This window comes from Mobula hypostoma, chromosome 27, assembly GCF_963921235.1.
Source record: "Mobula hypostoma chromosome 27, sMobHyp1.1, whole genome shotgun sequence".
Lineage (NCBI taxonomy): Eukaryota > Metazoa > Chordata > Chondrichthyes > Myliobatiformes > Myliobatidae > Mobula > Mobula hypostoma.
In genome coordinates, this window is record NC_086123.1 from 18,260,158 (window position 1) to 18,332,246 (window position 72,089).

Sequence of the window (72,089 nt, forward strand, 5' to 3'; positions counted from 1 at the left end):
ACAATGAAATATATTTAGCTTTCATTGCCAGGCATAAAATTGTACAATACTTAGTTTTGCTGTTGAGTGCATGAATAATTTTGTATTAAAAATTAATGAGGGGGCGTAATTTTAAGCTGATATGAGGGAAGTGTAGGGGGACGTCAGAGGCAGAGTTCTTTACGTAGCAAGGTTGGGTGCGAGGAACACGCTGCCAAGTTTGGTGGTAGAGGCAGATACATTAGGGGCATTTCTGAACCGTTAGGTAGGCAGAAGGATGATAGAAAACTGGAGGACTATGTAGGGTTTGACTGATCTCAAAGTAGATTAAAATTCGACACACATCGTACTGTGATATAACATGTTCTTTTAAAAAGGACATATTATGTAATAGTAATCAACTCCAAAAATTATTTCACTGTTACTAAATGCATTCTTGTAATATCTCCTGCCGACAATTAACATCAAAATGTACTGGGATATGAATTAAAAGCAGAAAACGCAGAAAAAAATTCCGGCATGTCAACTATGGAAAGAAAATCAGAGATAATGCTTCAGTATGTAGGTCTTTCATTATATTTCTTTTGGATTTCAACAGTTATTGATTATCTTTTGAGATGGAGACGACTCCCTGAACATCATCTGGTACCAGTGAAGGTGCTGTATTTAAGCAAATCTTCTTTATTTTAAGGATTTGTAATATACAAGTCCATCTACTTCCTCTGGTTTGGGAAAGCGATTCAGCTTGAGTGACACGGCTACTGAACAGAATGGTTTCAAAATATCTGAGTGGATCAATATCTATCCTGATGTGCAATGGGGATGCTGAGAGACATTATGGGATCAGGAAAGAGGAAAGAGTCAAAGCAGCAGAGGGCTTCAAAGGTATCACAGCTATTTGTGAACCATTAGCCTGCGGGGAGGCGGTAACAATCCGTAAGTTATGAAATTGACGCTGGAGGGTAAATAGAGTCTTCTGGGCAAATACGTCAGGGATTCCTAAGGGAGATTCAAGCCTGATACTCAGTGGTGGTGGGTCGTGTTCCCATTGGAAATACGAGAAAGTGTCCAGGAGCTGACGTTCAGGAGAGGGTAATTTGCACAAGCACTCTCACACTGTCCTTGTCAGCAGACTTGACGAGTCATTCCAGGAGTCATTCTTATTGAAGAGAGTCTTGCAAATGCAGGTTCAGTAGAGGGAGCAAATTGAAATATTTAGTTCTGAGTTGGCAGAGAGTGATGAATGGATCAGGAGAAGGAAAGGGCTTTCAAGAGTGACCAGGATTTGTAAAGGAATCTGGAAATGGGGATCTCAAATGTTGAGTACACCTGATCATGGGGACTCTAGCTTTTTAACCTCTTCTCAAGTAGGTCTGGAATCAAGCATCACTCAAGTCACACATGGGAAAAGCAGGACCTGGGGATCGACTGTTGCTGAATATATCTCCAGCAGTGTGAATGCTGAGAATGTTACTGTACGAGCTGAGTGGAGGGAGAGTGTGACGGAGAGGGATAAGCAGCAACACAGGCTCTTCCAAGTCATCCAACAGGCAGAAGCTTGGATCAACTTTGGCTGTGAGGTTATCGATACACTCGAAACAGTACACCAGAAATGAATGCAGGACCAGGCCATAGAGATCCCTGAACTTCACCCAGAATTCACTCAGATCATCACCTCAACACTTGCTACACATTGGCACAAATGGCAGAACCTCTGCCTCACTGCACCAGAACTCTGGGTTCAACAAATAACCCTGGATTCCTTTGGGTCTGGAGTTTGCACAATCACCCTGAACTACATGGGCTTCTTCTGGGTGCTTCAGTACCCCTGCCACCTTGCAAACAAATGCATCTCAGTAGATGAATGTCCTGCTGTATATCACTACAAATATTAGGCCATTGGGGCATAAGATATAGGTGCACAATTAGGGTATTTGGCCCATTGACTTTGCTTTCATCGTCGCTGACACATTTCCCGTCTCAGCCCCAACCTCCTGTCTTCTCCACCTGTCCCTTCTTGACTAATTAAGAATCTATAAACCTTTGCCTTAAATATACCCAATACCCTGGCTTCCACAGCGACCTGTGGCATCGAATTACACAGAGTCACCACACTCTGGCTAAAGAAATTCCTCCTGATTTCCATTCTAAAAGGACATCCCTGTATTATAAGGCTGTATCCTCTGGTTTTAGACACCTGAACTATAGCAAACATCTTCTCCACATCCTCTCTTGGTAGGTGGTAGAGTGTGGGAGAAACCAAGGAATATGTGGGGAGAAATTTTAAAATATTGGATTAATTTAGTATTTGGGTTAATTTAGTATTTGGGTAAATGGATGCTTGACAGTCACCAGAAACATAAAGGCGTAACTTGTTAATTTCTCCCCGTGACTTATAGAATTAACTATATCTGTATTCAAACCCAGAAGTTTTAAGTTGCTAGTTGCCATAAACCACATGGAATATGCAGCTTGTCACGCACGTGGAACGGTGGAAAGCCTCACTCTCAATTACTCAGCTTCATTCACGACAGCTCATTAACCATATTAGGAACAATTCCTCATACCATTCCTTCACTCAGATTGACTCAATCCCTTCCCACCCAGGGAACTTGGTGCTAATCTAAAAGAAAGATGAGTTACTCAGAGAGCAAGAGTGCCCTTACGTTCTCATCAAAGCCACCAATTTCGGAATTTAGGCAAAAGCCCATAACAGCCACTGTGAGTGGAAGGATACTGCAGGTACAGTACCTGCCAACCAGAATGCCCAGGAATCTGATTTCAACCTGGATAAAGACAGATGATGGCAGATTCCAAACGGTCTCCCGGAGTATCAGAGCAGCCCTGCAGTGAGGTTATTGAAACAGTGGAGGAACCAGCCTGGTGAAGATCAAAGGCGCAAAACCTCATCACTTGGACTTCTATCAGGTTCCCTCATATTGCCTGTGTGTTATCCTGCCAGTGTTACACGGAGGCTGCTGGAGTGACTGGAGGCGGACCCAAGTGCAGGACACAGGCACGGAGACAGACTAAACAGAAATGTATTTATTGATAGCTACTAAGATGGCCAGGGAGCGAGGATAAAAAACCAACATGGACATGAACTTTGGATAACAAACTGGTAAAACCTGGACTTGGAATTCGGCTGGGACACAGAGCCTGGTCTTGGACTCGGACTCAGACACCAAGCCTGGATGTGGACTTGGACTCAGAACCTGGACCTGGACTTCAGCTCGGACACGGAGCCTGGACTTGAACTCGGACTCAGACACAAAGCCTGGACTTGGGCTTGGACTTGGACTTGGAACCTGGACTTCGACTTCAGCTCGGACACAGGAGCCTGGACTTGCACTCAGAATCTGGACTTGGAATTGGACTCAGACACGGAACCGGGATTCAGACTTGGACTCGGACAAGGAGCCGGGACTCAGACTTGGAGTCAGACAAGGAGCCGGGACTCAGACTTGGGCTTGGACACAGATCCTGTACTTAGACTAGGACTCGGACACAGAGCCAGGACTTGAACTTGGATTTGGACCCGAAACCCGGACCTGGGCTTGGACTCGGAGCCAGGAATTGGAATTGGAATTGGACTTGGATCCGGAACCTGGACCTGGGCTTGGACTCGGACACAGAACCAGGACTTAGGCTTGGACTTGGGCTTGGACTCAGAACCTGGACTGGCGCTTGGACGCTGGACTCGAACTTGGGCTCGGTCACTGAGCCTGGCCTTAGGCTTGGACTTGGACTAGTACTCGGAATGACAAAACAACAACAGTCCATTCGAGTAGCACCAAACGGCCTGCCTACTGAGCTGGATACGAGACGACTAAACAACGACAGTCATTTGGAGTAGCGGCAAACATACTGCCTGCTCAGCCGGATACAAGACGACGAAATCCATACCACGACAGTCCATTCAAATCTCGGCTTGGAGAAGTTGCCACCCGCCAGCAAATCTCAGCTGGCCATGGAAACGGCAGAGTTCGTACCTTTGGCTCGGAGTGGCGTCAAATGGCCGACAACTCAGCTGGACACGAAAACGACCGAATCCATGATGCAAACCCGGGCACCGGAGCCACTTAGAGTCCACAATGAACGGGGACCCAAATTGGGTACAACTGCACTTGCTCAGGTGACGGTCCAGCACTGAGTAGCTGTTAGCTGGAGTTTTTACGCTGCCAGCACAGATGGGAATCAGCTGCCTTAATCAAGACACCCGACGCACCATGGGGAAAAGGAAATAACTGGAATGAGGAGTCAATGGACTGGACCGTGACAGCCAGGAATGCCAGTGCCCATGCTGAGATATACAATATGAACTCCTGCCTTTGAGTCCCAAACCTCCAGACAATCCTTCATTGCCATCAGTAATTCTACATCACTGAAGGCCTTTGGCTTTCCTCCAGTCATGGTGCCATCGCTGGGGACATGACTGCCTCACTCAACAAATGCAAGGTGCCATCTGACTGTGGGAACCCCTGGCGTACAGCTGTTCAAAGTAGAGAAGGAGCATTTGGAATGGAACTGAATTCATGCCCATACTTCAGAAATACTACAAAGAGCTGCGTAATTAGTAGGCGGAGCAGACCACCTCTGCTACACCCACTCCACACCCTGTCAGGAAGCAACTGCCCATCTGTGGAGGACCATAAAACCATCGTAAGATATTGGATCAGAATTGGCCTATTGGGACCACTGAGTCTGATCCTCCATTTAATTATGCCTGAGTTTCTGTTTTCAACTCCCGTCTCTCAACTTCATCCTACAACCCATAAACCCCATCACAATCAAGAACCTATAAATCATTGTCTTAAATACACTCAATGATTCGGCCTCCTCCGCCCTATAAAACAATGAATTCCACAGATTCCCCGCACTCTGTCTGTGGAAATTGCTCATCTCACTTCCAAAGAGATCTCCCTTTATTTTGAGGCTGTGCCCCTCGATCCTTGGATCCTTTGGATCCTCCCCTACTAATAGAAACATCCGTGACTAATGACATCAGAATGGGGAAAAAACATCTATAGGAACAGACTGGAGTGGATAATGTTCCTTATCTGAAGAGGTGGACATATTCCAAACCTGTTGTATATTTAATATTCTGTAATATTTAAGTAATATTGTATATATATATTTGTTGATTGATGATTCTTCTTATAATTAACATTAATTTCTATGTAAATAACGTTAATTGCCTTGGTCATCGCATGATAAGGGTGTGCCTCATTGGAAGTAAAAGAACATTAAGAGTCGCTTCTTTCAGCTCTTGTTTGGTTTTGAATTAGTTTAACGTTTTGGACTTACAAACCCAGAGTCATCAAACGCTTTTGATTCCTCACGTTGATGCAAAAAAAAAATGAAGCATAAAGTGACCAAAACTGTTCAACAATCCCATGTGGAAAATAAAATGATGTCGATCCAAATTGCTGCAGTATTGAAAGTATATAACTCATGTTGCTGGGCACACATTGTGTCGCTTGTAGACGTGTGGCTCTTTATTTTGATTTATTTCGAGATTTAGCACACCAACAGGCCCTTCCGGCTCACTGACCTCCTGCCCAATTACACCCATGTCACCAATTAGCCTCCTAATCCAAACGTGTTTGGAATGCAGCAGGAAAGCCGAGCACCAGGAGGAACCCACCATGCGGTCAAAGATGGAATGTACATACTGCTTACAGACAGCAGGTAGAAAAAAATCAGCAAGTAGAAACAAATGGCGGTTTGACAATTGACAGAGCCCCATGCGTCATCATTCCGTACATCCTGTTTACATTACAGACTGCTTGCGCCATCTTAAAACTGTGATAGTTAAGTTCATTAGAATGATGACGTTGTCAATCAAGTTTTTTAAAAGTCATAAATATCTTGAGGGGTCATGGAACATCACAAAAAATCCAGTGCTTCTCAGTTACAAAGTCATCACCTTGCAATGGGACATGACAGCACATGAACAATGTCTGCAAATACCAGATTCACAATTTCTACAATTCATGTATACACAATACTGCATCTGAATTCCATGATTTGATCTCCAGCTACATAGAGAGGGTAAATGCAAGCAGGCTTTTTCCAATGAGGCTCGGTGGGACAGCAACTAGAGGTCATGGGTTAAGGGTTAAAGGTGAAAGGTTTAAGCGGAACATGAGGATAGTGAGAGTGCGGAACGAGCTTCCAGCACAGTATTGCATGTGAATTCGATGTCAATGTGTTAACAGAAGTTTGCAGCGGTACATGGATGGTAGGCTTTTGGAAGGCTCTGGTCCCAGTGGAGGTCATTGAGAGCAGGCAGTTTAAATGGTTTGGTATGGACTAGAGAGGCCCAAAGGCCTCTTTCTGTGCTGCACTCTATGATTTTACATGAAAATAAAATATCTACAAAGCAGTTATATTTCTGACTAGTCCTAGGATGATTGTTATAATAACTACTGGTGGGCTGTGAGCAGGGTTGTTGACCTCACTAGAGACACATTGATGGGCCGATTTAGCCATAGTCCGAAGAAAACTTATTCAAAGATTATCATGCTTGCATACAGCAAAATTAAGAGCATCATAATTTGGAGTTCAAAATTTACTAACATTGCTGCTAGAAAGCATAAGATTTAATGCGATGAAATACAAGCAGCATTATTATAAGAATTTGGTAAGTCATAACATACTTCGATTTGATACTAAGTACTTAAACCATTTCTATGATCCTGTCAAAACAATAAAATTTTCTTTAGGATTCAGAGTTCACTCCATATTCTGCTGAAATGCAAATTCTCTAACTAAATAAAAATTGTCCAATTGGAAACGCATCCTATCCCAGCTGCCGTCGCAAACTAGTAAATTGTTCCAGCAGGTGCCCCCAAATGAGATTGGCAAAATATTATTCAAATCCACTTCATTGATTACACAGAATTGCTGTTCGATACACTTCACTCACAGAGTACAGAGACACAACAAGACTCCCACTGTTGATTTTCTGTTTCCACAACGATCTGCTGAATGAAAGTTAAAAGTGATTTCTACTCTCCTTCATGCAGCCTGGACATGACTTATCATGGTTGTTGGAGGGGAGGCAGTAATAGTTCCTCGGGCCACGCTCCATCATGGTGTTTGTAATGTAGTGAGGCAGTTCAGTCTATATTAAAGTCATTCACTGCTGCACTGCTGCCCTACTCATAGCAATAAATTCCTAGCTTACATATGCATGCATGCACTTCAGTCACAAACGTGTATGTGAGCACGCACACGCACACAAAACCATGCATCACATAGTTCTTAAACATTCTAGTTACCACAGTACAACTGTCTGCACGTGTGTCATTGTGCATGTGTGTGCAGATACGTGTTTAGGTTCATGCAGGTCAGCGTGAAATACTAGGACAAATGATACCAGAAATATTTTGATTAGATCCCAGGGGAAAAAGAACTTACAATCTCCATATCATATTGTCCTTGGTTGTGAAGACATTCTTCAAAAGGTATGTTCAGTGTTTATTTCATTCGACACTGCCCTCTAATCTGGGAGCTTTTCGCTGCAAACAATGACTCACACAAGTCTTTAATTTCCAAGGAATTAAAGATCAAATAAATTGCTATATAAGTCATTGGAGTAGAATTGGGCCATTCGGCCCATCGAGTCTATTCCATCATTCCCTCATGGTTGCTTTATTATCGCTCTCAACACCATTCTCCTGCCTACTCCCCGTAACCTTACTAATCAACAACCTATCAAACTCCGCTTTAATTATACTTGGCTCAATAACCATCTCTGGCAAAGAATTCCACAGATTCGTCAGCCTGTGGTTAAAGAAATTCCTCCACATCTCTGTTCTAAATGCTGACCATCCTTCTTCATTACAGATTTCAATTTTATTTCCTGAAAATAAATTCCCCGATTTTGAACCGGAGCTAACCTCCTGTCTCCAGTTCCAGTTCACTAGGAGAGGCTTTTCTTTTCCAATTCAGTACCTAGTTCCAGTACTGTCACGATATGGGTACATGCAGCTTGGCACCAGCACAGCGGCCCCTTGCATCACTTTCCTCCTGACTGAAAGTCCACTGGTAGGGTTCTTCTTGATTGACTTGATTACCGCTGATTCTAGTGGGCAGTCAGTCAACCTGAGAATGGCCCACTATCATGTGTAGAAGCTAGCTACAAACAAGACACATAAGCTGAAGTCCTCTGGGGGAAAAAATAAATTTTAACTATCCATAAACCCTTTCCTTTAAAGCAGGGGTTCCCAACCTGGGGTCCACTCACTGGGAAGCCTCCATGGCACATAAAAGATTGGGAAACTACGACTTAAAAGACAGCAAACAACAGGAATTCTGCAGATGCTGGAAATTCAAGCAACATACATCAAAGTTGCTGGTGAACGCAGCAGGCCAAGCAGCATCTATAGGAAGAGGTGCAGTCGACGTTTCAGGCCGAGACCCTTCGTCAGGACCGAAGGGTCTCGGCCTGAAACGTCGACTGCGCCTCTTCCTATAGATGCTGCTTGGCCTGCTGCGTTCACCAGCAACTTTGATGTATGTTACTTAAAAGACAGGAAGGGTTTCTTAACGAGCACGCTCTGAATATGCGTACTTATGCAGTTAAAATACAATTTCATCTCCACATAAAGGGAAGCGTATTTGAGTACTTGCTCGTTCAGACCCAAGTTTTGTCACACGAACATTTTCAGAATTGATCAATTTCTGTGTTCGAACGCATTTCTCAGCTTTGCTTTGATCACGTAACAATAAAGAGCATCTAGTTCACGTGGACCGGGAGCGATTGGATGGCTGTTACAGAGCTCGTTTTCTGATCCACAGTCTGCTCCTCCTTGAATATTCCTTGCTAAGTGGCTGATCTGCAAGAGCTTAAAATTAAGATGAAGTAGAGCTTTCTCCAAACAATCTTTAAGTTGATAAGTTGGAAAATAGTAAATAATGGGATCGACCACATTGTTCAGATACGTTATAAACAACGTAATGCAAAAGATATTCACTGTTATGTGATACGACTTGCAGTCGAATGGATTTCTTAGTTTAGTCGCCAAAACCGCGACCACAGCAACATTGGTGGGCAAGAAGCAAATGACAAAAACTGCAGCCACGGCTATCACAAGTTTCACAGTTCGCTTATATTTAGCCCGCATTCCAGCTTCCATCTGCCGTAACCTCCAGGTGATGGAGGACGTAGAGAACAGGATAACTGAAACTGGCAAAAGAAACTTAAAGAATATAAAAGTAAAGTCAGTCCAAACTGCTGTGGGACTCAGAGGCCTGTTTATACTGAAAGGCTCACAGTTTGTCACGTTGTGTTGTTCGAAGTCATGTTTGTCTATCAGCAGGTGCAAGCAGATAGCCACCGCTACAATCCACAGACCGCCTGCTATCATCACCGCACACCTTGTAGAGATCCAGTTTACCTTGTGGAGTGGACAGACCACCTTAAAGTAACGATCGATCGCAATAACCATGAGGAAAAAGATACTGCCAATCCGGTTCAGGGAAATCATGAATATGTTCGGTCTACACAGTCCACCGCCAAAAGTCCAGTCCTTCCCTCGGAGAAAATAATCAACTCGAAAGAGTATGTGTTTAGGAGAAGAAGATAGCGGTTGTTCTTTGACCGAGGTTCTCTTTTGGGAGGAGGGAGGGGGATGGGAAGTTCTTTTTTCTTGAAGTTGATTTGGGAATCTACTCAATTCTGTTGCTTAGCTAATATATTTCAAGGTTTATTATTTGGGTTTAATTTATATTTTTCTGATTGCTATTTTAACTTTTCTTTTAATAGTTTTAAAATGGAACAAAGTATTAATTTACTCAGTTTTAACGTGAAAGAGCTAAATCAGCCCATGAAAAGAAATAAGATTTTTGCGTGTATTAAAAAGCTTAATGTACCAATTGTTTTTCTTCAAGAAACACATATACGTACATGTGACAATTCACGCCTTTTTAATCGATGCAGACAATCTCATTTCCATTCCTCCTCTCAGACCAAAGCCTGAGCTGTTTCGATCCTTATAGCTGTTTCCATCCTTTTTCACAACATAAAGTAATTTCTGATACTAATGGGCATTTTGTTATAGTATCAGAAAACTAAATAACAAATTAGTGGTTTTTGCCACTGTATATCCTCCGAATATAGATGACCCAGGTTTCTTTGAGCGTTTTTTTCCATTTTTGCCAGATCTAAGTCTATACTCATTGGTGATGGGTGGAGACGTTAATTGTTGCTTAGCTCCAGTTTTGGATCATTCATCTTCTAAACTAATGATACCAAATAAATCAGCACTGTTTATTAAATCTTTTTAAATGAAATGTGGTATTATTGATGCTTGGTGTTTTTTTTTTCCATCCAGTGGACAAGGAATATTCATTTTTCACTCATGTCCATCATCCATATTCCAGGATTGATTTTGTTTTTATTGATAGCCAGATGATTCCATTAGTTTGATCCTGTGTATACAAAGAGATTGCTGTTTCAGATCACGCTCATGTATTTCTATCTTTAAATCTCCCTGGTCTTCTTCAAACAAATAGATTTTGGTGATTTAATCTAACTTTGTTATCTGATAAAGATTTTTTAAACTTTATGGAGAGACAAACTACATTTTTTTGAAGAGAATACGTTAGAGGAGACCTCCAGTCACACAGATGGGATGACTTTAAGACGTATATTAGAGGACAAATTATTTCTTATACTGCAAGTATTAAGAAAAAAGCTAATAAAGAGAGAAGTGATTTAGCTAATCAGCTGAAACAGTTAGACCAAGAGTATGCCTTGGCTCTAGAACCTGCCTTATTTAAAAGATGTGTGGAAATTAAAACTAAATATGATCTCCTTTTAACTTATCCAATTGAAACGCAACTCCTAAAAGATAAAAGTCAATTTTATATTCATGGAGATAAAACAGGTAAATTATTGGTGGATCAAATTAAAACCATTATAGCTAAACAACAGATTAAAGAAATATGCAAAGCTAATGGTGATAGGATGACTGGTTATTAAGAAATAAATGATACTCCTAGAGAATTTTACCCTAAACTTTATACTTCTGAATCTTCTAAGGATAACACTGTAATGAACAATTTTTTAGATCAACTCAACATTCCTGCAATTTCTGCTGACAACAGAAAGCTGTTGGAACAACCTATTTTTTTTTTTAGGAAATTGTCGAGGCTGTGCTCTCATCACATTTGAAAAAAGCTCTGGGTCCAGATGGATTTTCTGGAGAATTTTACAAGACCTTTTCCTCACTGCTTATACCTCATTTATCTTCAGTTTTTTTGAATTCATTTAAATTGGGCAGACTCCCTCAATCTTTTTATGAGGCTTCCATTTCTCTTATTCTTAAGAAGAAATAGGATCCAACTGAATGCTCTTCTTATAAACCAATCTCTTTCGTTAACATTGATTCTAAGATCCTATCTAAAGTTTTGGCCCATAGGATTGTAAATATTTTACCATCTGTCATTTCTGATAAACAAACTGGATTTATCAAAAATTGATATTCTCACTTTAATATTCATCAGTTATTACATGTTAATTATCCTCCTTCTAATATGATATCAGAATGTGGGGTATCGCTAGACGCTGAGAAAGCTTTCGACAGGGTTGAATGAAATTACTTATTTAAAACTGTAGAAAAATTCAATTTTGGACCCGTTTTCATTCAATGGATTAAATTACTTTATTTAGCTCCTTCCGCTAGGGTTATCACTAATCCTCATAATTCCAAACCATCTAAGCTTCAATGTGGTGCTAGACAAGGCTGTCCATTGAGCCCTTTGCTTTTTGATCTGGCCTTAGAACCCTTATCCTTTGCCTTTCGAGAATCTAATGATTTCACTGGTATTTTAAGGAGAGACACTATTCATAAAGTCTTGCTGTATGCTGAAGATCGCCTGCTATTTATTTCTAATGTTGAGACTTCATTACCCCATGTGCTTTCTTTCCTTTCCTTTTTCAGCCAGTTCTCAGGTTATAAATTAAACCTATATTAAAGTTAATTTTTTCCTTTCAACAATTTGAAACCAACAAATTCTAACCTTCCTTTTAAAAATATAAGAAACCAATTTACCTGCTTAGGTGTAACAATCACTAAAAACTGTAAGTGTCTCTTTAAAGAAAATTTTCTTATCCTATTGAATCCCATAAAAAGGACACTATCAAATTGGTCGCCTCTTCCGTTATCACTGATTGGTCGAATCAACTCTATCAAACTGAATATATTACCTAAATTTATATATCTTTTTCGGGCATTGCCAGTTTTTATTCCTAAATCCTTTTTTGATTCCCTTGACTCTATTATATCTTCTTATATCTGGAAGAATAAGCGTTCTAGTTCAGTTTCAGTTTCAGGGTTCTGAGAATACACATCTCAGAAGACCTTACATGGCCCACTAACACCACAACAATGGTTAAGAAAGCACAACAACACTTGTTTTTCCTCAGGACACTGAAGAAAGCTGGTCTACCTGAACAGATGCTGGTGACCTTTTACCATTGCACCATAGAGAACATCTTAACATACTGCATCTCTGTGTGGTATCTCAGTTGTACAGCAGCCGATAAGAAATCACTTCAGTGGGTCATCTCTAGCGCACAGAAGATCATCGGGACACAGCTCCCAGCCCTGGAGGACACATACAGCTCTCACTGCCTAAGGAAAACTACAAGCATCTGTAAGGACAATACACACCCATGCAATCATCTGTTTGATCTTCTTCCATCTGGCAGACGTTATAAGATTTTCTATTCCCGCACTTCCAGACTGAAAAATAGCTTTTTCCCCCCAGAGCTATACTTGCTCTGAACCAATCGATCAAGCATCATCCATAACTTTGTTATATTGCTACTTTAATACTGGTTTTATGATTGTCAGGTATCTGAGTTGTGCTTTTGTACTGCTGGGCACTGCTTCTACTGGCTGGTTACTTGACTTTAGTTGTTGTTTATTTATTTTATTTGTTGTTTTTAGCATTGAGTATGAAAGTTGCAAACTTATTTTCGCTGCATTGGTGCATGACAAATTGTACTATGCAATGACAATAAAGATATTTCATTTCATTTCATTTCTAGATTAAACAAAATTCATCTTCACAAAGATAAAAAGAATGGAGGATTAGCCTTACCAAACTTTAGATTTTATTATTGGGCAGTTAATATAAGAAATCTTACATTCTGGTTATATTACATAAATCATGAGGATTGCCCAATGTGGATTTTTTAGAAGCTATCTCTGCTAATAAATTCTCTATTATTTCTCTTCTTGGATCCTCACTCCCTTTGTCTCTGAGTAAGTCAACTGATAATCTGGTAGATAAACACACCAAGAGAATTTGGATACAATTTCAAAAATATTTTGGCTTATTGAGATTTTCTTTTTCGAGTCCTATTTTTTCCAATTATTTTTTTAAACTCTCTATGATTGATGTGGCTTTAAAAGAATGAGATAGATTAGGTATTAAATGCTTTCAGGACTTGTTTGTAGAGGGAGGCCTTTTTTTGTTTGAACGACTGTCAACTAAATATAGTTTACCCAAAACTCACTTTTTCGATACCTACAAGTAAGAGATTTTTTACGGTCTCAAGTAAGTACATTTCCTAAAAGTCCTGATAAGAATCTACTATATGTAATCTTTAATTTGAAACCTTTTTACAATGGATTTATATCTAATATTTATAATATGCTGCTGGGAATGAAAAGGGTTCCTTTAGATAAAATTAAACATCTTGGGAAACAAGATTTACAGACTTCAATTTCTCAGATAACTTGGAATCAAATTTTTTAATTGGTTAACACTTCATCGTTATGTGCTCGGCACTCTCTCCTACAATTTATAGTGGTCCATAGGGCCCATTTGACTAAGGATAAGTTGTCATCTTTATTTGGATATATCTCTGTATTGTGATACATGTAATAATCGGGAAGCTTCACTCATTCATATGTTTTAGACCTGCCCGTGTCTTGGAAAATTTGGAAAGAAGCATTTCAAACTTTCTCAATACATTTAAAGTAAACTTTACGCCTAATCCTTTGACTGCTTTATTTGGTATTGTTGGATGAAAGGATATTATTTTGGAGTCATCTGACTTGCACATCTTGGCTTTTAGGTCCCTATGGCCAGAAGGATGCTTTTGCTTAAATGGAAAGATGCAACCCCTCCTATTCACGCCCTATGGTTATGTGATGTCATGTCATGTTTAAATTTAGAGAACATTCGATGTTCAATCTCTGAATCTACTCAGGACTTTCAAACATTGTGGGGATCTTTTCTGAATTATTTTCAAAACCTTTGATTTGCTGTTAAAGCACAGATGATGACTGATAATTAATTTTCCTTTTTTTCTTTATTAATCAGCTTCGGTCTTGGTAGTGGGTTAGATTTTTTTAATATAATAAAATTATTATTTTTCAATGTTACAAATTAATTAACTTGTATGAATATAGGGTAAGAGTCTTTACATGCGATTTTGTATAATGTTTTGATATTTTTTCCTGTACTCTATTTTTATATGTAAATTAATTAATAAAAATATAGGAAAAGGAAAACGTAGACAGCACATTAACAGAGTGTCCACAATCATAAGATTCAGTAAATACACAATACTTGGTTTCTGCGACTTCACATGAACACAAAAAATTCATAAAGCAATCGTATTTCCAGCAAGCCAGAGGATGAATGTGACGATAATTACCAGCGGATTGTAGGATGAGTTAATATCTTCACCAGGTGCACATTGTGGGGTCGAGTTCGCCATTGTGCGAAAAGGCGGTCACACAGTCAAGATGTTCAGAGGGGAACAAACTCATTCGGAGGGAAACAGCCTTACAAGCTGATCTTCTTCGAATGAGTTTGTTCTCCTGTGGGTGCAGTATATGGGCGGACTGAATTAGTCAGAGATGCCCGATGAAATCATCAACTTCCAGGAAATCTAGAGGCACAAGCATTCAGATTAAGGAGCAGACAATTAAATATATCTGATTCTCACATTTCTTCCGCAGTCTGATGTTTTGTTTAAACAACAACTGTACCCCTTGACCATGACTGCATGTTTTCATGCATTGAGTCTCTGACACATTAACCACGAGGTTCAAGAACAGTTACTACCCTCCAACCATCAAGCTCTTGAACAAAAGAGGACAACTGCACTCATTTTGTTTCTGTTGTTCCTACAATCAAAAGTTCTCACTTTAAGCACACTTTACTTTGTTATTTCATGTCCGTCTTATTCACTGCTCGTTATTTAGATCTGCATTTGCACCTTTTGTTGTTCGTTGATCTTGCTTACATAGAAACATAGAAAATAGGTGCAGGAGTAGGCCATTCGGCCCTTCGAGCCTGCACCGCCATTCAGTACGATCATGGCTGATCATCCAACTCAAAACCCTGTACCTGCCTTCTCTCCATACCCCCGATCCCTTTAGCCACAACGGCCATATCTAACTCCCTCTTAAGTATAGCCAATGAACAGGCCTCAACTGTTTCCTGTGGCAGAGAATTCCACAGATTCACCATTCTCTGCATGAAGAAGTTTTTCCTCATCTCGGTCCTAAAAGGCTTCCCCTTTATCCTCAAACTGTGACCCCACGTTCTGGACTTCCCCAACATCGGGAACAATCTTCCTACATCTAGCGTGTCCAATCCCTTTAGAATTTTGTACGTTTCAATAAGATCCCCCCTCAATCTTCTAAATTCCAGAGAGTATAAGCCTTGCCAATCCAGTCTTTCATCATATGAAAGTCCAGCCATCCCAGGAGTCAATCTGGTGAGAATGTCTTTCCTCAGATTAGGGGACCAAAACTGCACACAATACTCTAATTGTCGTCTCACCAAGGCCTTGTACAACTGCAGTAGTACCTCCCTGCTCCTGTACTCAAATCCTCTTGCTATTAATGCCAGCATACCATTCGCCTTTGTCACCGCCTGCTGTACCTGCATGCCCTCTTTCAATGACTGGTGTACAATGACACCCAGGTCTCGTTGCACCTCCCTTTTTCCTAATCGGCCACTATTCAGATAATCTGTTCATCTGTTTTCCTGTTCTTGCCACCAAAGTGGATAACCTCACATTTAACCACGTTAAATTGCATCTGCCATGAATTTGTCCACTCACCTAACCTACCCAAGTCACCCTGCATCCTCTTAGCATCCTCCTCACAGCTAACACTGCCGCCCGCTTTGTGTCATCCGCAAACTTGGAGATGCTGCATTTAATTCCCTCGTCTAAGTCATTAATATATATTGTAAACAACTGGGGTCCCAGCACTGAGCCTTGCGGTACCCCACTCGTCACTGCCTGCCATTCTGAAAAGGTCCCGTTTATTCCCACTCTTTGCTTCCTGTCTGCCAACCAATTCTCTACCTACATCACTACTATACCCCTAATACCGTGTGCTTTAAGTTTGCACACTAATCTCCTGTGTGGGACCTTGTCAAAAGCATTTTGAAAATCCAAATATACCACATCCACTGGTTCTCCCCTATCCACACTACTAGTTACATCCTCAAAAAATTCTATGAGATTGGAAAATCATGTCTGACCAATCACAAATCCATGCTGACTTCGTCTGATGATTTCACAGCTTTCCAAATGTGTTGTTATCACAGCTTTGATAACTGACTCTAGCATTTTCCCCACCACCAATGTCAGGCTTACTGGTCTATAATTACAGTTACTGATCTGTAGATTTACTGCATGCCCACAGGGAAAAGAGTCTCAGGGTTGTACATGGTGACGTGTCTCTACTCTAACAATCAATTTTAGTTTGAAATTTGAACTTTTCAACTTGGAACATGATTGCCTGATTGGATAATTATCGATAATTATCAAGCTGGTGGGCAGGTCTGCTTCATAAAATAGTCACTATTGGGATTCAGGTCAAAGTCCGTAATGGCCACTGGCCACTGTGAATGGAAGGCTACTGCAGGTACAGTACCTGCTGACCAGAATTCCTGGGAGTTCTGTTGATATCATCTTAGATAAAGACTGAAGATGATGGATTCCAAAGGGTCTCCCAGGGTATCAGAGCAGACCTGCTGTCAGATAATTTAACCACTGGAGGCACTAGCCTGGTGAAGATCAGAGGCACCAAGCGTTATCACTCGGACTTATTTCATAATTTACTGGCATAATTTACATATTACTATTTAACTATTTATGGTTCTATTACTATTTATTATTTATGGTGCAACTATAACGAAAACCAATTTCCCCCGGATCAATAAAGTGTGACTACTACTACTACTACTTCTATCAGGTTCCCCCTATAGCAGGTGAGTTATTCTGCAGTGCTCATGCTGAGAAATACAAAACGAATTCAAGCCTTTGTGTCCCAATGTTCAGACAATCCTTCATTGCCACCTCAATTTCTACTTCACTTCAATCCTTCAGCCTTCCTCCAATCTTGCTGCCGTCACTGCGGACACGTCTGCCTCATTCAACAAATATGAATAACCACGCCGACTTTGTGAAACCCTGGCCAACGGCTACTCAAAGTACAGAAGGCACATTGAGGATGGAACTGAGAAGCCCATGCCCATACTTCAGAAACGCAGGAAAGAGCTGCGTTATTAGTAGGAGGAGCAGACCACCTCACCTACACCCACTCCGCACCCTGTCAGGAAGAATCTGCTCATCTGTGGAGGACCATAAAACCATCAAAAGGTATTGGATCAGAACTAAGCTAATCGGACCAGCGAGTCTGCTGCACTACTTAATCATGGCTGAGTTTCTGTTTCCAACTCCAGTCTCCCAACTTCATCCTATAACCCTTAAAACCCCCTTAACAATCAAGAACCTATAAATCTTGTCTTAATTACACTCAATGATTTGGCCCCAAACACCCTATATAACAATGAATTCCACAGACTCCCCACACTCAGGCTGCGGAAAATTCTCAGCTCAGTTCTAAAGAGATGACCCTTCATTCTGGGGCTGTGCCCTTGGATCCTAGACCTTTGGATCCTTGGATCCTCTCCCACTAATGGAAACATCCTCTGCACATCTACATTATCAGGGTTTGTGGTTTCTCATATTGGGATGACTGATTACCTCAGAATGGAAAATAAAAGCATCCATAGGAACAGACAGGAGTAGATAATGTTCCTATTCTGCACAGATGGACATATTGCACCCTGCATGCATTTAATATTTTGTAATAGTTGAGTACTCTTGTATATAGATTGATTAATTAAGGATTCTTGTTAAAATTAGTATAAATTTCTATGTAAATTACGTTATTTGGACATGTCATCACATGATACGGACACGCATCGCTTGAAGTAAAAGAACAAAGTTAAAACTCACATCTCTCGGTTCTTGTTTTCTTTTGAGTCAGTTTAAAGTTTTGGAGCCACAAAACATAACCCAGTGACCCCAGGCCACGCTCGATCATGGTGCTTGTAATGTGGTGAGGCAGTTCAGTCTATCTTAAAGTCATTCACTGCTGCACTGCTGCCCTACTCAGAATAATAAATACCTGTGAGCTCAATTTCAAAGTTCAGGTGAATTTTGGGCAGGTATATGCATGGTAGGCAAATGGAGGGCTATGGACCCGGTGAAGGTCAATGACAGTAGGCATCTTAAATGGTTTGGTACGGACTAGATCAGCCAAAGGGCCTGTTTCTGTGCTGTACTTTTCCTTGACGCTAAGATTTTACATGAAAATAAAATATCTACAAAGCAGTTGTATTTCTGACTAGTCCTAGGATGATTGTTATCATAACTACTGGTGGGCTGTGAGCAGGATTGACGACCTCACTAGAGACACATTGCTGGGATTATTTCTCCATTGTCGAAAAAACTTTATTCAAAGATAATCATATCTGCATACAGCAAAGTTCAGAGCATCAAAATTCAGAATTTTAAACTTTCTAATATTGCCACCAGAATGCATAACATTTAATGTAAGGAAATATATCCGGCTTTGTTATCAGAACTTTGTCAGTCATAACATAGAAATGTATAATACTTCATTTCGATATTAAGTACACACACCATTTGTATGGTCCTATCAAAACCATTAAACTTTATTTGCTATTCAGAGTTCACTCCTAATTCTGTTGAAATGCAAATTCTCTACCTCAGTGAAAATTGTCCAGTTGGAAACTTACCCTACTCCAGCTCCCGTCACAAACTGGTAGATTGGTCCAGCAGGTGTCCTCAATGAGATGAGCAGAATATTACTCAAATCCATCTGTTACGTACCCCGTGAGGAGAATAAAGAACCAGCAGAGATGGAAAACACTTTGGAGTCCAGTATTGCTATTAACTAATAATTTTTATTAGTAACTACGCAATACAGTAATTTAAATGTAGATAAATTAAACAGGTTAGCAATGATTATATATAATTAAGTGTGGAAATATATGTGAACAACCAAGCTTCTTCAAGTCTAGGGGTAAATAGACAGTCTTAAATTGATGAGTAAAGTTCAGTTCAGTTTGTGAGATTGAGTTGAGCAGTGATGGAGAGAGAGAGGGAGATTTGAGTCTTCAGGTTAATTGACCCCGTCGACCTTCTCGTTGTCCTCCAAAATCCTTAAAAAGTCACCGACAGTCAGTGACAGTCCAAAAGTTATTCTTTGTCTCTCTCTCTCTCAATCTCTTTCTTTCTCTCTCTCTTTCCAAAAGCACATGTCGGTGTTTAATAACTCTCTCTCTTTTTCTCAAAAGCACAGTTCATAGGGGTAGTCCAGGACCACGTCACACCATCTCACTGATTATACAGCATTGCTTTTCCATGTACTTTACGTGACAGAGGACAGAGAGACAACAGTATTCCCAGAGAAGATTTTCTGTTACCACAAAGATCTGCTGAATGAAGCTTAAAAGTCATTTCTGCTCTCCTTCATGCAGCCTGGACATGCTTTCTCATGGTTGTAGGAGAGGAGGCAGCAATAGTTCCTCGCGACACACTCTATCATGGTGCTTTAGTTCATGTGGGTAAGTGTGAAATAATCGGACAGAGACACCAGACATATATTGATTAAATCCTGGGGAATAAAAGAAGTTACTAACTCAGAATCCCACATGCCCTTGGTTGCCCTTGATTCTTAATAAGGGATATTCAGTGTTCATTTCTTTCCACACTGCCACCTTGTGTTGGAGTTCTTTGCTGCAAACAATAATCCACAAAAGTCACTTCCAAGGAACTCAAACAGAAAGTCTGCTGGAAATCCAAGCAACATACACAAAATGCTGGAGCAACTCAGCAGGCCGGGCAGCATCTATGGAAAAAAGTACAGTCAACGTTTCTGGCCGAGACCCTTCGGCAGGACTTTCAAGATCAAATAAATTTCTGTTTTTTGACATTCCTGGATGGGTCTCAACAGGTAAGCAAAATTACTTTAATATTGGTAAATCAGAGTGGATTTTATAATATCCTGGTAACTTCAGTGACACCCATAACACATAGGAGAAGAATTAGTCCATTCAGCCCATCGACTCTGTTCTACCATTCCATCACGGTAGCTTTACTATCGCTCTGAACCCACTCTCATGCCTTCTGGCCAGGAGTTAGCAATCAAGAACCTATCAACCTCTGCTTTAAATATACCCAATGACTTGTCCTCCACAACCACCTCTGGCAGTGAATTCCACAGACTGACCATCTTCTTGTAAAAGAAATCCCTCCATATCTCCGTTCTAAATACTGATCATCTTTAATTAATGATGACCATCCTTCTTCAGTACTGATAATCTTTCTTCATTCCAGATTTCAATTTAATTTACGGAAAATAAACTCCCCAGTTTTGAACCGACGCTTCACTTCCTCTCTCCAGTTCACCAGAAAAGGCTTTTCTTTGGCACCATTCCAGCAACCGCTTACAACACTTTGCTACTGACTGAAAGTCTACAGGTAGCATTGAACTTGGTTGAATAATATTACTGCAGATTCCTCTGGACAGTCAGTCAACCTGAGAATGGCCTACTATAACGGGCAGAAGCTAGCTACAAATGAGACACAGAGGCTGAAATCATCTGAGGAAGTAATTGCTTATATGGAAAGAGAAAATCTTAATATATCCATAAACCCGTTCCTTCAAAACAGGGGTTCCCAACCTGGGATTCACGGAACCCTTACTGTTTTCTTAACAAAACTATAGAAGTTTATTTACATCACATATGCACAAGGTACAGACAGTCAATATTTACAAGACAGTAAGTATACTCAAATTTAAAAATGGTTAGTACCGTCTATAAGACAATCAATACCTCGTGGGGGGGGGCAACAGCTCACGGATGTCCCCACAATGTGCCCGTCGCAACCGCGTGCTCCCTCTCCAGGTACAGTCGGGCACGAACGTTTCCTCAGAAAAGGGGCAGGCAGTCGGCCCGGGCAGCGCCCGCCCTCCACTTTCCTCCGCCATGCCTGTGAATGGCCATCTTGGCCAGACCCAGGACAAAGACCGCCAGCAGATCCTCCTCACGCCCCCGCGCCCTCCCGACACCCACCCTAATTGAATCGGGACCAGAACCCCCCAGCAGCCAGAAGCACCCAGCCTGGATGAGGCCAGACCCCGTCCCCTCCATAGTTCCCGGTAAAAACGGCGTAGTTCCCTCAGAGCAGCACGTCATCCGGAATCCGCGTGCCCTCCTGGCAAAATAAAATGGGGAACTCATGCTTTAAAGACAGGGTTTCTTCATAAACAACCTCTGAAATAAACTTACTTTATGTAGATAACATGCAATAACTTCTCTACATATAAAAGGAAGTGTATTTCAGAACTTGTTACTTAAAATCAACTTATCTCGCACCAACATTTTCAGAATTGATCAATTTTTGCGTCCGGTCGCATTCATCAGCTTTACTTTGATCACTCAACAATAAAGAGCATCTTGTTCACGCGGACCAGGAACATTGGATGGCTGCTGATGAGCTCGTTTGCTGATCCACAGTCTGCTCTTCTGTAGATGTTCCTTGTTCAGTGGCTGATCTGCGACAGCTTAAATTAAGAGGAAGCAGAGCTTTCTCCAAACCATCTTTAAACTGCGAAGTAGAAAAATAGTAAATAATGGGATCGACCACACTGTTCAGATACGTTATAAACAACGTATTGTAAAAGATATTCGCTGCTATGTGATACGACTTGCTGTCAATTGACCTTCTCAGTTTAGTCACCAAAACCGCGACCACAGCAACACTGCTGGGCAAGAAAAAAATGACAAAAACCGCAGCCACGGCTATCACAAGTTTCACAGTTCGCTTATATTTCGCCCGCATTCCAGCTTCCATCTGCCGTAACCTCCAGATGATGGAGGACGTAGAGAACAGGATAACTGAAACTGGCAAAAGAAACTGAAAAAATATAAAAATAAAGCCAGTCCAAAGTGCTGTGGGACGTAGATCCTTCGTTATGCTGAAAGGCTCACAGTTTGTCACGTTGTGTTGTTCGAAGTCAAGTTCGTCTATCAGCAAGTGCAAGCAAATAGCCACCGCTACAATCCACAGACCGCCTGCTATCATCACCGCACACCTTGTAGAGATCCTGTTTACCTTGTGGAGTGGATGGACCACCTTAAAGTAACGATCGATCGCTATAACCATGAGGAAAAAGACGCTTCCAGTTCGGTTCAGGGAAATCATGAAAACGTTCAGTCGACACAGTCCATCACCAAAACTCCAGTCCTTCCCTCGGATAAAATAAACAGCTCGTAAAGGTAGACAGCACAGTAACAGAGTGTCTGCAATCATGAGATTCAGTGAATATATAATACTTGGTTTCCGCGACTTCACATGAACACAAAAGATCCACAAAGCAATCGTATTTCCAGCAAGCCCGAGGATTAATATGATGATAATTACGGGCGGGTTGTAGGATGAGTTAACATCTTCAGCAGGAACACATTGCGGGGTCGAGTTCGCCATTGTGCGAAAAAGTCAAGTTGTGTCCAGGGAAAGCAAACTCGATCAGAGACGAACAATCTGTAAAGTTGATCTTCGAACGAGTTTGTTCCCCTGTGGGTGGAGTATATGGGCGGAGTGAAATAGTCAGAGAACCAATAAATTGTGCGATCGAATCATCAATTCCGGAAAACTAGAAGCATCAGCGTTTAAATTAAGCAGCAAACAATGAAATATATTTAGCTTTCATTGCCAGTTTATGCTTCAGTATGTAGGTCTTTCATTTTTTTTTTGGATTTCAACAGTTCTTGATTATCTTTTGAGATGGAGACGACTCCCTCAACATCATCTGGTACCAGTGAAGGTGCTGTATTTAAACAAATCTTCTTTATTTTAAGGATTTGTAATATTGAAGTGCATCTACTTCCTCTGGTTTGGGGAAGTGATTCAGCTTGAGTGACATGGCTACTGAACAGAATGGTTTCACAATATCTGAGTGGATCAATATCTATCCTGGTGTGCAATGGGGATGCTGAGAGTGTCACAGATTGGGGCGTAGGTGCAGGCTCAAATGCAAGACACAGACACTGAAGTACTAGGAACAGGACTGGGATGCAGGACCTGGGCTCAGACATGGACAAGAAACAGGGAACCCAGACAAAGAACCATGAATTAGGAGCCTGGGCTTGGACTCACAGCCAGAGACTGGACAAGGACCCAGAACCTGGGTCTTGCCTCACGCTCGGACCCCAGAACTAGGCAAGGACATGACATAGCTACAGGACAGGACGTGACTGCGGTCTTCAGGCTTGAGGCTAGGGTCTTGAGTCTTGAGGCTGCAGGCTGGGAGCTGGGGTCTTGGAATGCGGAGGCTGATAACTTGGAGGCTGGAGCTCGGAGACAGACTGGGAACTGAACATCAACAGAGCACAAGGACTTATCCTTCGAAAAGCCAGGACTCATCTTTATCTCCACACCAAGGTGGGACAGGTCCATCCGTCAGGTAACGGCAGAATGGCCAGACTTACCCAAGAGAGGCAAAGACAAGACAGGTCCCCCTGCAGGGCAATGGGAGAATGGCATGACTTCCCCACGGAGGTGAGGACAAGACAAGACAGAGCCACCCCCCACCCACAGGGCAACAGCAGAACGGCCTGACTTACCCCACGGAGGTGAGGACAAGAAGAGACAAACACCGAAGAATGACAGACAGTTCCATCTCCGCATCGGGGTTGCTCCGAATGGCAGTTACGGTCAGCAACCTCGGCTGGCTACGGAAACAGCCGGATCCCTACCTAGCTCGGAGTGACTGACGGCCACTCAGCTGGCCCGGGAAATGGCCAAATCCATACACAAAGACAGCTCTGACTACTGACAGCAAGGCTCCACGAGGCGATGGTTCACCAGCGCAGCCTAAAGATGTCAAGTGGCCGATCCAGCCTTCCACCGGCAGGTTGCTCCCAGGGAATCTTGACAAGACAAACCAGCAGCTCACACTCAACCCCAAGGCCACTTATATTCCAATCCCCAAGATGGGAATCAGGTGCTTATGATTAACCCAACCAAAACAAAGGACAGCTGGAATAACCGGAGTCCTGAGTCCATGGAATGGACCGTGAACCGGAATGCGAACGTCACGGACAGGACCATGATAGAGAGACATTATGGGTCAGGAAAGAGGAAACAATCAAAGCAGCAGAGGGCTTCATAGGTATCACAGGTGTCTGTGAACCATTAGCCTGCAGGGAGGTGGTAGAAACTGTAAGTTATGAAACTGACACTGGAGGGTAAATAAGAGTCTTCTGGGCAAATACAGCAGGGATTCCTAAGGGAGATTAAAGCCTGATACTCAGTGGTGGGTCGTGTTCCCATTGGAAATACGAGAAAGTGTCCAGGAGCTGATGTTCAGGACAGAGTAATATGCACAAGCACTCTCACACTGTCCTTGTCAGCAGACTTGACGAGTCATTCCAGGAGTCATTCTTATTGAAGAGAGTCTTGCAAATGCAAGTTCAGTAGAGGGAGCAAATTGAAATATTTAGTTCTGAGTTGGCAGAGAGTGATGAATGGATCAGGAGAAGGAAAGGGCTTTCAAGAGTGACCAGGATTTGTAAAGGATTCTGGAAATGGGGATCGTAAGTGTTGAGTACACCTGATCATGGGGACTCTAGCTTTTTAACCTCTTCTCAAGTAGGTCTGGAATCAAGCATCACTCAAGTCACACATGGGAAAAGCAGGACCTGGGGATCGACTGTTGCTGAATATATCTCCAGCAGTGTGAATGCTGAGAATGTTACTGTACGAGCTGAGTGGAGGGAGAGTGTGACGGAGAGGGATAAGCAGCAACACAGGCTCTTCCAAGTCATCCAACAGGCAGAAGCTTGGATCTACTTTGGCTGTGAGGTTATCGATACACTCGAAACAGTACACCAGAAATGAATGCAGGACCAGGCCATAGAGATCCCTGAACTTCACCCAGAATTCACTCAGATCATCACCTCAACACTTGCTACACATTGGCACAAATGGCAGAACCTCTGCCTCACTGCACCAGAACTCTGGGTTCAACAAATAACCCTGGATTCCTTTGGGTCTGGAGTTTGCACAATCACCCTGGACTACATGGGCTTCTTCTGGGTGCTTCAGTACCCCTGCCACCTTGCAAACAAATGCATCTCAGTAGATGAATGTCCTGCTGTATATCACTACAAATATTAGGCCATTGGGGCATAAGATATAGGTGCACAATTAGGGTATTTGGCCCATTGACTTTGCTTTCATCGTCGCTGACACATTTCCCGTCTCAGCCCCAACCTCCTGTCTTCTCCACCTGTCCCTTGTTGACTAATTAAGAATCTATAAACCTCTGCCTTAAATATACCCAATACCCTGGCTTCCACAGCGACCTGTGGCATCGAATTACACAGAGTCACCACACTCTGGCTAAAGAAATTCCTCCTGATTTCCATTCTAAAAGGACATCCCTGTATTATAAGGCTGTATCCTCTGGTCTTAGACACCTGAACTATAGCAAACATCTTCTCCACATCCTCTCTTGGTAGGTGGTAGAGTGTGGGAGAAACCAAGGAATATGTGGGGAGAAATTTTAAAATATTGGATTAATTTAGTATTTGGGTTAATTTAGTATTTGGGTAAATGGATGCTTGACAGTCACCAGAAACATAAAGGCGTAACTTGTTAATTTCTCCCCGTGACTTATAGAATTAAAGATATCTGTATTCAAACCCAGAAGTTTTAAGTTGCTAGTTGCCATAAACCACACGGAATATGCAGCTTGTCACGCACATGGAACAGTGGAAAGCCTCACTCTCAATTACTCAGCTTCATTCACGACAGCTCATTAACCATATTAGGAACAATTCCTCATACCATTCCTTCACTCAGATTGACTCAATCCCTTCCCACCAAGGAAACATGGTGCTAATCTAAAAGAAAGATGAGTTACTCAGAGAGCAAGTGTGCCCTTACGTTCTCATCAAAGCCACCAATTTTGGGATTTGGGCAAAAGTCCATAACAGCCACTGCGAGTGGAAGGATACTGCCGGTATAGTATCTGCCGACCAGAATGCCCAGGAACCTGTTTTCAACCTGGATAAAGACGTGTGATGACAGATTCCAAACGGTCTCCCGGAGTATTAGAGCAGGCCTGGAGTACAGGACACAGGCACGGAGACAGATTAAACAGAAATGTATTTATTGCTAGCTACTAAGAAGGCCAGGGAGTGAGGATAAAAAGCCAACAAGGACATGAATGTTGGATAACAAACTAGTAAAACATGGACTTGGACCGGCTCAGACACGGAGCCCAGACTTTGACTCGGAATCAGACACAAAGCCTGGACTTGGACTTGGACTTGGAACCTGGACTTGGACTTCAGCTCGGACATGGAGCCTGGACTTGGACTCAGACACAAAGCCTGGACGTGGACTTGGACTCGGAACTGGACTCAGACATGGAACCGGGACTCAGACTTGGACTCGGTCAAGGAGCCGGCACTCAGACTTGGACTTGGACACAGAACCTGGACTTAGACCCTGAACTTGAACTTGGGCTCGGACACAGAGCCTGGACATGGACTTGGACTCGGACTCGGACACAGAGCCAGGACTTGAATTTGGACTTCGACCTGGGACCTGGAACCTGGACCTGGGCTTGGACTCGGAGCCAGGACTTAGACTTCGACTTCGACTTCAAAACTGAACTTGGGCTCGGACACAGAGCCAGGACTTAGACTTTGACCAGGGCTTGGGCTTCGACTCGGAACCTGGACATGGACTTGGACTCTGGACTTGAACTTGGGCTCGGACACAGAGCCTGGCCTTAGACTTGGATGTGGATAGGACTCGGAATGACAAAACAATGACAGTCCATTCGGGTAGCGGCAAACGGTCTGCCTACTGAGCTGGATACGAGATGAAAAAACAACGACAGTCCATTCCAGTAGCAGCAAACGGTCTGCCTACTGAGCTGGATACGAGATGAAAAAACAACGACAGTACATTCCAGTAGCAGCAAACAGCCTGCCTGCTGAGCTGGATACGAGATGAAAAAATGACAGTCCATTCGAGTAGCACCAAACGGCTTGACTACTGAACTGGATACGAGATGACTAAACAACAACAGGCCATTTGAGTAGTGGCAAACGGATACCTACTCAGCCGGATACGAGACGACGAAATCCAAACCACAACAGTCCATTCGAATCTCGGCTCGGTGAAGTGGCCACCCGCCAGCAAATCTCAGCTGGCCATGGAAACGGCAGAATTCCTACCTTTGGCTCGGAGTGGCGTCAAGTGGCCAGCAACTCAGCTGGACACGAAAACGACCGAATCCACGAAGCAAACCCAGGCACCGGAGCCACTTAGAGTCCACAATGAACGGGGACCCGAATTGGGTACAACTGCACTTGCTCAAGTGATGGTCCAGCACCGAGTAGCTGTTAGCTGGAGTTTTTACGCTGCCGGCACGGATGGTAAACAGGTGGCTTAATCAAGACACCCAATGGACCACGGGGAAAAGGAAATAACTGGAATGAGGAGTCAACGGACTGGACCGTGACAGCCAGGACTGCCAGTGCCCATGCTGAGATATACAATATGAACTCCTGCCTTTGAGTCCCAAACCTCCAGACAATCCTTCATTGCCATCAGCAATTCTACTTCACGGAAGACCTTTGGCTTTCCTCCAGTCATGGTGCCATCGCTGGGGACATGACTGCCTCACTCAACAAATGCAAGGTGCCATCTGACTGTGGGAACCCCTGGCCTACAGCTGTTCAAAGTAGAGAAGGAGCATTTGGAATGGAACTGAGAAGTTCATGCCCATACTTCAGAAATACTACAAAGAGCTGCGTAATTAGTAGGTGGAGCAGACCACCTCACCTACACCCACCCGACACCCTGTCAGGAAGCAACTGTTCATCTGTGGAGGACCATAAAACCATCGTAAGGTATTGGATCAGAATTAGGCTATTGGGACCATCGAGTCTGATCCTCTATTTAATTATGCCTCAGTTTCTGTCTTCAACTCCAGTCTCCAAACTTCACCCTACAACCTTTAAACCTCTTCACGATCAAGAACCTATAAATCATTGTCTTAAATACACGCAATGATTTGGCCTCCTCCGCCCTATAAGACAATGAATTCCACAGATTCCCCGCACTCTGCCTGTGGAAATTGCTCATCTCACTTCCAAAGAGACCTCCCTTTATTTTGAGGCTGTGCCCTTGGATCCTTGGATCTTGGGACCTTGGATCATTGGATCCTCCCCTACTAATAGAAACATCCGTGACTAATTACATCAGAATGGGGACAAACTATCTATAAGGAACGGATAGGAGTGGATAATGTTCCTTATCTGAAGAGGTGGACATATTGCAAACCTGTTGTATATTTAATATTCTGTAATATTTGAGTAATATTGTATATATATTTTTTTGTTTGATTCTTCTGATAATTAACATTAATTTCTATGTAAATTACGTTAATTGCCTACGTCATCGCATGATAAGGGTGCGCCTCATTCGAAGTGAAAGAACAACATTAAGAGTCGCATCTTACAGCTCTTACACCCATCTGACCAATTAACCTCCTAATCCAAACGTGTTTGGAATGCGGCAGGAAAGCCGAGCACCAGGAGGAACCCATGAGGTCAAACATAGAATGTACATACTCCTTACAGCCAGCAGGTAGAAACAAATCAGCAAGTAGAGAACAATGGTGTTTCCACAATTCACAGAGCCCCACCCGTCATCATTCTGTACATCCTGTTGCATAACAGACTGCTTGCGCCATCTTAAAACTGTGATAGTTAAGTTCGTTAGAATGATGACGCTGTCAATCAAGTTTTTAAAAAGTCATAAATATCTGGAGGGGTCAATGAACATTACAAAATATCCAGTGCTTCTCAGTTACAAAGTCATCACCCTGCAATGGGACATGACAGCACATGAACAATGTCCACAAATACCAGATTCACAATGTCTACAATTCATGTATAAACAATACTGTATCTGAATTCCATGATTTCATCTCCAGCTGTATAGAGAGGGTAAATGCAAGCAGGCTTTTTCCACTGGGGCTCGGTGGGATGGCAACTAGAGGTCATGGGTTAAGGGTTAAAGGAGAAAGGTTTAAGGGGAACATGAGGGGAATCTTGATTACCCAGAGGATAGTGAGAGTGCGGAACGAGCTTCCAGCACAGTAGTGCATGTGAATTCGATGTCAATGTGTTAACAGAAGTTTGCAGCCGTACATGGATGGTAGGCGTTTGGAAGGCTATGGTCCCGGTGGAGGTCATTGAGAGTAGGCAGCTTAAATGGTTTGGGATGGACTAGAGAGGCCCAAAGGCCTGTTTCTGTGCTGTACTCTATGATTTTACATGAAAATAAAATACCCACAAAGTAGTTATATTTCTGACTAGTCATAGGATGATTGTTATCATAACTACTGGTGGGCTGTGAGCAGGGTTGTTGACCTCACTAGAGACACATCGATGGGCTGATTTATCCATTGTCCGAAGAAAACTAATTCAAAGATTATCATGTTTGCATACAGCAAAATTCAGAGCACCATAATTCGGAGTTCAAAATTTACTAACATTGCTGCTAGAAAGCATAAGATTTAATGCGATGAAATACAAACGGCATTGTTAATCACAATTTGATAAGTCATAACATATTTCGATTTGATATTAAGTACTTAAACCATTTCTATGGTCCTATCAAAACTATAAAACTTCCTTTGGGATTCAGAGTTCACTCCATATTCTGCTGAAATGCAAATTCTCTAACTAAGTAAAAATTGTCCAATTGGAAGCTCATCCTATCCCAGCTCCCGTCACAAACTAGTAAATTGTTCCAGCAGGTGCCCCGAATGAGATTAGCAAAATATTAATCAAATCCACCTCATTGGTTACACAGAATTGCTGTTGCATACACTTCACTCACAGAGTACAGAGACACAACAAGACTCCCAGTGTAGATTTTCTGTTTCCACAACGATCTGCTGAGTGAAGGTTAGAAGTGATTTCTACTCTCCTTCATGCAGCTTGGACATGACTTATCATGGTTGTTGGAGGGGAGGCAGCAATAGTTCCTCGGGCCACGCTCCATCATGGTGTTTGTAATGTAGTGAGGCAGTTCAGTCTATATTAAAGTCATTCACTGCTGCACTGCTGCCCTACTCATAGCAATAAATTCCTAGCTTACATATGCATGCACGCACTTCAGTCACAAACGTGTATGTGAGCACGTACACAGACACAAAACCATGCATCACAAAGTTCTTAAACATTCTAGTTACCACAGTACAACTGTCTGCACGTGTGTCATTGTGCATGTGTGTGCAGATACGTGTTTAGGTTCATGCAGGTCAGTGTGAAATACTAGGACAAAAGACAGAAGAAATATTTTGATTAGATCCCATGGAAAAAACTTACCATCTCCGTATCATTTATGTCCTTGGTTGTAAAGACATTCTTCAGAAGGTATGTTCAGTGTTTATTTCATTCGATACTGCCCTCTAATGTCAGAGTTCTTTGCTGCAAACAATGACTCACACAAGTCTTTTATTTCCAAAAAATTAAAGATCAAATAATTTGCTATATAACCCATTGGAGTAGAATTGGCCCATTCAGCCCATCGAGTCTATTCCATCATTCCATCACGGTTGCTTTATTATTGCTCTCAACACCATTCTCCTGCCTACTCCCCGTAACCTTACTAATCAACAATCTATCAAACTCCGCTTTAATTATACTTGGCTCAATAACCATCTCTGGCAAAGAATTCCACAGATTCTCCAGCCTGTGGTTAAAGAAATTCCTCTATATCTATGTTCTAAATGCTGACCATCCTTCTTCATTACAGATTTCAATTTTATTTCCCGAAAATAAATTCCCCAATTTTGAACCGGAGCTCACCTCCTGTCTCCAGTTCCAGTTCACTAGGAGAGGCTTTTCTTTTCCAATTCAGTACCTAGTTCCAGTACTGTCACGATATGGGTACATGCAGCTTGGCACCAGCACAGCGGCCCCTTGCATCACTTTCCTCCTGACTGAAAGTCCAGAGGTAGGGTTCTTCTTGGATGAATAGATTACTGCTGATTCTGATGGACAGTCCAGCAACCTTCTACCACTATAACGAGTAGAAGCTAGCTACAAAAGAGACACGGAGGCTGAATTCATCTGTGGAAGCGGTTGCTTATATGGAAAGAGGATATCTTAAATACCCATACACAACACAGAACACTTTCCTTTAAACCAGGGTTTCCAACATGTGGTTCACCACCCTTCATTTAATTGTAAGGCCCCATGGCATACAAAAGATTGGGAAAACTGCTTGAAAGTAAAGTTTCTTAAGAATAAGCTCTGAAATGAACTTAGTTTTGTAGAGATAAGACACAATTTCTTCTCTGCATAAAGGGAAGTGTATTACGGAACTTGTTCGTTAAGATCGACTTATCCCTCACAAAAATATTACCATTTGATCACTTTCTCCTTTCGGGCGCATTAATCAGCTTTGCTTTGAGGGCATCTAGTTCACGCAGAGCGGGAGCCATCAGAAAGCGGTTACAGAGCTCGTTTGCTGATCCAAACCCTGGCGCTCTTTGGATGTTCCTTATACAGTGGTTGATCTGCAACAGCTTAAATTAAGACCAAGAGCTTTCACCAAAGCATGTTGAAACTGCGAGGTTGAGAAATAGTAAATAATGGGATCGATCACACTGTTCAGATACGTTATAAACAACATATTGTAAAAGATATTCACTGCTATGTGATACGACTTGCAGTGGGATGGACTTAGTTTAGTGACCAAAACCGTGACCACAGCAACACTGGTGGGCAAGAAGCAAATGACAAAAACTGCAGCCACGGCTATCACAAGTTTCATAGTTCGCTTATATTTAGCCCGCATTCCAGCTTCCATCTGCCGTAACCTCCAGATGATGGAGGACGTAGAGAATAGGATAACTGAAACTGGCAAAAGAAACTTAAAGAATCAAAAAATAAAGTCAGTCCAAACTGCTGTGGGACTCAGAGGCCTGGTTATGCTGAAAGGCTCACAGTTTGTCATGTTGTGTTATTCGAAGACACCTTTGTCGATCTGCAAGTGCAAACGAATAGCCACCGCTATAATCCACAGACCACCGGCTATCATCACCACACACCTTGTAAGGATCTTGTTTACCTTGTGGAGTGGACGGAACACCTTAAAGTAACGATCGATCGCAATAACCATTAGGGAAAAGACGCTGCCAATCCGGTTCAGGGAAATCATGAATATGTTTGGTCTACACAGTCCATTGCCAAAAATCCAGTCTTTCCCTCGGAGAAAATAATCAGCTCGAAAGGGTATGTGTTTAGGGGAAGTAGATAGCGGTTGTTTTTTGACCAAGTTTCTCTCTTTGAGAGGAGTGAGGGGGATAGGAGGTTCTTTTTTCTTGAAGCTGATTTGGGAATCTAGTCAATTCTGTTGCTCACCTAATATATCTCAAGGTTTATTATTTGGGTTTAATTTATATTTTTCTGATTGCTACTTTAACCTTTCTTATAAATAGTTTAAAAATGGATCAAAGTATTAATTTACTTAGTTTTAATGTGAAAGCACTAAATCACCCCATGAAAACAAATAAGATTTTGCCAATATTAAAAAAACTTAAGGTACCAATTGTTTTTCCTCAAGAAAATCGGTTGGGAGGAGAGAAAGCAGCGCGCCGCATGTGCGCAGCCCTCCGGTGAAAAATGATATTGTATCTGTTAAATAGGGGCCGTGGACAATTCTGATTTGATGGAGATGGATGTGAAAGCACAGAGGAACATCTGGAAAAATTTCTGAAACACTCGTTCGCTGCTGTCATTACTGCGTGGTCGGGAATCTTTCGGAGGGAAGGCCTCAAAATCCCCGGCTTTGCCTGCTGTTGGCGACCGAGATGGAGGTTGAATCGCTCGGATAGAGATGGCGCTCAGTACTTGGTGTCGGAGAGCTGATCAGAGCTCGAAGTTTTCGGATGACTCAGAGTTGGACCATGGTCGGGTATGGCAGGGAGAGGTTTTTCTTCCTTCTCCTGTTTGTGTGAGATGTGGGATATTTGAGAGACTTTGAACTTTTACTGTGCTCATGGACTTCTTCATCAAGTTACGGTATTGTTGCACTGTTGTATCTATATGTTATAATTATGTGGCTTTGTTAGTTTTTTCAGTCTTGGTCTGTCCTGTGTTTTGTGGTATCACACCGGAGGAAATATTGTATAATTTCTTAATGCATGCATTACTAAATAACAATAAAAGAGGACTGCATGTCTTCATAATCTAAAAAAATCCATATACGTAAGTGTGACAATTCACACTTTTTTAATCGATGCAGAGGCCCTCATTTTCATTCTCATTTCAGGCCAAAGCTAGAGGTGTTTCGATCTTTATTGATAATAAAGTTTTTTTTTTCAACATAAAGTAATTTCTGATACTAATGGGCATTTTGTTATAGTATCAGGAAAACTAATTAACAAATTAATGGTATTTGCCAATGTATATGCTCCGAATATAGATGACCCAGGTTTCTCTCAGTGTTTTTTTCCATTTTTGCCAGATCTAAGTCTGTACTCATTGGTGATGGGTGGAGACGTAATTGTAGCTTAGATCCAGTTTTAGATGATTCAACTTCTAAACCAGCAGTCTCCAACCACCAGGCCACGAGGAAATGATATGATTTGGTGATATGAGTCAGCTGCACCTTTCCTCATTCCCTGTCACGCCCGCTGTTGAACTTGAACGCACACGAGGTCATTACCCGTACGTCATCCATATCAGCGCAGGAAGGAGATCAACTCCTCAAGCTTGCAGATGACGGTTGGCTGAAAAGTATGTTTGACATAACATCTCTGCTGGCATTCTGGATCAAAGTCAAGGCTGAATATCCTGAGATAGCCACGAAAGCACTGAAAACATTGCTTCCATTTCCAACATATCTCTGCAATGAATGCAACGAAAACTAAATTGCAGAATAGACTGGACATAAGGAACCCCCTTCAAATATCGCTGTCTCCTATCACCCCTCGATGTTGCAGGGAACAAGTATTCAGCCCAGGGCTCCCACTGATTCAGCGATATTGGTGTGTTTAATATCCAAACGTTACTTAAAATGTTATGATGCTATTGACTTATAAGTGACTTATATAACCATATAACAATTACAGCATAGAAACAGGCCATCTCTGCCCTTCTAGTCTGTGCCGAACGCTACTCTCACCTACCTGCACTCAGCCCATAACCTTCCATTCCTTTCCTGTCGATATACCTATCCAATTTTTCTTTAAATGATAATATCGAACCTGCCTCTACCACTTATACTGGAAGTTCATTCAACACTTACTTTAAGCTCCCCTGTCCTCCCCTGATAATTGACTTATCACTATATTCATGCGAGGAAAATATGCACTGTGTGTTTAATATTAAATTTGTTAGATAAACCCTTTTAGAAACGAAATTGAGTGTATTAGCCACTTATCACCTATATTCTGGTCATAATTAACAACCCCCCCCCCCGAACAGAATCGCCAAAAACAATTTGTAGAGAAAAATTAGCATGTGCACGCATGTGCACTGGTGCCCACGTAAGGCTTCATGGTCATTGTAGTCTGTCTCGGGGTAAACACAATGTATTTGACTGCTACTCCTTGGCAACCCTACCCCAACCCCTCCCCCCCACCCCCAGGTCAGCCGGTCCACAAGAATATTGTCAATAATAAACCAGCCCACATTGCAAAAAAGGTTGGGGGGGCCCTGTTCAAAACCAATGATACCAAATAAATCAGCTGTGTTTATTATATCTTTTTTAATGAAATGTGGTATTATTGATACTTGGTGTTTTTTTATCCAGTAGACAAGGAATATTCGTTTTCCTCTCATGTCCATCATACATATTTCAGGATTTTTTTTTATTGATATCCAAATGATTCCATTAGTTCGATCCTGTGTATATAAAGGGATTGCTGTTTCAGATCACGCTCCTGTGTTTCTATCTTTAAATCTCCCTGGTCTTCTTCAAACAAATAGATTTTGGCAATTTAATCTAACTTTATTATCTGATGAAAATTTTTTAAAGTTTACAGAGACAAATTACTTTTTTTTAAGTGAATACGTTAGAGGAGACTTCTAATCTTAACAGATGGGATGCCTTTAAGGCGTATATTAGAGGACAAATTATTTCTTATACTGCAAGTATTAAGAAAAAAAGCTAATAAAGAGAGAAGTGATTTTAGATTAGATTAGATTAACTGATTTAGCTAATCAATTAATTGATTTAGCTAATCAGCTGAAGCAGTTAGACCAAGAGTATGCCTTGGCTCCAGAACCTGCCTTATATAAGAGATGTGTTGAAATTAAAGCTAAATATCATCTCCTTTTAACTTATCCAATTGAAACACAACTCCTAAAAGCTAAAAGTCAATTTTATATTCATAGAGATAAAATAGGTAAATTATTGGCTGATCCAATTAAAACTTTTATAGCTAAACAACAGATTAAAGAAATATGCAAAGCTAATGGTGATAGGACAACTAATTATTTAGGAATAAATGATACTTTTAGAGAATTTTACTCTAAACTTTATATTCTGAATCTTCTAAGGAGAACACTGTAATGAACAATTTTTTAGATCAACTAAACATTCCTACAATTTCTGCCGACAACAAAAAGTTGCTGGAACAACCTTTTTTTTGAGGAAATAGTCGAGAATGCGTGTTCATTACGTTTGAGGAAAGCTCCGGGTCCAGATGGATTTTCTGGAGAGTTTTACAGGACCTTTTCCTCATTTACATCATTTACATTGTTTTTTTGAATTCACTTAAGTCGGGCAGTCTCCCTCAATCTTTTTATGTGGCTTCCATTTCTCTTGTTCTTAAGAAGAATAAGGATCCAACTGAATGCTCTTCCTATTAGACCAATCTCTTTACTTAATATTGATACTAAGATCCTATCTAAAGCTTTGGCCTATAGGACTGAAAATATTTTACTATCTGTCATTTCTGATAACCAAACTGGATTTATTAAATATCGATATTCTTATTTTAATATTAGTTGGTTATTAAATGTTATTTATTCTCCTTCTAATACGATATCAGAATCTGGGGTATCCCTAGATGCTGAGAAAGCTTTTGACAGGGTTGAATGGAATTATTTATTTAAAACTTTAGAAAATTTCAATTTTGGACCTGTTTTCATTCAATGGATTAAATTACTTTATTTAGCTCCTTCCGCTAGGGTTATCACTAATTCTCGTAATTCCAAACCATCTAAGTTTCAACGTGGCAGTGGACAAGGCTGTCCATTGAGCCCTTTGCTTTTTGATCTGACCTTAGAACCTTTAGCCATTGCCCTTTCGCGAATCCAATGATATCACCGGTATTTTAAGGAGAGACACTATTCATAAAGTCTCGCTGTATGCTGAAGATCTGCTGCTTTTTTTTTTAGATTATGAGAACACTCAGTCCTCGTTTATTGTCATTTAGAAATGCATGCATTAAAAAATGATACAATCTTCCTCCAGAATGATCTCACAAGAAACACAGGACAAACCAAGGCTAAAACTGACAAAATTACAGAATTATAACATATAGTTACAACAGTGCAAAGCAATATCATAATTTGATAAAGCGCAGACCATGGGCATGGTAAAAAAAAGTCTCAAAGTCCCGATAGCCTCATCATCTTACACAGGCGGTAGAAGGGAGAATCTCTCCCTGCCATGAACCTCCAAGCACCGCAAACTTGCCGATGCAGCACCATTGGAAGCACCCGACCGCAGCAGACTCAGAATCCATCCGAAAACTTCGAGCTTCCGACCAGCCCTCCGACACAGCCTCTCGAGCACCATCCTCTGCCAAGCACTTCAATCCTGCCCCGGCCGCAGACGAACAAGCAAAGCCAAGAACTCGGGGCCTTCCCCTCCGGAGGTTCTGGACCACACAGCAGCAGCAGCAGCGAAGCAGGCATTTCATAACTTTCACCGGATGTTCCTCCATGAACTAACGTCCGTCTCCATCAAATCAGGATTGTGCACAGCACCCTACTTGCCAAATAACAGACATCACCACCGGAGTGGCCGCTGCGAGCTGCGTCGCGCCGCCATCTTCTCCGACTCTCTATTTATTTCTAATGTTGAGACCGCATTACCCCATTTGCTTTCTTTACTCTCCTTTTTTAGCCAGTTCTCAGGCTATAAATTAAACCTATATAAAAGTGAACTTTTTCCTTTGAACAATTTGATACCAACAACTTCTAACCTTCCTTTTAAAATTGTTAGAAATCAAATTACCTACTTAGTTGTAACAATCACTAAAAACTCTAAGTGTCTATTTAAAGAAAATTTTCTTACCCTATTGAATCACGTAAAACGGATACTATCAAATAGGTCACCTCTTTCGTTATCGCTGATTGGTCGAATCAACTCTATCAAAATGAATATATTACCTAAATGTATATATCTTTTTCAGGCTTTGCCAGTTTTTATTCCTAAATCCTTCTTTGATTCCTTTGACACTATTATATCTTCTTATATCTGGAAGAATAAGCGTTCTAGTTCAGTTTCAGTTTCAGGGTTCTGGGAATACACATCTCAGAAGAACTTACATGGTCCACTAACACCACAACAGTAGTTAAGAAAGCACAGCAATGCTTGTTTTTCCTCAGGACGCTGAAGAAAGCTGGTCTACCTGAACAGACGCTGGTGACCTTTTACCACTGCACCATAGAGAGCATCTTAACATACTGCATCTCTGTGCGGTATCTCAGTTGTACAGCAGCTGATAGGAAATCACTTCAGCGGGTCGTCTCTCGCGCACAGAAGATCATCGGGACACAGCTCCCAGCCCTGGAGGACACCTACAGCTCACACTGCCTAAGGAAAGCTACAAGCATCTGTAAGGACAATACACAGCCATGCAATCATCTACTTGAACTTCTTGCATCTGGCAGACGTTATAAGATTTTATGCCTGCACTTCTAGACTGAAAAATAGCTTTTTCCCCAGAGCTATAATTGCTCTGAACCAATTGATCAAGCATCATCCATAAATTTGTTATATTGCTACTTTAATACTGCTTTTATGGTTGTCAGGTATCTGAGTTGTGCTTTTGTACTGCTGGGCATTGCTTCTACTGGCTGGTTACTCGACTTTAATTATTGTTTATTTATTTTATTTGTTGCTTTTAGCATTGAGTACGAAAGTTGCAAACTCATTTTCGCTACATTGGTGCATGTCAAATTGTACTATGCAATGACAATAAAGAAATTTCATTTCATTTCATTTCCAGATTAAACAAAATTCATCTTCACAAAGATAAAAAGAATGGAGGATTAGCCTTACCAAACTTTAGATTTTATTATTGGGCAGTTAATATAAGAAATCTTACATTCTGGTTATATTACATAAATCATGAGGATTGCCCGATGTTGGGTTTTTTTAGAAGCTATTTCTGTTAATAAATTCTCTATTATTTCTCTTCTTGGATCCTCACTCCCTTTGTCGCTGAGTAAATTAACTGTAATCTGGTAGTTAAACACATTATGAGAATTTGGATACAATTCCAAAAATACATTGGCTTATTGAGATTTTCCCTTTCGAGTCCCATTTTTTCTAATTTCTTTTTTAAACCTTCTATGATTGATGTGGCTTTTAAAGAATGGGATAGATTAGGTATCAAATGCTTTCATGACTTGTTTGTAGAGAGAGTCTTTTTTCGTTTGAACAACTGTCAATTGAATATAGTTTACACAAAACTCATTTTTTTCGATACCTACAAATAAGAGATTTTTTATGATCTCAAATAAGTACATTTCCTAAAAGTCCTGATAAGAATCTACTAGATGTAATCTTTAATTTGAAACATTTTTATAATGGATCTATATCTAATATTTACAATATGCTGCTGGGAATGAGAAGTGTTCCTTTAGATAAAATTAAAGAGTCTTTGGAACAAGATTTTCAGACTTCAGTTTCTGAGGAAACTTGGAATCAAATTTTTAAATTGGTTAACACTTCATCATTATGTACTCGCCACTCTCTCCTACAATTTAAAGTGGTCCATAGGGCCCATATGACTAAGGATAAGTTGTCTCGTTTCCATTTGGATATATCTCCGTATTGTGATAAATGTAATAATGGAGAAGCTTCAATCATTCATATGTTTTGGACATGCCCCAGTCTTGGAAAATTTTGGAAAGAAGTGTTTCAAACTTTCTCGATACTTTTTAAAGTAAACTTTAAGCCTAATCCTTTAACTGCTTTATTTGATATTTTTGGAGGAAAGGATATTATCTTGCAGTCAGCTGACTTGCACATTTCGGCTTTTGTGGCTCTTATGGCCAGAAGGATGCTTTTACTTAAATGGAAAGATGCGTCCCCTCCTATTCATGCACAATGGTTACGTGATGTAATGTCATCTTTAAATTTGGAGAAGATTCGATGTTCAATCTCAGAATCATAGAACATAGAATAGTACAGCACAGTACAGGCCCTTCGGCCCACAATGTTGTGCCGACCCTCAGACCCTGCCTCCAATATAAGTCCCCACCTTAAATTCCTCCATATACCTGTCTAGTAGTCTCTTAAACTTCACTAGTGTATCTGCTTCCACCACTGACTCAGGCAATGCATTCCATGCACCAACCACTCTCTGACTGAAAAACCTTCCTCTAATATCCCCCTTGAACTTCCCACCCCTTACCTTAAAGTCGTGTCCTCTTGTATTGAGCAGTGGTGCCCTGGGGAGGAGGTGCTGGCTATCCACTCTATCTATTCCTCTTATTATCTTGTACACCTCTATCATGTCTCCTCTCATCCTCCTTCTCTCCAAAGAGTAAAGCCCTAGCTCCCTTAATCTCTGATCATAATGCATATTTTCTAAACCAGGCAGCATCCTGGTAAATCTCCTCTGTACCCTTTCCAATGCTTCCACATCCTTCCTATAGTGAGGTGACCAGAACTGGACACAGTACTCCAAGTGAGGCCTAACTAGAGTTTTATAGAGCTGCATCATTACATCGCGACTCTTAAACTCTATCCCTCGACTTATGAAAGCTAACACCCCATAAGCTTTCTTAACTACCCTATCCACCTGTGAGGCAACTTTCAAGGATCTATGGACATGTACCCCGAGATCCCTCTGCTCCTCCACGCTACCAAGTATCCTGCCATTTACTTTGTACTCTGCCTTGGAGTTTGTCCTTCCAAAGTGTACCACCTCACACTTCTCCAGGTTGAACTCCATCTGCCACTTCTCAGCCCACTTCTGCATCCTATCAATGTCCCCCTGCAATCTTTGACAATCCTCTACACTATCTACAACACCACCAACCTTTGTGTCGTCTGCAAACTTGCCAACCCACCCTTCTACCCCCACATCCAGGTCGTTAATAAAAATCATGAAAAGTAGAGGTCCCAGAACAGATCCTTGTGGGCCACCACTAGTCACAATCCTCCAATCTGAATGTACTCCCTCCACCACCACCCTCTGCCTTCTACAGGCAAGCCAATTCTGAATCCACCTGGCCAAACTTTCCTGGATCCCATGCCTTCTAACTTTCTGAACAAGCCTCCCGTGTGGAACCTTGTCAAATGCCTTACTAAAATCCATATAGATCACATCCACTGCACTACCCTCATCTATATGCCTGGTCACCTCCTCAAAGAACTCTATCAGGTTTGTTAGACACGATCTGCCCTTCACAAAGCCATGCTGACTGTCCCTGATCAGACCATGATTCTCTAAATGCCCAGAGATCCTATCGCTAAAAATCTTTTCCAACAGCTTTCCCACCACAGACGTAAGGCTCACTGGTCTATAATTACCCGGACTATCCCTACTACCTTTTTTGAACAAGGGGACAACATTCGCCTCCCTCCAATCCTCTGGTACCATTCCCATGGACAACGAGGACATAAAGATCCTAGCCAGAGGCTTAGCAATCTCTTCTCTCGCCTCGTGGAGCAGCCTGGAGAATATTCCATCAGGCCCCGGGGACATATCTGTCCTAATGTATTTTAACAACTCCAACACCTCCTCTCCCTTAATATCAACATGCTCCAGAACATCAACCTCACTCATATTGTCCTCACCATCATCAAGTTCCCTCTCATTGGTGAATACCGAAGAGAAGTATTCATTGAGGACCTCGCTCACTTCCACAGCCTCCAGGCACATCTTCCCACCTTTATCTCTAATCAGTCCTATCTTCACTCCTGTCATCCTTTTTTTCTTCACATAATTTAAGAATGCCTTGGGGTTTTCCTTTACCCTACTCGCCAAGGCCTTCTCATGCCTCCCTCTTGCTCTCCTCAGCCCCTTCTTAAGCTCCTTTCTTACTTCCCTATATTCCTCAATAGACCCATCTGATCCTTGCTTCCTAAACCTCATGTATGCTGCCTTCTTCCACTTGACTAGATTTTCCACCTCACTTGTCACTCATGGTTCCTTCACCCTACCATTCTTTATCTTCCTCACCGGGACAAATTTATCCCTAACACCCCGCAAGAGATGTCTAAACATCGACCACATGTCCATAGTACATTTCCCCACAAAAACATTATCCCAATTCACACCCGCAAGTTCTAGCCTTATAGCCTCATAATTTGCCCTTCCCCAATTAAAAATTTTCCTGTCCTCTCTGATTCTAGCCTTTTCCATGATAATGCTAAAGGCCAGGGAGCGGTGGTCACTGTCCCCCAGATGTTCACCCACTGAGAGATCTGTGACCTGACCCGGTTCATTACCTAGTACTAGATCTAGTATGGCATTCCCCATGGTCGGCCTGTCCACATACTGTGACAGGAATCCGTCCTGGACACACTTAACAAACTCTGCCCCATCTAAACCCTTGGAACTAATCAGGTGCCAATCAATCTTAGAATCCAGTCAAGACTTTCAAACATTATGGGGACCTTTTCTGAATTATTTTCAAAACCTTTGATTTGCTGCTAAAGCACAGACGATGACTGATATTTATTTTCCTTTTTTTCATTACTAATCAGCTTCGGTCTTGGTAGTGCATTAGATCTTTTTTATATAATAAAATACTATATTTTAATGTTACAAATTAATTAACTTGTATGAATATAGGGTAAGGAGTCTTCATATGCCATTTAGTATAATGTATTGATATATATTTTTTCCTGTACTCTATTCTTATATGTAAATTAATTAATAAAAATATTGGAAAAAGAAAAGGTAGATAGCGCATTAACAGAGTGTCCGCAATCATGAGATTCAGTGAATACACAATACTTGGTTTCCGCGACTTCACATGAACACAAAGGATCCACAAAGCAATCGTATTTCCAGCAAGCCCGAGGATGACTGTGACGATAATTACGGGTGGATTGTAGGACGAGTTAACATCTTCACCAGGAGCACATTGCGGGGTCCAGTTCACCATTGTGCGAAAAGGCGGTCACACAGTCAAGATGTTTCAGAGGGCAGAAAACTCATTTGGAGAGAAACAACCTTACAAGCTGATCTTCTTTGAATGAGTTTGTTCTCCTGTGGGTGCAGTATATGGGCGGAGTAAATTAGTCAGAGATATCTGATGAAATCACCAACTTCCAGGAAATCCAGAGGCACAAGCATTCAGATTAAGGAGCAGACAATGAAATATATCTGATTGTCACATTTCTTCTGCAATCTGATGTTTAGTGTAAACAACAACTGAACCCCATAACTATGACTGCATGTTTTCATGCACTGAGTTTCTGACACATGAACCATGAGGTTCCAGAACAGTTACTACCCTCCAACCATCAGACTCTTGAACAAAAGAGGACAACTACACCCATTCTGTTTCTGCTGTTCCCACAATCAAATGATCTCACTTCCTTCTGACCAAGGGCCTCGACCCAAAACATTGACTGTACTTCTTCCTATAGATGCTGCCTGGCCTGCTGCGTTCCACCAGCATTTTGTGTGTGTTGCTTGAGTTTCCAGTATCTGCAGATTTTCTCGTGTTTGCGTTTTTAAATTCACTACTGCGAAGCCTCTTCCAGGGATGCCTACGCCGAAGAAGTTGAAATCTTCTCTTTGACGGGAGTTTACTGAAATTCTCTCTCACTGTTCCCCATCTGTAATTTCTTCGGCCCTTTTCGACCACACGCTCACCCAGACCCGCTATTATAACCATATATCCCTCCTAGGGACGTGTCTCTGCCGCAAACTTACTGAGTTGGCTTCACGATTTCTTTTTGAGCCTCCCAATTTGGATTTTCTGAGGACCCCAGGTACTCACATTTGATTGACTCTGTCTCCCGGTGCTTCTCCCGTTGAGCTCTGAGGGTGACACTCTCCGTCGTGAGGAGGTACCTGGCGTCCCTATCCCAGTCCCTTCCACACCTCCGAGACACTTTCTTCGCCATTTGTAATGGACCTGCCCGTTATTTTATCCTTCATCGGATCCATGCTTGCAATCATCATTTCTTCGACTTTGTCACGTCCTGCAAGACCCCAGAGCCTGCCGTCTCCAACACTAGCAGGCGTGAACCTCGGACCCCGGCTCTCGCCGTCAATCCCAGCGGCTCTACCGACCCAGAGCAAATTCGGAACCCGGGCTCTACCACCATCCATGCGGGTTCCAACAACCATGGACACCTTCAAAGCCATTGCGCAGCCTCCAACTGCGACTCCAGCCTTGAACTCCAGGCCAGGTCTTCACGTGCTGCTATTGGAACTCCCGTCTCCCCATTCTCCACCACCACTCTGCAACCCCGTCTCCCTCAGATCCTATCGTCAGCTCCTGGGACCTTAGAGGCTCCAACTACCACTCACTTCAACCCTCCCCTCTCCACTGACGCTACCAACCTCCCTCCCCCCACTGATCCCAGCTTTCATCTGGCCCGGGTCTTCACCATCCCCTCCGACCTTCCACTCTCTGAGGCAGAGCGCTCTGTCCTCAGTAAGGGCCTCACCTTTGTCTCCCTGTAGCCACACCTCAGCGAGTTCCGCGTGCGCCATCACGCTGAACTCTTCTTCCGCCGGCTCCGTCTCCGAGCTTACTTCTTCGGCAAGGACTCTGATGACCCCTTCGCCCGTCTTCAACCCTCCTCCTCTTCATGGACACCCCGCTCTGGTCTTCTGCCTGCTCTGGATCTTTTTATTGCTAACTGCCAACGGAACATCAACCGTCTCGACTTCACCACACCTTGTTCCAATTCCAACATCACTCCTTCCGAACGCTCTGTTCTCCATTCCCTCCGCACCAATCCTAACCTTACCATAAAATCCGCTGATAAGGGGGGTGCTGTAGTAGTCTGGCGTACTGACCTCTACCTTGCCAAGGCACAGCGACAACTCGCTGATACCTCCTCTTATTTACCCCTCGAACATGACACCACTAAGGAGCACCAGGCCATTGTCTCCCACACCGTCCTGACGAAGGGTCTCAAAAAGGTTGACTGTACTTCTTCCTATAGATGCTGCCTGGCCTGCTGTGTTCCACCAGCATTTTGTGTGTGTTGCATCTCACTTTAACCACGCTTTACCTTCTTTTTTCATGTCCGTCTTATTTACTGCTCGTTATTTAGATTTGCATTTGCACCGTTTCTTGTTCGTTGATCCTGCTTACAGTTACTGATCTATAGATTTACTGCATGCCCACAGGGAAAAGAGTCTCAGGGTTGTACATGGTGTCTGTACTCTAACAATCAATTTTACTTTTAAATTTGTACTTCTGAACTTTGAACATGATTGCCTGATTGGATAATTATCGAGCTGGTGGGCAGATGTGCTTCATAAAATGGCCACTGTTGGGATTCAGGTAAAAGTCCGTAATGGCCACTGGCCACTGTGAATGAAAGGCTAATGCAGGTACAGTACCTGCTGACCGGAATTCCTGGGAGTTCTGTTGATGTCCACTTAGGTAAAGACTGAAGATGATGGATTCCAAATGGTCTCCCAGGGTATCAGAGCAGACCTGCTGTCAGATAATTTAACCACTGGAGGCGCTAGTCTGGTGAAGATCAGAGGCACCAAGCGTTATCACTCGGACTTCTATCAGGTTCCCTCCTATAGCATGTGAGTTATTCTGCCGAGACTCCCAGTGCTCATGCAGAGAAATACAAAATTAATTCAAGCCTTTGTGTCCCAATGCTCAGGCAATCCTTCATTGCCACCTCAATTTCTACTTCACTTCAATCCTTCAGCCTTCCTCCAATCTTGCTGCCGTCACTGCGGACACGTCTGCCTCATTCGGCAAATATGAATTCCCCCGCCGACTTTGGGAAACCCTGGCCAACGGCTACTCAAAGTACAGAAGAAGCATTCGGGATGGCACTGAGAAGCTCATGCCCATACTTCAGAAACGCTACAAAGAACTGCGTTATTAGTAGGAAGAGCAGACCACCTCAGCTACACCCATTCCACACCCTGTCAGGAAGAATCTGCTCATCTGTGGAAAACCATAAAACCATCAAAAGCTATTGGATCAGAATAAGGATAATCGGACCAGCGAGTCTGCTGCACTACTTAATCATGGCTGAGTTTCTGTTTCCAACTCCAGTCTCCCAACTTCATCCTATAACCCCTAAAACCCCCTTAACAACGAAGAAACTATAAATCTTGTCTTAAATACACTCCATGATTTGGCCCCAAACGCCCTATATGACAATGAATTCCACAGACTCCCCACACTCAGGCTGAGGAAATTTCTCATCTCCGTTCTAAACAGATGACGCTTTATTCTGGGGCTGTGCCCTCGAATCCTAGACCTCTGGATCCTTGGATCCTCTCCCACTCATGGAAACATCCTCTGCATGTCTACATTATCAGGGTTTGTGGTTCCTTATATTGAGATGACTAATTACCTCAGAATGGGAAAAAAAAGCATCTGTAAGATCAGACAGGAGTGGATAAAGTTCCTTATCTGAACAGCTGGACATATTGCATCCTGCGTGCATTTAATATTTTGTAATAGTTGAGTACTCTGTTTGTATATAGATTGCTTAATTCAGCATTCTTGTTATAATTAGTTTAAATTTCTATGTAAATTACGTTATTTGGACATGTCATCACATGATAAGGACATGCATCGCTTGAAGTAAAAGAACAAAATTAAAACTCACATCCCTCGGCTCCTGTTTTCTTTTGAGTCAGTTTAAAGTTTTGGAGCTACAAAACATAACCCAGGGTCCTTGGGCCACGCTCGATCATAGTGCTTGTAATGTGGTGAGGCAGTTCAGTCTATCTTAAAGTCATTCACTGCTGCACTGCTGCCCTACTCAGAATAATAAATACCTGTGAGCTCAATTTCAAAGTTCAGGTGAATTTTGGGCAGGTATATGAATGGTAGGCAAATGGAGGGCTATGGACCCGGTGAAGGTCAATGAGAGTAGGCAATATAAATAATTTTTTTACGGACCAGATCGGCCAAAGGGCCTGTTTCTGTGCTGTACTTTTTCTTGACACTGATTTTACATGAAAATAAAATACCTACAAAGCAGTTGTATTTCTGACTAGTCCTAGGATGATTGTTATCATAACTACTGGTGGACTGTGAGCAGGATTGACGACCTCACTGGAGACACATTGCTGGGCCGATTTCTCCATTGTCCAAAGAAAACTTATTCAAAGATAATCATATCTGCATACAGCAAAGTTCAGAACATCAAAATTCAGAATTCAAAATTTCCTAATATTGCCGCCAGAATGCATAACATTTAATGTAAGGAAATATGTCTGGCTTTGTTATCGGTATTTTGTACGTCGTAACATAGAAATGTATAATACTTCAATTAGATATTAAGTACATAAACCATTTGTATGATCCTACCAAAACGATAAACCTTTGTTTGCTATTCAGAGTTCACTCCTAATTCTGTTGAAATGCAAATTCTCTACATGAATGAAAATTGTCCAATTGGAAACTCACCCTACTCGAGCTCCCGTCGCAAACTGCTAAACTGGTCCAGCAGGTGTCCTCAATGAGATGAGCAGAATATTATTCAAATACATCTAATTGATTATACAGCATTGCTTTTCCATGCCCTTTACGTGACAGAGGACAGAGAGACAACAGTATTCCCAGAGTAGATTTTCTGTTACCACAAAGATCTGCTGAATGAAGCTTAAAAGTGATTTCTGCTCTCCTTCATGTAGCTTGGACATGATTTATTATGGTTGTTGGAGGGGAGGTAGCAATGGTTCCACGCGACACACTCCATCATGGTGTTTGTAATGTGATGAGGCAGGTCAGTCCATATTAAAATCATTCACTGCTGCACTATTGCCCTACCTATAGGAATAAATACCTGGCATAAATATGCACGCACGCACTTAAGTCACAAACGTATACGTGACCACGCACACGCACAAAACCATGCATCACACATCCACGTTCTAGTCATCCTAATGCAAAAATGTCTGTATGTATGCAATTGTGCACGTGTGTGTACATACGTTTAAGTTAATGCGGTTAAGTGTGAATTAATAGGACAAAGGTCACTAGAAATATTTAAATTTGATCCTGGGGTAAAAAGAGCCTGGTATCTCAGTATCCTACATGCCCTTAGTTGTGAAGACATTCTTCACAAAGGAATGCTCGGTGTTCACTCCTTTCAACACTGCCCAATTATATTGGAATTCTTTGCTGCAAATAATGATCCACAAAAGTTATTTCCACGTAATTAGATCAAGTAAATTGCTGTTGGTTGACATTCCTAGATGGGTCACTCCAGGTAAGCAAAATTATATTAACTTTATTAAAACAGAGTGGTTTTTACAATACTCTGAGATTTTCAATGCTACCAATAAGACATAGGATCAGAATTAGGCCATTCAGTCCATCGAATCTATTCCATCATTCTATCATGGTTGCTTTATTATCGCTCTCAACACCATTCTCCTGTCTACTTCCCATAGCCAATGACTTGGCTCCATGGCCGTCTGTGGCAACGAATTCCACAGGTTCGCCACTCTCTGTTTAAATAAATTCCTCCATATCTCTGTTCTAAATGCTAACCATTCCCCTTCAATAATAATCTTGGGGTGATTTCCTGTCTCATATGGCTGGGAACCAGGGGGTTTTGGCAGGGAGTTGGAGGAGAGACCGTGAGGACGATGGACGTGCGGGGAAAGCTCAGGTTGATCACTCCGGATGGTCCCAAGCTGCGAGTCGAAGGGGTCCGAGTGGTCCCGAAGAGGTCCTGAGCTCCAACGTGTGCACCAAGAAATTGACCGAACTAGTCTGAAAGAAACCACTTAACCTACCTACTCTCATTGACTTTCACCGGGTCCAAAGCCCTCCATGTGCCTACCATCCATGTACCTGTCCAAAATTCACCTGAACGTTGAAATTGAGCTCACATGCACCCCTTGTGCTGGCAGCTTTCTGAGTGAAGAAGTTTCCCATCATGTTCCCCTTATGTTCCCTGTAAACCTTTCACCTGTTACTCTTAATCCATGAACTCCAGTTGCCATCGCCCTGAACCTCAGTGGAAAAAGCCTGCTTGCATTTACCGGATCTATACCCCAGAAGATCAAAATCATGGAATTCAGATACAGTACTGTGTATTCGCTGAATCTGGTATTTGTGGACATTGTTAATGTGTTATTCCGAATGCTCCTCCGAGCAGCTCTGGGCGAGGGATTCCCAAAGTCAGATGGTACCTTGCACTTGTTGAATGAGGCAGTCATTTCTGCAGTGACGGCAGCAAGATTGGAGGAAGGCTAAAGGCTTCAAGTGAAGTAGAAATTGAGATGGCAATGAAGGATTATCTGAGCATTGGGACACAAAGGCTTGAAATCATTTTGTATTTCTCAACACGAGCACTGAGTGTCTTGGCAGGTTAGCTCACAGGCTATATGAAGGAACCTGATAGAAGTACAAGCGATGAAGCTTGGTGCTTCTGATCTTCGCCAAGCTAGTGCCACCAGGGGTTAAATAAACTGACTGAAGGGCAGCTCTGAAACTTTGGAATCCAGCGTCTTCAGTCTCTATCCAAGTTGAAATCAGCAGAGCTCCTGGGTATTCTGGTTAGGAGGTACTGTACCTGCTCACAGTGGCCATTATGTATTTTTGCCTAAATCCCAACATACAGTCAGTGGCCACTTTATTAGGTTAACCTGCCCATCTGCTCGTTACTGCAACTATCTAATCAGCCAATCAAGTTCAAAGTTCAAAAGATCAATTTTCAAAGTACAATTTATTGTCAGAGTAGATACATGTCACCAAGTACAACCCGGGGATTCTTTTCCCTGCGGACATACAGTAAATCAATAGATCACAGACTGTGGATCAGCCGATTTCTGTAGAGCCATCTGGTTGCTCCCGGTCTGCGTGAACAAAATGCTCATTATTATTATGTGATCAAAGTAAGGCTGATAAATGCGTCCGAACACAGAAGCTGATCATTTTGAAAATGTTGGCGCATCCTAAGTCGATTTTAACGAACATACGCTTTATGCAGAGAAGAAATTGCATCTTATCTAGCAATATGAGGAACCACAAACCCTGATAATGTAGACATGTAGAAGATGTTTCCATAAGTGGGAGAGGATCCAAGGATCCAAAGGTCTAGGATCCGAGGGCACAGCCCCAGAATAAAGGGTCATCTCTTAAGAACTGAGATTAGAAATTTGCTCAGCCTGAGTGTGGGGAGTGTGGGGAGTCTGTGGCATTCATTGTCATATAGGGCGTTTGGGGCCAAATCATTGAGGGTATTTATGACAAGATTTATAGGTTCTTGATTGTTAAGGGGGGGTGCTAAGGGTTATAGGATGAAGTTGGGAGACTGGAGTTGGAAACAGAAACTCAGCCATGATTAAGTAGTGGAGCAGACTCGCTGGTCTGATTAGCCTGAAGTCATCTGAGGAAGTAATTGCTCATATGGAAAAAGGAATCTTAAATATCCATAAACCACATTGAACCCTTTCCTTTAAAGCAGGCGTTCCCAACATGGGGTTCACGGACCTCTTACTGGTAAGGCTCCATGACAAGTAAAAGATTGGTAACCCATGCTTTATAGAAAGGAAGGGTTTCTTAATGAACAAGGTCTGAGATAAACTTATGCAAATAAGATGCAATTTCTTCTCTACATAAAGGGAAGTGTATTTCAGAACCTGTTCATTAAGATCGACTTAGGATGCGCCAAAATTTTCAGAATTGATCAATTTCTGCATTCAGACGCATTTATTAGCTTTACTTTGATCACATAATAATAATGAGCATTTAGTTCACGCAGACTGGGAGCAATCAGACAACTGCACAGAGATTGCTTGCTGATCCACAGTCTGTGATCTATAGTTAGTGATCTATAGATTTACTGTATGTCCGCAGGCAAAAGAATCCCCGGGTTGTACTTGGTGACATGTATCTACTCTGACAATAAATTGTACTTTGAAAATTGATCTTTTGAACTTTGAACTTGATTGGCTGATTAGATAGTTGCAGTAATGAGCAGATGGGCAGGTTAACCTAATAAAGTGGCCACTGACTGTATGTTAGGATTTAGGCAAAAATACATAATGGCCACTGTGAGCAGGTACAGTACCTCCTAACCAGAATACCCAGGAGCTCTGCTGATTTTAACTTGGATAGAGACTGAAGATGCTGGATTCCAAAGTTTCAGAGCTGCCCTTCAGTCAGTTTATTTAACCCCTGGTGGCACTAGCTTGGCGAAGATCAGAAGCACCAAGCTTCATCACTTGGACTTCTATCAGGTTCCTTCATATTGCCTGTGAGTTAACCTGCCAAGACACCCAGTGCTCGTGCTGAGATATACAAAATTATTTCAAGCCTTTGCGTCCCAATGCTCAGATAATCCTTCATGTGAGCTCAATTTCAATGTTCAGGTGCAGTTTGGACAGGTACATGAATGGTAGGCGTATGGAGGGCGATGGACCCGGTGAAGGTCAATGAGAGTAGGCATTTTAAATGCTTTAGTACGGACTGGATCAGCCAAAGGGCCTGTATCTGTGCTGTACTTTTCTATGGCTCTATGAGTTAACATGAAAATAAAATATTTACAAAGCAGTTGTATTTCTGACCAGTCCAGTTCACTGGAAGAGGCTTTTTCTTAGAATCCGGTAAGTTCATTCCAATAGTCTCAGAATATGGGTATGAGACACATAGACTGAAGTCATCTGAGCAAGTAATTGCTTACATGGAAAAAGGAAATCTTAAATATCCATAAACCACATTGGGCGCGTCCTAAGTCGATCTTAATGAACATACGCTTTCTGTAGAGAAGAAATTGCATCTTATCTACATAATGGACACCCATTGGTTCATTTACTCTATTATCTATATTATAACCCAAGCAAAGTGCTAGCTAGAGACTTTATCAGCAGTTAATATAATAAAGGAGCCATTTTGATTCACATACGCAGTAACATAAAAGAAGAAATCCTTTACATTATAATAACCACTGGTGGGCTGTCAGCAGGGCTGTCGACCTCACTACAGACACATTGCTGGGCCGATTTATCCATTGCTCAAAGAAAGCTTATTCAAAAATATTCATATCTGCATACAGAAAAGATCACAGCATTAAAATTCAGAGTTCAAAATTTTATAACATTGCCGACAGAATGCATTAGATTTAATGTAACGAAATATATCCGGCTTTGTTATCAAAAATTTGTAGGTCATAGTATAAAAATGTAAAATACTTCAATTCGATATTAAGTACATAAACCATTTGTATGGTCCTATCAAAACCATTGAACTTTATTTGCTATTCAGAGTTCACTCCTAATTCTGTTGAAACGCAAATTCTCTACCTGATTGAAAATTGTCCAATTGGAAACTCACCCTACTCCAGCTCCAGTCACGAACTGCTAAATTGTTCCACCAGGTGCCCTCAATGAGATAAGCACAATATTATTCAAATCCATCTCAATGATTATACAGAATTACTGTTCCATGCACTTATTTCACAGAGTACAGAGAGACAACAGTATTCCCAGTGTAGATTTTCTGTTACCACAACGATCTGCTGAATGAAAGTTAAAAGTGATTTCTACTCTCCTTCATGCAGCCTGGACATGATTTATCATGGTTGTTGGAAGGGAGGCAGCAATAGTTCCTCGCGACACACTCTATCATGGTGTTTGTAATGTGGTGAGGCAGTTCAGTCTATATTAAGTCATTCACTGCTGCACATGGTAACAAATTCCTGGCATACGTATGCATCCACGCACTTCAGACACAAACATATACGTGACCATGCACACGCACACAAACCATGCATCACACAAGGTTGTTCCACATTCTGGACACCACAATGCAAATATCTGTATGTATGCAATTGTGCACATGTGTCACCAGAAATATCTTAATTCGATCCTGGGGATAAAACAGCCTGCTATCTCAGTATCCTACATGTCCTTAGTTGTAAAGCCATTCTTCACAAGGAATGTTTAGTGTTCATTGCTTTCAACATTGCCCTCTTACGTTGGAGTTCTTTGCTGCAAACAATGATCCACAGAAGTCATTTCCAAGGAATTAGAATCAATTAAGTTGCAGTTTGTTCACATTCCTGGATGGGTCCCTTAAGGCAAACAAAATCATGTTAACATTATTGAAGCAGAGAGGCTTTTTACAACAATCTGGGGATTTCGTTGACACCAATAAAACACAGGAACAGAAAGGGCCATTCGGTCCATCGAGTCTATTCCTTCATTCCATCATGGTGGCTTTATTATTGCTCTCAAAACCATTCTCCTGCCTACTCCCCGCAACCTGACTAATCAGCAACCTATCAACCTCCACTTTAAATGCACCCAATGACTTGGCTCCATGGCCGTCTGTGGCAACGAATTCCTCCATATCTCTGTTCTAGATCCAGACCATCCTTCTTCATTCCCGATTTCAATTGTATTTACTGAAAATAGATTCCCCAATTTTGAACCGGCGCTTCATTTCCAGTCTCCAGTTCACTGGGTACATGCCTTACATCACTTTCCTCCTGACTGAAAGTCTGAAGATAGGTTGTTCTTGGTGAATACTTTATCGCAAACTCCTACGGACAGTCAGTCAACCTGAGAATGCCTCACTGTAGCGGGCAGAAGCCCCCGACAAACGAGACACATAGGCTGAAGTCATCTGACGAAGTAATTGCTTACATGGAAAGAGAAAATCCATGAAAGAGAAATATCCTTAAACCCTTTCCTTTCAAGCTGAGGTTCCCAACCTGGGATTCACAGACCCCTCACTAGTAAGGCTGCTTGGCATATACAAGATTGGAAACCCGTGCTTCTAAGAAAGGAAGGGTTTCTTAATGAACAAGGTCTGAAATAAACTTACTTATGCAGTTAAGCTACAATTTCCTCTCGGCATAAAGGGAAGTGTTCGTTAAGACTGACATGTCGCACCAACACTTTTAGATTTTATCAATTTCCGCATTCGGACGCGTTTATCAGCTTTACTTTAATCACATAACAATAAAGAGCATCTAGCTCACGCGGACCGGGATCGATCGGATGGCTGTTGATGAGCTCGTTTGCTGATCCACAGTCTGTTCCTCTTTGGATGTTCCTTGTTCAGTGGCTGATCTGCGACAGCTTAAATTAAGACGAATTAGAGCTTTCTCCACACCATCTTTAAACCGTGAAGTACAAAAATAGTAAATAATGGGATCGACCACACTGTTCAGATACGTTATAAACAACGTATTGTAAAAGATATTCGCTGCTATGTAATACGACTTGCAGTCGAATGGATTTCTTAGTTTAGTCACCAAAACCGCGACCACAGCAACACTGGTGGGCAAGAAGCAAATGACAAAAACCGCAGCCACGGCTATCACAAGTTTCACAGTTCGCTTATATTTAGCCCGCATTCCAGCTTCCATCTGCCGTAACCTCCAGATGATGGAGGACGTAGAGAACAGGATAACTGAAACTGGCAAAAGAAACTGAAAAAATATGAAAATAAAGTCAGTCCAAACTGCTGTGGGACTTAGAGCCTTGTTTATGCTGAAAGGCTCACAGTTTGTCACGTTGTGTTGTTCGAAGTCATGTTTGTCTATCAGCAAGTGCAAGCAAATAGCCACCGCTACAATCCACAGACCGCCTGCTATCATCACCGCACACCTTGTAGAGATCCTGTTTACCTTGTGGAGTGGATGGACCACCTTATAGTAACGATCGATCGCTATAACCATGAGGAAAAAGACGCTGGCTGCCAGTTCGGTTCAGGGAAATCATGAAAACGTTCAGTCGACACAGTCCATCACCAAAAATCCAGTCCTTCCCTCGGATAAAATAATCAGCTCGAAGGGGTAGACAGCACATCAACAGAGTGTCCGCAATCATGAGATTCAGTGAATAGACAATACTTGGTTTCCAGGACTTCACGTGAACACAAAAGATCCACAAAGCAATCGTATTTCCAGCAAGCCCGAGGATGAATGTGACGATGATTATGGGCGGATTATAGGACGAGTTCACATCTCCAACAGCAGCACATTGCGGGGTCGAGTTCGCCATTGTGCGAAAAAGCGGCCACACAGTCAAGATGTTTCAGAGGAGAGGAAACTCATTCGAAGATGAACAAACTTACAATCTGACCTTCTTCGAATGAGTTTGCTTCCCTCTCGGTGGAGTATATAGGCGGAGTGAAATAGTGAAGAGCACCAATAGGCTGTGCGATCAAATCAGCAAGTTCCGGGGAAACTCGAAGCATCAGCATTTAAATTATGAAGCAGACAATGAAATACATTCGGATTGATCTGGAATCAAGCATCACTCGAGTCACACATGGAAAAAGTAGGAGTTAGGGACAGATCGTTGCTGAATATATCTCCAGCGGCGTGAATCCTGAGATGTTACTGTATGAACTGAGTGGAGGGAGAAGGATCAGCAGCAACACAGGCTCTTCCAATTCAGAAGCTCAGATCTGCTCCTGATGTGAGGTTATGGATGGACTCAAACAGTTTTTCAGAAATATATGCTTGACCAGGCGATAGAGATCACTGAACTTCATCCACGATCCAATCAGGTCTTCAACGCAACACTTGCTTCACATTGGCGCAGAACCTCTGTCTCACTGCACTCTGGGTTCAACATCTGACTCCGGGTTCCTCTGGGTGTGGAGTTTGCACATTCTCCATGTGACTACATGGCTATCCTCCAGCTCAGTAGATTAATAGCCTGCTGTAAATCGCTCCAAGTGTTTCAGAAGATATAGGTGCACCATTACTCTATTTGCCTCATTGAGGCTACTCTCCCATCTCATCAAGGCTGATCCATTTTCTCTCTCAGCTCCAATCTCCTGCCTTCTCCCCATATACCTTCATGCCCCGGCTAACCAAGAATCTGTCAACGTTTGCCTAAAATATATCCAATACGCTGCCTAAAATATATCCAATACGCTGGCCTCCACAGCTACCTGCGGCAACAAATTGCACAGAGTCACCTCTCTCTGGCTAAAAAAATTCCTCCTCGTCTCCATTTTAAAAGGTGTCACTCTATTCTGAGGCTTTGCCCTCTGGTCTTAGATTCCCCCACCATAGGAAACATCCTTTCCGCATCCACTCCTCGTAGGTGGTAGAATGTGGGAGAAACCAAAGAGGATATGGGGAAAATTCTTTAAAAGTAGCATTAACTTCATACTCGGGTAACCGGTGCTTGACGGTCACCAGAAACATAATGGGTCAAATCGCTCGTTTCTCACAGTGACTTCGTGCCTTACGGAAAAAATGTAAAATTTGTGTGTCGAAGTTGTTAGCTGCCATAAACCACAATGAACACGCAGCTTATCACGCACATCGGACTGTGGCGAGTCTCGCCTCTTTTACCATAAAAGGAACTGTCAGCTCTTTTTAACCGTAACAGGAACAATTGCACCTGTACCCTTCCCAACCACCAAACGCATGCAGGTCAGTAGATATATGACCTATTGTAAGTTGCTCCTAGTGTTATGTTGGTGGTAGAATATGGGAGGAATCAAAGAGGATGTGGGAGAATTTTTAAAAATTGGATTTTTTTTGCTATAAATTGGAATACATATACCGTGTTGTGTATTTAATATTTCAGTAATAGTTGAGTAATCTTGCATGTATATTGGCTGCATAAATTTTAATTTTTATGTAAAATACGTTAATTGCAGACGTCTGCGTGATGTCTGCGCGCCTCGCTTAATGTAAAGGAACAAACTTATGATTCGCAGCTTTCGGCAGTTATTTTGCTTTTACTTAGTTTAAAGTTTTGGAGTTACGAAACAACGCAAAGTCATTCAACTGGACATGCTTTATCATGGTTGTAGGAGGGGAGGCAGTAATAGTTCCTCAGGCCACGATTGAACAGGGTGTTTGTGATGTGGTGAGGCAGTTCAGTCTATATTAAAGTTATTCACTGCTGCAGTGCTGCCCTACTCAGAGTAATAAATACCTGGCATACGTATGCATCCACGCACTTAAGACACAAACATATACGTGACCACGCACACCTTTACTTAGTTTAGTATTTTAGAGTTTCAAACATAACCCAAAATCATTGAATGCTTTTGTTTCCTCAAGTTGATGCACGATATGGAGCACAAATTGATCAAAACTGTTTTGAGACCCATATGGAATATAAAATTATGTCGGTCCAAATTATAACTCTTTTTGATGGGCTCACATTGCGCCATTGGTAGACGTGTGTGTTTCTGTATTTTTATTTATTTAGAGATTCAGCACAGTAACACGCCCTTCCGGCTCACCGGGCCCCTGCCCAATTACTACCCACGTGGCCAATTAACCTACTAATCCATCGTTTTTGGAAAGTGTCAGGAAAGTGGAGCACCAGGAGGAAACACACGGTAACAGAATGAATGTACTTACTCGGTACAGACAGCAGTGGGAATTGAACCCAAGGTCGCAGGTGCTGTAATAGCGCTACACTAACCGCTATCCTACCATGCTACCTCAAACAAATTCTATCAACGACTAGAAACAAATGCCGGTTCTGCAATTCTCAGAGGCCTTCCGATCATCTTGCTTACATTGCAGAGTTCTTGGGCCACCTTAAAACGGTGATCGAACGTTAAATTCGTCAGAACGATGACGCTGTCAATCAAGTTTGACAAAGTCATAAATATCTTGAGGTGACATGGAAAATCTCCAAAAATCCAGTGCTTCTCAGTTACAAAGTCATCACCCTGCAATGGGACGTGACAACACATCAACAGTGTCCGCAAATACCAGATTCAGCGAATACACAGTTCTGCATTTGAATTCCACAATTTTGAACTCCTGGGTTATAGGTAGGGTAAATGCAAGCACGCTTTTTCCGCTGAGGTTGGGTGGGACTGCAACTAGAGGTCATCAGTTAAGCGCGAATGGTGAAAAGTTAAGGGGAACGTGAGCGGAAACTTTTTCATTCAGAGGATCGCGAGAGTGTGGAAGGAGCTGCCATCACAAATGTTGCATGCAAGTTCGATTTCAATGTTTGATAGAAGTTTGGATGGTAGATACATGGAGGGCTATGGTCCTGTGCAGGTTAACGGAAGCAGGCAGTTTAAATGGTTCAGCACAGACTAGACAGGCCAAAGGGCCTGTTACTCTGCTGTACTTTTCTATGACTCTAATTTTATACGTCGCAGTAAACACAGTAACAATACTTCAGAGACAATTAAGGAAAATGATCATAAATGAAGTTCTGTGTACAGCAAAATTCAGAGCATTAATGTTGCAGTCCATGTTTATTAACATTCCTCCCAGAAATCACAAGATTTAATGCAACGAAATATATCCGGCATTATTATCAGAATTTTATAGGTTATAACATACAACTGTATGATACTTCAACTTGATATTAAGTACATAAACCATCTGTATGGTCCTATAAAAACTGTAAACCTTTGTTTGGTATTCAGATTTCACTCCTAATTCCGTTGAAATGCAATTTCTCTATCTGAATAAAACTTCCCCAATTGGAAACGCACCCTACTCCAGCTCGCGACACAAACTGGTAAATTGTTCCAGCAGGTGCCCTCAATGAGATGAGCAGAATATTATTCAAATCCAACACATTGATAATACAGAATTGCTGTTCCGTACACTTTACTCACAGAGTACAGAGAGACAACAGTATTCTCGGTGTAGCTTTTCTGTTACCACAACGATCTGCTGAATGAAATTTTCAAAGTGAAGAAGGACACTACCATGGCTGACAAGTGAAGTCAGAGCCAAAGTAAAAGCAAAAGAGAGGACATACCAAGAACCCGGAGCTAGTGGGAAGACAGAGGATTGGGGAGCTTTTAAAAATTTGCAGAAGGAAACTAAGGTCATTCGGAAGGAAAAGATGAATTACGAAAGGAGGCTGGTGACTAATATCAAAGAAGATACTAAAAGCTTTTTTAAGTATATAAGGGGTAACAGAGAGTCAAGGGTAGATATAGGACCAATAGAAAATGACGTTGGAGATGTTGTAATGAGAGATGCAGAGATGGCAGAGGTACTAAATGCGTATTTTGCATCAGTCTTCACAGTGGAAGACATCTGCAGTATACCCGACATTCAAGAGTGTCAGGGAAGTGAAGTATGTACAGTGAAAATTACGACTGAGAAGGTGCTCAGGAAGCTTAATGATCTGAGGGTGAATAAATCTCCTGGACCTGAGGAGTGCACCCTCGGGTTCTGAAGGAAGTAGCTGGAGAGATTACGGAGGCATTAAGGATGATCTTTCAAGAATTGATCGATCCTGGCATTGTACCGGATGACTGGAAAATTGCATATTCCGCTGGTAGCCTGTTACCCTGACATCAGTGGTTGGGAAGTTGTTGGAATCAATTGTTAGGGATGAGATTATGGAGTACTTGGAGGCACATGACAAGATAGGCCACAGCCAGCATGGTTTCCTGAAAAGAAAATCCTGCCTGACAAACCTACTGCAAGACTTCGAAGAAATTACAAGCAGGATAGACAAAGGAGATGCAGTGGACATGGTGTACTTGAATTTTTCAGAAGGCATTTGACACGGTGCAGCACATGAGGCTGCTTAGCAAGGTAAGAGCCCATGGAATTACAGGGAAGTTACTAGCATGGGTGGAACATTGGCTGGTCGGCAGAAAACAGAGTGAGAATAAAGGGTGTTACAATGCGGTGTTTGGGAAGCGGACCCAAGAGCAGGACACAGACACGTAAGTAGCATTAACAGGTGCGATTATAACAGGTGCCAGGAAGGCTGGGGAGCGAGGATTAGATGCTGACGGGGACCTTAACATTGGACAACAAACCAGAGGCGTCTGGTCTTGGACTTGACCTGGACTTGGACTTGACTTGGACTCGGAACTGGACTTGGACGTGAACTGGACTCGGAGCCGGGACTTGGACTAGAACTGGACATCGAGCCTGGACTTGGACTTGAAGCCAGGAGCCTGGACTTGGACTCTGACTTGAACCCAGGAGCCTGGACTTGGACTCTGACTTGAACCCAGGAGCTTGGACTTGGACACAGAGCCTGGACTTGGAACCGGAGCCTGAACTTGGACTTGGACTTCAGCCTAGACTTGAATTTGGACTTGGACACGGAGGGACAGATTACCCAACTCGGAGTAGCGGCAAACAACTGGATCTACTTAGCTTGAAATGAGGCCACCAAACTAAACAACAATATACAATCCATATCTTGACACGGAGTAGCTCATGAAGCGGCAAATGGCCAGCAATCACTCAGCTGGACACGAAGAGACAGAATTCCTAACTCGTTGTAGCAGCAAACGGCCAGACCTACTCAGCTGGAAATGAGACGACTAACCCAACCAATGACTGACAATATGAATCTTGACATGGAGTAGCTCATGAAGCAGCAAACAGCCAGTAAAACTCAACTGGACGGCAGGCTCCTGACTCGACCCAGGAACTGCGGACAGCAGGCTCTCGACTTGGCCCAGGAAATGCGGACGGCAGGCCTTCGACTCGACCCGACCCAGGAACTGCGGACGGCAGGCTCTCGACTTGGCCCAGGAACTGCGGACGGCAGGCCCTCGACTCAACCCGACCCAGGAACTGCGGACGGCAGGCTCTCGACTTGGCCCAGGAACTGCGGACGGCAGGCACTCGACTCCACTCCACTCGTTGTCGGCGGCCTGGAACGAGCATAACCACACTGCTGAGGTGACGAACCAGCAGCAAGTAGCCGTAAGCCAGAGTCTTTATGCTGCCAGTTGGAATGAGGATCAGGTGCCCTCATCAAGGAGCCCAGTGGAACACAGGGAAAAGGAAATTAACTGAAATGAGGAGTCAATGGACCAGACCGTAACAAAGGGATCCTATTCTGGCTGGATGCCAGTTACCAGTAGAGTTCCACAGGGGTTGGTGTTGGGACCGCTGCTTTTACGATGTATGTCAATGATTTGGACTAGGTATTAATGAATTTGTGGCAAAATTTGCCGATGATACAAATATAGGTGGAGGAGCGGGTAGTGTTGAGGAAACAAAGAGCCTGCAGAAAGACTTAGATAGTTTAGGGGAATGGGCAAAAAAATAGTTAATGGAACACAATGTTAGAAAGTGTACAGTCGTGCACTTTGGTGGAAAAAATAAACGGGCAGGCTGTTAGTTAGATTCAAAATGCAAAGATGCGAAGAGACTTGGGAGTCCTTGTGCAAGATACCCTAAAGGTTAACCACCAAGTTGAGTCAGTTGTGAAGAAGGCAAATGCAAAGTTGGCATTTATTTCTAGAGGTATAGAATATAAGAGCATGGATGTGATGTTGAGGCTCTACAAGGCACTCGTGAGACCACACTTGGAGTATTGTGTGCAGTTTTGGGCTCCTTATTTTAGAAAGGATATACTGACATTGGAGAGGGTTCAGAGAAGATACACGAGAATGATTTCAGGAATGAAAGGGTTACGGTATGAGGAACGTCTGGCAGCTCTTGGGCTGTATTCCCTGGAGTTCACGATAATGAGGGGGGATCTCATAGAAACATTCCGAATGTTAAAAGGCTTGAACAGATTAGATATGGCAAAGTTATTTCCCATGGTAAGGGATTCCAGGGCAAGAGGGCACCACTTCAGAATTGAAGGACGTCCTTTTAGAACTGAGATGTGGAGGCACTACTTTCGTCAGAGGGTGGTAAATCTGTGGAATTTGTTGCCACATGCGGCTGTGGAGGCCACGTCACTGAGTGGATTTAAGGCAGAGATAGACAGGTTCTTGATTAGCCAAGGCATCAAAGGGTATGGGGAAAAAGCAGGGGAGTGGGAATGACTGGAGGAGTTGGATCAGCCCATGATTGAATGGTGGAGCAGACTCAATGGGCCAAATGGCCTATTTTTGCTCCTATATCTTATGGTTTTAATCGTGTTGGCGCACGGCCAAGTAGTTAAGGCGATCGTCTAGTGATCTGAAGGTCGCTAGTTTGAGCCTTGGCTGAAGCAGCGTGTTGTGTCCTTGAGCAAGGCACTTAACCACACATTGCTCTGCGACGACACCGGTGCCAAGCTGTATGGGTCTTAGTGCCCTTCCTTTGGACAACATCAGTAGCGTGGAGAGGGGAGACTTGCAGCATGGGCAACTGCCAGTCTTCCATACAACCTTGCCCAGGCCTGCACCCTGGAAACCTTCCAAGGCGCAAATCCATGGTCTCCTAAGACTAACGGATGCCAATATGGTCTTAATGAAAGTTAAAAGTGATTTCTGATCTCTTTCTTGCAGCCTGGATGTGATTTATCATGGTTGTTGGAGGGGAGGCAGCAATCATGGTGTTTGGGATGTGGTGAGGCAGTTCAGCCTATATTAAAGTCATTCACTGCTGCATTGCTGCCCTACTCATACTAATAAATACCTGGCATACATGTGCATGCATGCACATAACACACAAACATATACGTGACCACGCACATGCACACAAACCATGCATTGCACTAAGTTCTTCCACATGCTTGTCACCACAATCCAACTAACTGCGTGTGTGCATATACATGTTTAGGTTCACGTGGGTAAGTGTGAAATAATCGGACAAAGAACACCAGAAATATTTTGATTAGATCCTGGGGAATAAAAGAACTTACTAACTCAGTATCCCGTGGTTGCCCTTGATTCTTCATAAAGAATATTCAGTGTTCATTCCTTTCAACACTGCCACGTTGTGTTGGAGTTCTTTGTTGCAAACAATGATCCACAAAGTCATTTCGAAGGAACTCAAACAAGAGAAAGTCTGCTGGAAATCCAAGCAACACACACAAAATGCTGGGAGAACTCAGCAGGCCAGGTGGCAACTATGAAAAAAAGTACAGTCGATGTTTCGGGCCAAGACCCTTCGGCAGGACTTTCAAGATCAAATAAGTTGCTGCTGTTTGACATTCCTAGATGGGTCTCAACAAGTAAGCAAAATTATTTTAATATTAGTAAATCAGAGCAGATTTTATAATAACCTGGTAACTTCTTTGATACCTATAACACATAGGAGAAGAATTAGTCCATTCAGCTCATCGACTCTGTTCTACCATTCCATCACGGTAGCTTTACTATCGCTCTGAACCCATTCTCATGCCTTCTGGCCAGTAGTTAGCAATCAAGAACTTATCAGCCTCTGCTTTAAATATACCCAATGACTTGGCCTCCACAACTGCCTCTGGCAGTGAAATCCACAGACTGACCACCCTCAGGTTAAAGAAAATCCTCCGTAACTTCTGGATACTGATCACCTTTCTGTAATACTGACCAGCATTCTTTAATACTGATAATCCTTCTTTATTCCAGGTTTCTATTTTATTTAGGGAAAATAAATTCCCCAGCTTTGAGTTGGCGCTTCACTTCCTGTATCCAGTTCACTAGAAGAGGTTTTTATCTTTATCAAATGCAGTAGCCTAATCCCAGTACTGTCATGATACGGGTACATGCAATTTAACACCAGTCCAGCCACCCCTTACATCGTCACCTTGCTACTGACTGGAAGTCTACAGGTGATTGTACCTGGTTGAATAATATTTGCACAGACTCCACTGGACAGTCAGTCAACCTGAGGATGTCCCACTATAACAGGTAGAAACTAGCTACAAGCGAGACACATTTGCTGAGGTCATCTGAGGAAGCAATTCCCTATCTAGAAAGAGGAAATCTTAAATATCCACAAAACATATAGAACCCTTTCCTTTAAACCTGCCATTCCCAACCTGGGGTCCACGGACCTCTTACTGGTAGGGCTCCATTACAAGTAAAAGATTGGGAACTCATACTTTAAAAAAGGTCAGGTTTCTTAATGAACAATCTCTGAAATAAAGTTACTTATGTAGATCAGATGCAGTATCTTCTTCACAAAAAAGGGAACTGTATTTCAGAACTTGTTAGTTAAGATCGACTTATGTGGCAGCAACATATTCAGATATATTCAATTTCTGCGTTAAGGCACATTCATCAGATTTGCTTTGACCACACATCAAGAGCATCGAATTCACGCAGACCGGAGGCAATGAGATGCAGTGAAGAGGTACAGTCGACGTTTCCGGCCGAGACCCTTCGTCAGGACTAACTGAAGGAAGAGTGAGTAAGGGATTTGAAAGTTGGAGGGGGGGGGAGATCCAAAATGATAGGAGAAGACAGGAGGGGGAGGGATGGAGCCAAGAACTGGACAGGTGATTGGCAAAGGGGATATGAGCACCTCTTCCTACAGATGCTGCCTGGCCTGCTGCGTTCACCAGCAACTTTGATGTGTGTTGCTTGAATTTCCAGCATCTGCAGAATTCCTGTTGTTTGGTTGAGATGCAGTTAAGAGCCCGTTTGTTGATCTACAGTCTGCTCCTCTTTAGAAATTATTCATTGTTCAGTGGCTGGTCTGGAAGAGCTTAAATTAAGACGAAATAGATTTATCTCCACAGTATCTTTAAGTTGCGAAATTGAAAAATAGTTATGAAAAACGTATTGTAAAAGATATTTACTGCTGTGTGATACGACTTGCTGTCGAATGTACTTAGTTTAGTCACCAAAACCGCGACCACAGCAACACTGGTGGGCAAGAAGCAAATGATAAAAACTGCAGCCACGGCTATCACTAGTTTCACAGTTCGCTTATATTTAACCCGCATTCCAACTTCCATCTGCCGTAACCTCCAGATGATGGTGGACGTAGAGAACAGGATAACTGAAACTGGCAAAAGAAACTGAAAAAATATAAAAATAAAGTCAGTCCAAACTGCTGTGGAAGCCAGAGCCTTGTTTATGCTGAAAGGCTCACAGTTTGTCAGGTTGTGTTGTTCGAAGTCATGTTTGTCTATCAGCAAGTGCAAGCAAATAGCCACCGCTACAATCCACAGACCGCCTGCTATCATCACCGCACACCTTGTAGAGATCCTGTTTACCTTGTGGAGTGGATGGACCACCTCAAAGTAACGATCGATCGCTATAACCATGAGGAAAAAGACGCTGCCAATCCGGTTCAGGGAAATCGTGAAAACGTTCACTCGACACAGTCCATCACCAAAAATCCAGTCCTTCCCTCGGAGAAAATAATCAGCTCGAAAGGGTAGACAGCACATTAACAGAGTGTCTGCAATCATGAGGTTCAGTGAATACACAATTCTTGGTTTCCGGGACTTCACAAGAGCACAAAAGATCCACAAAGCAATCGTATTTCCAGTAAGCCCGAGGATGAATGTGACGATAATTACGAGCGGGTTGTAGGACCAGTTAACGTCTTAATCAGGAGCACATTGCGAGCCCGAGTCCATCATTGTGCGAAAAAGTCAAGGTGTGTCCGGGCAGAGCAAACTTTTTCGGAGACGAACAACCTGAAAAGCTGAACTTCTTTTTTCGAATGAATTTGCTCCCTCTCGGTGCAGTATATGGGCGGAATCAAATATTCAGACACCAGTAAGTTGTGCAATCAATTCATCAAGTTCCAGGAAAACTAGAAGCATGGGCATTCAAATTAAGCAGCAAACAATGAAATATATTTAGAACTTGACGACATTTGACATCAAAGTCCATTTGGATAGGAATGAAAAACATAAAACGCAGAAAAGTCCCAGCGTGTCAATTGTGGAAAGAAAAACAGAGCTTGCGCTTCAGTATGTCGGTCTTTCATTTTTTTCGATTTCAGCTGTTTTTGTTTGTTTGATATCAGCGAAGGAATTGTGATTCAGCTTGAGTGACATGTCTACTGAACAGAATGGTTTCAAAATATCTGAGTGGATGAAGATCTATCCTGGTGTGCAATGGGGATGCAGAGGGACATGATGGGATCAGGGAAGAGGAAACAGTCAAAGCAGCAGAGGGCTTCAGAGTTATCACAGGCATCTGTGATCCATGAGCTTGCGAGGAGCCAGTAGAAACAAACTGTAAGTTATGAAACTCTCGCTGGAGGGTAAATAGAGTCTTCTGGGGAAATATGTCAGGGATTCCTATGGGAGGTAAAAGCCTGATACTCAGTGGTGGGTCGTGATCCCATTGGAAATACGAGATGGTGTCCAGGAGCTGACATTCAGGAGAGAGTAATTTGCACGAGCACTCTCACGCTGTCCTTGTCAGACCAAACTCATTCGAAGATGAACAATCTTATTAACTGACCTTCTTCGAATGAGTTTGTTCCCCTCTGGGTGCAGCATATGGGTGGATTGAATTAGTCAGAGTTGTGCGATGAAATCATCATGTTCCAGGAAATCTGGAGGCTTAAGCATTCAGATTAAGGAGCAGACAATGAAATATATGTGATTGTCACATTTCTTCCCTAATCTGATGTTTGGTTTAATCAACAACTGAACCCCTTGACTATGTCTGCATGTTTTTATGTATTACATTTCTGCCACATGTATCACAAATGTCGAGGACAGTTACTACCCCTCAACCATCAGGCTCTTGAACAAAAGAGATAACTACAATCATTCTATTTCCGGTGTTCCCACAACCAATGATATCACTTTAAGTACCCCTTATCTTGTTATTTCATGTTCAAGTTATTTATTGCTATTTATTTAGATTTGCATTTACATCGTTTGTTGTTCATTGATCCTGCTTATAGTTGGTGATCTACAAATTTGCTGAGTATGCCACGGGAAAAAGAATGTGGTGAAATGTATGTACTTGGATAATAAATTTTACTTTGAAATTTAAACTTTGAACTTTGGACATGATTGGCAGATTAGATAGTTGCATTAACGAGCAGGTGGACAAGTGCATCTAATACAGTGGGCACCGAGTGTATATTGGGATATAGGTAAAAGTCCAAAACAGCAGCTGTGAGTGGAAGGATACAGTGCCTGCTGACCAGATTTCAGCTTAGATAAAGACTTATGAAGATAGAGTCCAAATGGTCTCCCTCAGTATCAGAGCAGACCTGCAGTCAAATTATTTAACCACTGGGGACACTAGCCTGGTGAAGATCAAAGACACCGAGCTTCATCACTTGGACTTCTATCAGGTTCCCTCGTATTGCCTGTGAGTTATCCTGCCAAGAACACCACAATATGAACTCCTGCCTTTGAGTCCCAAACCTCCAGACAATCTTTCATTGCCACCTGCATTTCTACTTCATTGTAAGTCTTTAACGTTCCTCCATTCTTGGTGTCGTCACTGGGGACGCGACTGCCTCATTCAACAAATTCGAATTCCCCTTCCGACTTTGGGAATCCCTGGCTCACGGCTGCTCAAAGAACAGAAGGAGCGTTCAGAATGGAACTGAGAAGCTCATGCCCATATTTCAGAAGCGCAAGAAAGAGCTGCGTAATTAGTAGGTGGAGCAGACCACCTCACCTACACCCACCCGACACCCTGTCAGGAAGCATCTGACCATCTGTAGAAGACCATAAAACTATCATGAGGTATTGAATCAGGATAAGGCTATTCCGGCCATCGAGTCTGTTCCTCTATATAATCATGGCTGGGTTTTCAATTCCATGCTCCCAACTTCTTGTAACCCTTAAACCCCCCTAACAAACAAGCAAGAAGCTATAAATCTTTGTCTTAAATACACTCAATGATTTGGCCTCCACCACCCTATATAACAATGAATTCCAGAGATTCCCCACACTCTGACTGAGGAAATTCTGCATCTCAGTTCTAAAGAGATGTCCCTTTATTTTGAAGCTGTGCCCGTGCATCCTGGATCCTTGGATCCTCTCCTACTAATGGAAACATGTTCTCCACGTCCACTTTATCCAGGTTTGTTGTTCCTCACATTGAGCCGACTAATTACCTCAGAATGAAAAAAAATCTATGGGAACAGACAGGGGTGGATAATGTTTCTTATCCGAAGAGCTGGACATATTGCAGACCGGTTGTGTATTTAATATTCTGTAATACTTGGTATTAAGTACATAAACCATTTATACGGTTCAATCAAAACTGTAAAACTGGCTTTGGGATTCAGATTTCACTCTAAATTCTGTTGAAATGTAACTTCTCTACCTGAATGAAAATTCCCCAGCTGGAAACTCATGCAACCCTAGCTCCCGTCACAAACTGGTAAATGGCTCCAGCAGTTGCCCACAATGAGGTGAGCAGAATATTATTCAAATCCATCACATTGATTACATAGAATTGCTGTACCATGCACTTTACTCACAGAGTACAAAGAGTCAACAATATTCCCAGAGTAGATTTTCTGTTACCACAACGATTTGCTGAATGAAGGTTGAAAGTGATTTCTCTCTCCTTCATGCAGCCTGGACATGGTTTATCATGGTTGTAGGAGGGGAGGCAGCAATAGTTCCTCGCGACACACTCCATCAGGGTGTTTGTAACGTGGTGAGGCAGTTCAGTCTGTATTAAAGACATTCACCGCTGCATTGCTGCCCTACTCATACTAATAAGTACCTGGCATACATATGCATGCACGCACTTAAGGCACAAACATATACATGACCACGTACTTGCACACAAACCATGTTCTTCCACATTCTGGACACCAGAATGCAAACGTCTGCATGTATGCAATTGTGCACATGTGTGCATCTACCTGTTTAAGTTAATGTGGGTTAGTGTGAAATAATATGACAGAGGGCAGCAGGGGTACTTTAATTCGATCCTGGGGGACAAAAAGACCCTGGATCTCAGTATCCTACATGTCCTTGGTTGTAAAGACGTTGTTCACAAGGAATGTTCGGTGTTTATGCCTATCAACACAGCTCTCCTGTGTTGTAGTTCTTTACTGCAAACAATGATCCACAATACACATTTCCAAGGAATTAGAGCAAGTAAGCTGCTCTCGGGTCTCGGCCTGAAACGTCGACTGCACCTCTTCCTACAGATGCTGCCTGGCCTGCTGCGTTCACCAGCAACTTTGATGTAAGCTGCTATTGATTGACATTCCTGGATGGGTCCCAGCAGGTAAGCAAAATTATATTAACTTTATAAAATCAGAGAGTCTTTCGACAATAATCAGGGAACTTCATTGACACCAGTGAAACATAGGATCAGAATTGTGCCACTTGGCCCATCGAGTCTATTCCATCATTCCACCATGGTTGCTTTATTATTGCTCTGAACACCATTCTCCTGCCTCCACAACCCTATTAACCAAGACCCTATCAATCTCGGCTTTAAATATACCCAATGACTTGCCTCAATAGTCATCTGTGGTAACGAATTCCACAGAGTCGCCAATCTCTGGTTAAAGAAATTCCTCCACATTTGAGTTCTAAAAGCTGACCATCGTTCTTCAGTACTGATAGTCCTTCATTCCAGATTTCAATTTTATTTACTAATACCAAATTCCCCAGTTTTGAACCGGCGCTGCACTTCCTGACTCTAATTCACTAGAAGAGGTCTTTTTTTTTAGAATCAAGACTTGCCCGTTAAGATCGACTTATGACGCACCAAAATTTTCAGATGTGATCAACTTCTGCGTCCGGTCGCATTTCTCAGCTTTGCTTTTATCACATAACAATACAGAGCATCTAGTTCACGCCGACCGGGAGCGATTGGATGGCTGTTGATGAACTCGTTTGCTGATCCACAATCTGCTCCTCTGTAGATGTTCCTTGTTCAGTGGCTGATCTGCGAGAGTTTAAATTAAGACCAAGTAGAGCTTTCTCCAAACCATCTTTAAACTGCGAAGTTGAAAAACAGTAAATAATGGGATCCACCACACTTTTCAGATACGTTATAAACAACGTATTGTAAAAGATATTCACTGCTGTGCGATACGACTTGCAGTCGAATGGACTTCTTAGTTTAGTCACCAAAACCGCGACCACAGCAACACTGGTGGGCAAGAAGCAAATGATAAAAACTGCAGCCACGGCTATCACAAGTTTCACAGTTCGCTTATATTTAGCCCGCATTCCAGCTTCCATCTGCCGTAACCTCCAGATGATGGAGGACGTAAAGAACAGGATAACTGAAACTGCCGAAAGAAACTTAAAGAATATAAAAATAAAGTCAGTCCAAATTGCTGTGGGACGCAGAGCCTTGTTTCTGCTGAAAGGCTCACAGTTTGTCACGTTGTGTTGTTCGAAGTCAAGTTCGTCTACCAGCAAGTGCAAGCAAATAACCACCGCTACAATCCACAGACCGCCTGCTATCATCACCGCACACCTTGTAGAGATGCTGTTTCCATGGTGGAGTGGATGGATCACCTTAAAGTAACGATCGATCGCTATAACCATGAGGAAAAGGACGCTGCTAATCCGCTTCAGGAAAATCATGAAAACGTTCAGTCGACACAATCCATCACCAAAAATCCAGTCTTTACCTCGGAGAAAATAATCAGCTCGAAAAGGTAGAAAGCAAATTAATAGAGTTTCCGCAATCAGGAGATTCAGTGAATATATAATACTTGGTTTCCGGGACTTCACATGAACACAAAAGATCCACAAAGCAATCGTATTTCCAACAAGCCCGAGGATGAATGTGATGATAATTACGGGTGCTTCATAGGACGAGTTAACATCTTCACCAGGAGCACATTGCTGGGTCGAGTTCGCCATTGTGCGAGAAAGCGGTCACACAGTCAATATGTTTCAGAGGGAAGCAAATGAAGTTGAACAAGCTGGTCGTCTTCGAATGAGTTTGTTCCCCTGTGGGTGGAGTATATGGGCGGAGTGAAATAGTCAGAGCACCAATAAGTTGAGCGGTCAAATCACTGACAATGTTCCGGGAAAACTAGAAGCATAATCATTCAAATTAAGAAGCAATAAATTACATTTAGCTTTTATTGCGAGGCTTAAAATTCTGCAATACTTAATTTTGTTGTTGAGTGCTTGAACTAGTTTACATTAAAAATTAATTAATCATGGGGCATAATTTTAAGCTGATAGGAGGGAAGTGTAGTGGGGGCGTCAGAGGCAGAGTTCTTTACTCAGCGAGGTTGGGTGCGAGGAACACGCTGTCAGGTATGGTGGTAGAGGCAGATACATCAGGGGCATTTCAGAACTGTTAGGCAGGCACGAGGATGATAGAAAAATGGAGGACTGTGCAGAAGGGAAGGGTTAGTCTGATCTCAAAATCGATTAAAACGTCGCCAACATTGTACTGTGATACGATATGGTTTTTTAAAAAAGGGGGCTGTTTTGTAACAGAAATCAACCCCAAAAATTATATCACTCTGTTATCGAAGTTATTCTTGCAAAATCTCCTGACGACAAATGATATCAAAATGCATTTGGATAAGAATTAAAAACAGAAACGAAGAAAACTCCCAGCATGTCAACTATTGAAAGAAGAGCTTATGCTTCAGTATGTAGGTCTTCCTTTTTTTTCGATTTCGGCAGTTTTTTTATCTTTTGACGTGGAGATGCCTCTCTGCACATCACCTGATATCAGTGAAGGTGCTCTATTTAACACACTTTTTTTTATTTTCAGGAAATGTGATAGAGACGTCCTCTGGTTTGGGGAAGTGATCAGCCCGGAATGGGATCTGACAGCGCATTAACCAGAGACTAGATTCGGCGAATACACAACATTGTATTCGAATTTCATTATTTTTGAACACCAGGGGTATAGGTAGAGTAAATGCAAGCAGAGGTTTTCACTGAAATTGGGTGCGACGGCAATTAGATATCCTGGGTTCAGGGAGGAAACTGAAAAGTTTAAGGGGAACAGGAGGGGAAACTTCTTCACTCGGAGGGTCGTGAGAGTGTGGAACGAGCTGATAGCACAAGTGGTGCATGAAAGCTCAATTTAAAAGTTTAATAGAAGTTTGCATAGGTACATGGATGGTAGAGCTGTGGAAGGCTGTGGTACCGGTGCAGGTCAATGCGAACAGGCAGATTAAATGGTTTCCTACGCAATAGATAGGCCAAAGGGCATTTTCTGTCCTGTACGTTTCTATGTTTCTGATTTTACATGAAGATAAAATATCTACAAAGCAGTTGCATTTCTGACTAGTCCTAGGCCGATTGTTGTAATAATTACTGGTGGGCTGTGAGCAGAATTGACTACCTCGATGGAGACAAGTTGCTGGGCTGAATTGTCCGTTGTTCCAAACGCCGCCGTAAACACAGTCACAGTCTCCGATACAAGAAAACTTATTCAAAGATGAAAATATCTGCATACAGCAAAATTCAGCACATGGATAAGTTGTGTCCAAAATTTATTAGCAGTGCTGCAAAGATTTAACTCAATGAAATACATCCAGCAATATTAACAGAATTTAATAGCTACTCGATATGATATTAGGGACTTAAACCATTTTTTTGTCCTATCAAACCTATGAAACTTTCTTTGTTATTCAGGGTTCAGTCCCAATTCAGTTGAAATGCACCTCCTCTACCTAAACTAAAGTTCCCCATTTGGAAGCCCACCCTACTCCAGCTCCTGTACAAACGGGTAATTTGGTCCAACAGGTGCCCTCAATAAGAAAAGCAGAATATTACAGTACTCAAATCCATCTCCTTGATTATACAGAA

The 72,089-nt window shown here is 42.3% G+C and overlaps 2 protein-coding genes and 4 pseudogenes across 2 annotated transcripts; all 6 read right to left on the reverse strand.

The window, feature by feature from the left end:
• Positions 1-8,663: 8,663 nt before the first annotated feature.
• On the reverse strand, positions 8,664-14,728 carry LOC134338374 (hydroxycarboxylic acid receptor 1-like; annotated as a pseudogene).
• A 7,086-nt stretch (positions 14,729-21,814) lies between these two features.
• Positions 21,815-22,860, reverse strand: LOC134338375 (hydroxycarboxylic acid receptor 2-like). The gene has a single exon (XM_063034164.1). The coding sequence runs from the start codon at positions 22,838-22,840 to the stop codon at positions 21,815-21,817; it is 1,026 nt and encodes a 341-aa protein (XP_062890234.1). The 5' UTR covers positions 22,841-22,860.
• Positions 22,861-31,897: 9,037 nt separating this feature from the next.
• LOC134338376 (hydroxycarboxylic acid receptor 2-like) lies at positions 31,898-42,768 on the reverse strand (annotated as a pseudogene).
• A 10,999-nt stretch (positions 42,769-53,767) lies between these two features.
• LOC134338377 (hydroxycarboxylic acid receptor 2-like) lies at positions 53,768-54,803 on the reverse strand (annotated as a pseudogene).
• A 9,211-nt stretch (positions 54,804-64,014) lies between these two features.
• Positions 64,015-64,976, reverse strand: LOC134338379 (hydroxycarboxylic acid receptor 1-like; annotated as a pseudogene).
• Positions 64,977-69,137: 4,161 nt separating this feature from the next.
• LOC134338380 (hydroxycarboxylic acid receptor 2-like) lies at positions 69,138-70,169 on the reverse strand. The gene has a single exon (XM_063034169.1). It carries the CDS (start codon positions 70,167-70,169, stop codon positions 69,138-69,140), a length of 1,032 nt encoding a protein of 343 aa, XP_062890239.1.
• Between the last annotated feature and the right edge of the window lie 1,920 nt (positions 70,170-72,089).

Coding starts and splice junctions, on each gene's coding strand:
- LOC134338375 (XM_063034164.1), bottom strand. CDS start 22,840: ATGGCGAACTCGACCCCGCAATGTGTTCCTGCTGAAGATGTTAACTCA.
- LOC134338380 (XM_063034169.1), bottom strand. CDS start 70,169: ATGGCGAACTCGACCCAGCAATGTGCTCCTGGTGAAGATGTTAACTCG.